The following is a 72,089-nucleotide window of genomic DNA, read 5'->3' as shown; positions in this document are numbered from 1 at the left end:
TTCCTTTCACGCTAGAACGCCTGCTGTGTAGCATATGTCTGCGACTAAATCTCGGACTAGATCGTGTCTAAACTTGGGACCAACGTCTTTAGCACAATGTAACGCATGATCGCCATATATGTCCATCGACTTGTTGCAGCTAGGGCAAGAATCATGTTCGCTAAAGAGAGGTATTCCCAATCTGTAGCATAGGCTGGATCTGAACTGCCTCGGTTCGACCATTTGGTTAAGACCGCTGATGGGGATGGCAAGTAAATAATCATGTGCGTGTTTTGCTCTGTTGCATTGCCAAAGAGCCATGTCTCTGTCTGACATGGTGAGTTTTCTCGGTATCTGTTTAACTACAGCTTTGAAGTAGTTAACTTCCAAAGTACGCATAGTATGTGGGGCAATTTCTTCAAAGTTGAAGTTAGCCGGAGATAAGTCACAAACCTTCATGTAATTGCTGAGATCCAGTTGGAAAGCGTTGATGGACGTCGGTGTTGTGGAATGGTTGAGGATAATGCTCTGCAGATGCCGTGTTTGGATGTATGAGGCGAGGTAACAGTAGTTAATGATGTCCGACATGGTATAAATACCAAGTCCTCCCTCCTTGATAGGCAGTGAAACGATGCCCTGTTGCACGGGTCCGAAGCCTGCGCCATCGCTAACAATCATATGTCTAAGGTACTACATGAGGTGTTGATCGAAACAAGCCTGCGCCTGGTGTAGAACTGAAGGGTCAGTGGTTCTCATTATGAAGTATAATCTTGACACTCCTGTGCAGTTGCGTAATAACAACAATTCCGCCTGAGGGTCGCGTAACTTCTTGACATAATTCATGAAATCTATAGTTTTATGGACCCTGCTCATGACTATATTGTTGTTGAAGTTGGCATCTAAACTTATCGGGCCACCCAAGAGTTTGACGCCGGCAGAAGGCCTACTGACATTAGCAGGAAATACTCCCTCTTCTAGACTCCTAGGATCTCTAGTTGGCCAGTAGAGCTCAGTCTTGTTAATGTTGAGGTGTTACCCACGGGCCTTGCCTTCAACTTGCACTATACGTAAGGCTTTATCCACTTCTAAAGTGTCACCAACGATTGTCCTGTCATCCAAATACCATGCTTGCAGGTCTAAATTGCATTGGGAGGCAGTTTTAAGCACTAGTGGGTGCAGAGTAAGAGCAAATAGCAAGGGGCCTAAGGGGTCACCTTGTTGTACACCTTGGGCAGAGACAAGTGTGAATTCGTTGTAGTACAGTTTAGCCGGTGCTTTATAGCAGAACTCCACCCACATAGAGATGCCTGGGAATTTCAATCTTGCTTCTCTCAACATTGTGGACATGTCAACTAAGTTGAATGCGTTACTGAAGTCGATGAGGAGCATGGACTTGGTACTGTCGCAACTGTTGTGTTCTAAAATCTTATTGACTGCGTGGAGAATACCTTCGCCTCCACATGGGACACCGACTCCGAATTGGTAATCGCCCATGTATGTAGCCATATCTATACTCACAGCAGCTGCGACTATTTTTGAGCATAAACTTCTCCAGATGGAGCCGACCGCTATTGGTCTGACGCTGCCTCCAGGTTTCATTAGAGGTGTCAGTGGAGCACTGGATACGTATTCACCTAATGGAGCGGGAAGGTGCCTGCAAGCCACAAGTTAACGACGGTTGCAATGGAGGTCAGCAAGTCTTCAGATACAGCGGCTGCGGCACCACTGAGAGCGTCAAGTAAATGCTGAGCTCTCATCCCATCCCGTGCACATGATGTGCCTTTAGGAAAACTCCTAATGGCCTTCAAAACTGACTTGGCGTCAGTTGTAATGGCCGGTGAATTGATGTCCTCAGTTGGTATGGTTGGTGGAGGGGCGGTCGGGTGTTTCTGGATGAGTTCTGCATAGGTGTTCTCATTGGCTGGTGCAAGTCCAGTTGAAGAAAGTATTCTAATCGTTGCTGTGTAGTGTCCATAATATTTTCTTCCTACAAGCCTGTAAGTTGATTTCTTTTTGGGTTTTCTTCATTTTCTTGTTATGGAACTTGCTGTTCTGAAAACGGCTGGATGGTTTCAAAAGATCGTGTACCATATTGATGTAGCCATTGGGTTCCTTCCATTTTAGCAGGGCCTGATTGATAGCAGCAATTTGCAGTCTCTTGCTATTGACGGATCTCTCTTCAAGAGTATTTTTGGGTGTGTACAGATTAAGAGTACAAACAGGCAATAAGAGGAGTTGTATCCAAGCAGATATGTCAGTTGGTCACAGAATTACCTTGTCCAGAGTTGCTTTCAAAGTTCTAGAGAAGCTAAGCCGACATGGAGGCGGAATTGAAGCAATCATGGTGATACGGCTCTGAGACACTAAATCGAGTATTTCCAAGGATAAAGTGTTGGTCTGATCTGTTACCTCTGTAGGCGTTTGAGGCAACAACATCTGTGTTGGGTTTTGAGACACCATAAATGAGAAAGTCTGCACCAATTCCATTAGAAGGTCATGTGGTGATATCTCCATGGCAACGACAAGCCCTTAACCATGCATGTGGGATGATACATGGAACACATAACCACATTTGTAATTGTTGCAGGGTGGTCTCCCATGTTGTGTATACATCTGAATTTTGACGAATTCTTTCTCTGCATATCTGTTTGGCGGCGATTGTGGCATAATGTTTATCATGCAGATGTTTGAGTAAAGAATTCCTGGCATAACCTCTTCCTGCCACACCATCTAGGAAACCATCATAGTTTGCAAAGGGGCAATGGAAATATTCCTTTCGTGGATTAGTAATTGATGATGGTTGAGAAAACGTACTAGGGGAAGGTGAAGAGGTTGATGTATACACCTCCGAGTCTCTGGCATGTAGATTCCTAGGTTGCGATGAAGATTGAGACCGTGTTTTAGGCATGATGCATCAAACCTATGAAGATAACCGCTGGTAACTGCTAACAACTGCCACTGGGTTGTCGATGAAGAGATGGAAATCATGACAGTAAGGTGTTCTCTAAGGATGATTGTCGAAAGAAGAGAGTGAGATGATGAAAGTGTCTAACAGATTCTGGAGAAAAAGAGGAAAACTCCCCGGCTTTCACTGTACTAAAAAATCATAAAATAAAAAAATCCGATAGACACTATTTTGATTATTAAAGTGAGCAAATATTAAATTTTCAGCATTTTGGGTTTCAGTCCTACTTATGTTAATTGAATGGATAAAATCACATGTACTCCGATTTCTCTCTAAAACAACATGAAAAACATGACTGCCCAATAAGCCTTAAATTTTTCTAGCACCATTTTTTTTAAGCACCATAAAAATAAATACCAAGTCTTTTTTCTTTATAGTCAACAAGTTATTATGTTTAGATATAATTATTCAATATGATCATGATTACAAATAACTATAAATATTTAGAATTTTAGATTTTATGTATAAATTTATAAATATATAGATTTTGTATATAAAAAAAAATACTGATTATAGGAAGTATCCCTTATAAAGTATCTGAGAAGTATCCCAGAGTATCCCCTACCCTTTTTGTAATTAAAAAAAGGTGACACTTTAAATGGAGTATCTGATACGTATCCCCAGGTATCCCCAAATATCCGATACTGATACGGCGCCGATACGGATACGTCAACAATTTTGAAGTATCCGTGCTTCGTAGGTTGTAATTAAGTGTACATCTCCAAAGTTTCCACTCCACTGTTTCATGTAAGAAAATCTTGAAACAAAAGGTATTTGTAACGCTTTGAAGGAGTTGCTTACAAATCACTTTGTAATTTGATAAATTTCTGCTAGAGAGTTTGATAGGATCACTAACATTATTAGTAATTAACCAGAACCTAAATGCGAAAATCTTATCACCAATATATTAGAAGAAACCAATGTAAGTGTAATAGTTTTGCTTCTCAAGGTTAACGGGTTACATACATAATAATTTTTCCCTCTTTATATTGAAAGAACTCCATTAAAATAAGCTAAAATATATATGCTTTGGTCCTTGTAAGGATGCTTCGGTTCGAGAACAGTAAGACCCATATCTATCCATAGCAAAAAAAAATACGAGAACTTAGTATATCGTTACTATTAACATCAAAAGAGAAAAATGTAATAACTTTTGAACCTGTTGAATGATGAAATAAACCAGAAACAACACCATTGACACTATTGAAATGAAGAATGAAGAATTCAGTGGATATTAATGAATTCCATCTTTTGTTCATTACCTCGATGTTACTTGTTCTGCAGGCAATCGTGCTAAAATTTTAAACATATCAAAAAATTCATCCATGACGCTCTTGTTTCTTGTTTCCTCTGTGTAATTCCCCGTAAGCATAGTCTAGATGAACTATTTATGCTATTTACATAAACATAGGAAACAACCAGTTAATTCCTCTTTAGAACTACGAATTCTCCTTTCCCATTCCAACTTTCAAGTCTTAAAATAAAGTGGACCCTGTAAACGAGATTATCTAGTTCGTCAATTACTAGGCCACATTCACGAAGTACACAATCGCATAAATACCATATTTGTCCTTGTACTATTTAACTTTCAAAATATAGGGGTTTCTGCAGAAAAAAGAAAAAGATTTTTTCTTAGAAAAACCAAACAAACTATGGTTTATCATGGCGACTGAAGTATCGAAGAATTTAGAAGGAACAAATGGAAGAATAATCTTTCACATAGTAACGGTTAATCGTCCTCAAAATATACGGTATCTATTGTTATAAGAGGAAATGAGGTTGTGATAAGACCACGTTTTATCGGCTACGGTGACGTTGTTGACCCGATATGTCGGTTAAGCATATTTGTTTTTTTTTGGTCTATTATACGGGTCAAGTTTAGCAAAACTATGGAAGCCTCCTTGGCTAATGACTGCAGAACGTGAATATGGATTTTATGGAGAAATTAATATTTAGTATTAGATTTATTATTAGTTTATTAATAATTAAAATAAGTATTTTATTATCACTAGGATTTATCATAGGATTTTTTTTCTTATTTTCCAAGTATTATAGCCTATAAATAGGTCTTTTCTATTCAATGAGAATAATCAGAAAATTATTAAGCAAACTGCTACCCTCCGGTTTATTGAGTTCTTTGAATCACGGCCTTCTGAGCTTGAATCTGATGGTCGTTGAATAAGAAACAAATCGTATCTTATCAATTGGTATCAGAGCAAGTTCGCTCTTATCCCACTTCCGCGACTACTACATCATCACCATTACCACCTCCACTGTCGCTTCAATCCACCTTCATTATTCATCAACCGTATCCATCATTATCAAGAAAAAAAGAAAAGAAAAAAAGAATCCGTCATCAGCTTTGTTCACTATCAGGCTGGGTATTATCTGCCTAAGTATCTATATCACTGTTTATCAATACTCCCGCTACAGATTTGGCAAGCTGCTGCTGAAAAAGCGGGGGTCTAACAACACCACTCAATATTTCGCTTAGCAATCTATATGGACTAACTCCGAAATACTTTGCTAGAGAATCAACTAGATAGCCAGACTCAATCTAGATAAAAAGTATCTCAAGGAGTTATTATCTCAATCACTCGATTTGATCTTTACTCAAGCAAATATAAACCTGTGAGTCTTTATCAAAGAGAGATAACTTGGACGGTACCAAAGACCAATGTCCAAGGATCAATCAATATCAATCAACAATCAAAGGTTGGATTTACAATTGATGATCACGAACGCACAACCTGTATTATTTCAATTATATAAAATATAATGCGGAAAAGAAATAACACAGACACCAGAAATTTTGTTAACGAGGAAACCGCAAATGCAGAAAAACCCCGGGACCTAGTCCAGATTGAATACACACTGTATTAAGCCGCTACAGACACTAGCCTACTCCAAGCTAACTTCGGACTGGACTATAGTTGAACCCTTATCAATCTCTCACAGATACAAGGTACAGTTGTACTCCTACGCCTCTGATCCCAGCAGGATACTGCGCACTTGATTCCCTTAGTTGATCTCACCCACAACCAAGAGTTGTTGTAACCCAAAATCACAGACTTGATAATAAACAGATCTGCCTCACGCAGAAAAGTCTATCAAAGGATAAATATGTCTCCCACAGATAAACCCTAGGTTTTGTTCCATCTTAAGATATAAAATCAAGGTGAACAGGAACCAATTGATAATCCGGACTTATACTCCCGAAGAACATCCTAGATTAATCAATCACCTCTCTACAATCCTTCCTGACTACACAAGCGGATTGTTGAGGAATCACAAACAGTGAGACGAAGATGTTTGTGACTTCTTTATCTTGCCTATCGGAGAACTCTCACGATCTCAATCCAATCAATCGATTGTACTCGTACGATAGAAGATGTAAGATCAGATCACACAACTACGATAAAGTAGTATCGGTCTGGCTTCACAATCCCAATGAAGTCTTTAAGTCGTTAACCTGATTTTAGAAAAGAAAATCAAAGGTTAATGGAGATCGACTCTAGCGAGCGCACTAGTAGCACACAGACGTGTGGGGATTAGGTTTGCTCAATGCTAGATGTCTCCTTTATATAGCCTTCAAATCAGGGTTTTGCCTTAGGTACAAAGCAATCCTTATTCACCGTTAGATGAAAACTTGATTTAGATTCAAGCTAATATTTCTCAACCGTTAGATCGAAAACTTAGCTTGTCACACACACTTGGATAAACGTTTACTGGGTTCGTGAAAACCATGCACAAACGTGTACGTTCATTTTGGTTCAACATAGTAACCCAAAAGGTCAACCATATGAGCATTTCATATTAACCTTGTTCTTCTTCACCATAACTAGTTCAATTGACTCAAATGAACTAGTTAGAGAGTTGTTCAATTGCTATGAGATCTTATGTAACTACACAAGATACAATTGAAACAAAGATGATTCGATTCGATTGAATCGGATCATGAACATTATAGCCACGGTTTGCATAAAGCATTCCTTAGTAATTTAATGTTTCTTGTTCAGAGCACATCTTTAGATCATAACCTCTTAAGTTCACAAACAAGTTCGCGGACTTAAGTTAATCGGTTGAGTTTTCCAAACTCAGCAGAAATTCTCGGTTCGAGAACTTCCGCCAGTTCGCGGACTAAGCAAACAAACGAGTATTGGAAAATCCAGTAGAAATTCTCGGTCGAGAACTTCCGACAGTTCGCGGACTGAGTCTGCGGACTGGGTTCCAGGACTTGGCAAGCCAATTCCACAATCCTCCCAATTTCTCTTGATCAACAAAGTTCGAAAATTTCGGTTCAATAAATACATGGTTATATAATCTAAACTCTCATTTCAATCATTGAGACATTCTCAGAGGACGCTATGTAGCCGTTATTCACAGACCGATTCACGTCAAAGCAATTCTCAAAGTGATTGAAACTTTCATGACTTTCGTCACTAGGTGAAGATAAACCTGATTAAAGCGAAACGCTTTACCAACACGATTTCGAGATAAAAGATAAGCAATGAATGCTCATCTCGAAATGTCAAGTGTGTATGATCTAGCATACGACATTTATCTCATAAGAAGTAGGAGATAGAATAGATAGACTTTTGAGTGATAGATAAGTTCAAGTCTCCACATACCTTTTTGTTGATGAAGTTCCACGGTTCCTTGTATAGATCTTCGTCGTTGTATGATGAATCGCCATGAAGTCCTTGAGCTTAACTACACTTTTCATATCCTAGTCCGAGACTTAGCTACGTAGGCTAGAAATCAAGACTCATAGTTTTGATCACTAACATTGACAAACATGCTTGAGATAGAAGCACATGCGAGGTTGACCGAGCTATGCTCTAACAATCTCGCCCTTTGTCAATCTTAATGACAAAACTATTAATACATATGTTATACAAAAAAAGATAAACTTTAGTGGCCCATATTCCATAGTCTAATCTTCAACGTTCCCTGAAATCTTTGTCCTTCCAAGTACTCCAACGATCCCAAAGGTTGTGAGTTTAGCATCATCGTTGTTGAAGATCCGTATCTATAACAATGAGAGAAATCGAGATTCTCGATCATTATTATACAGTGTCATAGTACTATTATGTAACATCAAAGTCCAATTGTATCACGACATCAACAATAATACTATGGTGATATGTATCACTCCCCCTTAGTCAATACTCCATCTCGATCATGGAAACCACTCCCCCTTACACAATGATCCGAAAACCATATGTATTTGTAGTGTGAACTACAAAATTTCTCCCCCTTTTTGTCAATAAATTGGCAAAGGTAAAAGAACGGGATCATAATGAAATTTCTACAAGAGACATTTCATAGCCTAAAATAAAAAATACATACCAACTTAATTTAGATGCAATCATAAAGCCGAAGCTAAATGCATTCATCAAGGAGTTTTAAAATACAAGATAACCCCTATAAAATTCCACAGCCGCACTCCGCGCAAGATATTACCATTAAGCACAAGTTCAAAAGAACTCTCCCCCATTTGATGTCATTCCCGAAAGAACAACAAGAGCGACTTTAATTTCGAAAGAAAAGAAGGATTTTTTATTGGATACCAAAAACCATGAGAATGATTTTCTATATCCAAAACTCAACCAAATTAACCACAAGTAAACCCATGATTAATTTAATTGGAATAAGCAACTAAATCAAATCACAAAAGTGATCAATTTAATTGAAGGTGCTCAACATAAGTAAACTTACGGAGCTACGACTAAGTTAATCATACGGAGACGACTAACTTATTGTTCACATACACAACATAAGGAAAAACTTACGGAATATGCGACTATATTAACCGATAGAACATGATTAGTATAGCCGTTCATATACTCAACACAAGAATTTGTGGAATATTTGAAAACTCAACTAGACTAATTACAAGAGAACCTATAATTAATCCAATTGGAATACCAATAACCAAACTAATCACCGAAGTAATCAATTCAATTATTTTTGGGCTCACCATAAGAAAACTTATGGAACCCCGACTAAGTTCATCATAGAAAATGACAACCTTAACCGTACATGTACTCAACATAAGAAAGAAAACTTATGGAGTACAAACTAAATAACCAAACTAGTTCATTAATTTAGTTCCTAATGCTCAACATATAACATCTTATGGAACAACCAATAAGCCAATAAGAAAAATCTACTTAGTTGTATCGTGCTCAACATAAGACACACAATGGAGACTTTAAGGTAGAACATAATAAAATGGATTAATGAAGATCAATACCATGGATAATATACAAGGATTTATTCTATTTTCCATCATAACGATATAATAGACTTTACCCCTGTCAAACAAAATATTTTATCTTATTTTCCATCAAATACATGATTGTATAGGCATAACTTTTGTAATTGTCAAAAGTCCATTCGTCCTTTCATCAATACGAATACTAATTCATGAACGACTTTACTTTTGACCGCAATATGGGACCTTCATGTTCACGGACGCAAACAATACATATCCCATGAAAATATTGCAATATATCAAACCATTAAAATACTGCAATAACAGCATCCTCCAAATATTTTTAGAATTTAATACCAATAAACCTAAAAAATAACATAAGAAGATGAAAACAAAAATAGCTATGTGTAGTCACAATCATCGCTATTCAAAGCACTAGTTATTCTTCCAACTAATCCAAAATGAAGACATACTAGGCAACTAAATCAAAAACAGACTCTTAGGCCAAAACCCGGACACTACAAATCAGATGAATGGTTTTGAAGACACATGAGCCTTGTGATCATCGAGATTATGAGTGACAATAACCTCATCAATATTTGAGGAAAAATCCTTTCTGAGAGGTTCTTTAACGCGGTTCTTCATGAGAGCAAGGTTACAGTTAGCCTTTTCCAACTCATCTTTTACAGCATCAAGACACTTAATAGTTCCAACAAGTTGCTGAGAATCAATGATCACCTTAGATTGAATCTTCTCCCCAATATCTGAGTAAGAAACAGGAGATTGAGGAAAAGATCCTTCAACTTCAACAAGGGTTCCCTTCTCTTTATCAAACTCAAAGTATATACCATTATCAACAAAGTCTTCAGGCAAGTCCCATGAAGAAGAAGCCATTGATGAGAAGCCTAGAGTGAAAGTTTTAACACAATAAAAAGGGTATATAAACGTATTTGAGGGAATTAGGGTTTAACAGTAGGTATAAGAGACTAAATCCAAAACCGTATATGTACCCTTATGAGGACCCAACACAAAACATGAAGCTTTTGAGAGACAAGACAAACTAACAAAAGCAATACAAAAAGATGGTAAAATACTCATGTAAAAGTATGTGACTGATTATCCATCTAAAAACGATAAGAAAATAGCTAGATAATCACAATTACTTTGTACAGAGTATACCTATTCAATTCTCACACAGTTAGGATTTTTGGTGAGTGAGATATCAACCTTGTGATTATTTCGGACAAGTATGAGCATCTAGCTCACTAAATGACCATTGCTTTTGTTTAGTCTTTCTTTTTTGATTATCCCTCAGTTTAGAAGAATACGACATAACTTGTTCTGCATATCCTTCTGAAGGCTTTTTCTGAGGACTAAATCTAGGACCTCTTGACATTGGTTCAAGTGGATCAGAATAGATGGGAATCCAATTTCTAGATTTAGATTTACCAAAAGCATAACATGGGGAATACATTCATTAAAAACATAAGAGTTTAAATGGTTAGAATGTACATGTGATCTGTGACGACTTCTAGGAAGAGATCCATGTTTATAAAAATTTTGGTTTTCTGTGGGTATTTGGTTCACCGCGGTAGTCGATTGACTATTTGTTCTATTGACAGTTGATAGAAGCAAATTACGGAGTTTAGAAATTTGTTTCTTTCTTTCAAAACAATGGATAGCATAGTGATTACCTTTTCCACAGAAGGTACAAGTTCGTGGAGGTGAAGAAACAACAAGCACTTGTTTAAACTTCATAGCCACCAGAGAAGATTGTAAGTTATGAAAACTTTTCTCGACACAATCTTCATCTGGAGAAACTTTCATTCTGTACAGTAACTCATGAGAATTAGTTTGTGCAGAAGAATATTTCTTTAAAACAGAGTTTTCCTTTTCCAAGGATTTGCACTGTCCATGGGATAAGACAAGCGATGCTTCAAGTTTCTCCTTGTCAACACGAAGTCTGTCTAGATCGGATGAATGCGTCTTGATCAAACAACTTTCTATAATTGAGCCTTCTTTGACCAGCTTTTCAAGATCACAAAACTTTTCACGCTGTGTATTGTTTTTTTGAAGAAGTTTCTCAATTTCCTTAGAGAATGACCCTATAATGTTGTAGAGTACTTTTTCACGATCAATAGACTTTTCAAATTCATCCATGAGCTGTACATGATCCTTGAGATCAACAAACTCTGTAGAATTTTTTGAAATTCTGGTGAGTTCCATTTCAGCTTTTTTCATTATGTCAAAAGTCTCATTGGAGGAAGAATGATAGACATAAGATGAGACATTCTTCTTACCTCGGGATTCGGAAGAATCATCTAAGGAGTGACCCTTTGAGGTATTTCCGAGACGCTTGACAAAGTTGACATCTTTAGGAGGCATTTTGGTATGCGTATGAGATTCTGTCCATAGAGTCAGATCGCTACAAACACAGACTGATGAGGTCTTAGCGTGTTTGCCTGCTCTGATACCAATTGAAAAAACGGGGGTCTAACAACACCACTCAATAGTTCGCTTAACAATCTGTATGGACTAACTCCAAAATACTTTGATAGAGAATCAACTAGACAGTCAGACTCAATCTAGATAAAACAAGTATCTCAAGGAGTTATTATCTCAATCTCTCGATTTGATCTTTACTCAAGCAAATAGAAACCTGCGAGTCTTTATCAAAGAGAGATAACTTGGACGGTACCAAAGACCAATGTCCAAGGATCAATCAACAACCAAAGGTTGGATTTCCAATTAATGATCACGAACGCACAACCTGTATTATTTCAATTATATAAAATATAATGCGGAAAAGAAATAACACATACACCGGAAGTTTTGTTAACGGGGAAACTGCAAATGCAGAAAAACCCCGGGACCTAGTCCAGATTGAATACACACTGTATTAAGCCTTTACATACACTAGCCTATTCCAAGCTAACTTCGGACTGGACTATAGTTGAACCTCAATCAATCTCCCAACGATCTAAGGTACAGTTGTACTCCTACGCCTCTGATCCCAGCAGGATACTGCGCACTTGATTCCCTTAGCTGATCTCACCCACAACCAAGAGTTGCTGCAACCCAAAATCGCAGAATTAATAATAAACAAATTTGTCTCACACAGAAAAGTCTATCAAAGGATAAATCTGTCTCCCACAGATAAACCCTAGGTTTTGTTCCGTCTTAAGATATAAAATCAAGGTGAACATGAACCAATTGATAATCCAGTCTTATATTCCCGAAGAACAGCCTAGATTAATCAATCACCTCTCTACAATCCTTCTTGACTACACATGCGGTTTGTCGAGGAATCACAAACAGTGAGACGAAGATGTTTGTGACTTCTTTATCTTGCCTATCGGAGAAATCTCACGATCTCAATCCAATCAATAGATTGTACTCGTACGATAGAAGATGCAAGATCAGATCACATAACTACGGTATAGTAGTATCGGTCTGGCTTCACAATCCCAATGAAGTCTTTAAGTCGTTAACCTGATTTTAGAGAAGAAAATCAAAGGTTAATGGAGGTCGACTCTAGCGAGCGCACTAGTAGCACACAGACGTGTGGGGATTAGGTTTGCTCAATGCTAGATGTCTCCTTTATATAGCCTTCAAATCAGGGTTTTGCCTAAGGTACAAAGCAATCCTTATTCACCGTTAGATGAAATCCTGATTCAGATTCAAGCTAATATTTCTCAACCATTAGATCGAAAACTTAGATTGTCACACACACTTGGGTAAACGTTTACTGGGTTCGTGAAAACCATGCCCAAACGTGTACGTTCATGTTGGTTCAACATAGTAACCCAAAAGGTCAACCATATGAGAATTTCATATTAACCTTGTTCTTCTTCACCATAACTAGTTCAATTGACTCAAATGAACTAGTTAGAGAGTTGTTCAATTGCTATGAGATCTTATGTAACTACACAAGACACAATTGAAACAAAGATGATTCGATTGAATTGGCTCATGAACATTATAGCCACGGTTTGCATAAAGCATTCCTTAGTAATTTAATGTTTCTTGTTCAGAGCGCATCTTTAGATCATAACCTCTTAAGTTCACAAACAAGTTCGCGGACTTAAGTTAATCGGTTTAGTTTTCCAAACTCAGCAGAAATTCTCGGTTCGAGAACTTCCGCCAGTTCGCGGACTGGGTTCGCGGACTGAGTTCGCGGACTAAGCACACAAACGAGTTTTGGAAAATCCAGCAGAAATTCTCGGTCGAGAAATTCCGACAGTTCGCGGATTGAGTCTGCGGACTGGGTTCGTGGACTTGGCAAGCCAATTCCACAATCCTCCCAATTTCTCTTGGTCAACAAAGTTCGAAAATTTCGGTTCAAGAAATACATGGTTATATAATCTAAAATCTCATTTCAATCATTGAGACATTCTCAGAGGGCGCTATGTAGCCGTTATTCACAGACCGATTCACGTCAGAGCAATTCTCAAAGTGATTGAAACTTTCATGAGTTTCGTCACTAGGTGAAGATAAACCTGATTAAAGCGAAACGCTTTACCAACACACAATTTCGAGATAAAAGATAAGCAATGAATACTCAGCTCGAAATGTCAAGTGTGTATGATCTAGTCTATATAGCATACGACTTTTGTCTTATAAGAAGTAGGTGATAGAATAGATAGACTTTTGAGTGATAGATAAGTTCAAGTCTCCATATACCTTTTTGTTGATGAAGTTGCACAGTTCCTTGTATAGATCTTCATCGTTGTATGATGAATCTCCATGAAGTCCTTGAGCTTAACTACACTTTTCCTATCCTAGTCCGAGACTTAGCTATGTAGGCTAGAAATCAAGACTCACAGTTTTGATCACTAACATTGACAAACATGTTTGAGATAACAACACATGCGAGGTTGACCGAGCTATGCTCTAACAGCTGCAACTACCGTTGAACACCGAGTGATTGGGTGAGTTTATTGTTGGTTATTTAATTAAGGTTTAGTTCTAGAACCAAATAGTCTTCCATGCATTATAACGGCGTTCATCATATTCACGTATAGTTAAGCCATTATTATCACCAACACTTCTTTGCATGTACTTGTTATTTTTTCCAAATCCATTAGTAACCCTAGGTTCAGAATCTTCAGTAGAAGTGTGTCGTCAATTTTGTTTGCATGCCAAATCTATCCACTGCAATCATCACCGTCCATATCAATTTCGAAAATTTAACCATATCGAGTCCCAGTAGTTTATAACCGTCCATATCCATCTTTAGTATAGTACGCACTTCATCTTAATTATAAACCATATTCATTCCTTCATCCATTCATACTAGGCACGTCATCATCTTTAGTTATTAGGCCAGCATGCGCATATCAAAATTAAATTAAATCCCAACATTTCACGGTTAATCCAATATGTACAAGTGCAGCAACATAAAAAGGTTATTATGCCAACAATTTGACGAAAGAGATCCGCAGGGTTGGTTATTCCAAGCACATTTAATTTTTGAATTCCATAAAATTTTGTCGGATCACTTTGTGAAAGTAGCTACTGGCAGGCCTCGAAAGGTGTATAAAAATGAAGCAATAAAAACGGGCCTACAGTAATACCGCAAGTGCACGGTCGTCGGTTGTAGCTCGTGCAAGTACGGGTCGATCCACAGAGATCGGGTGTGTTTTGGAGTGTTCTAGCTAATTGGGTTCCTAAATTGCTATTGGGCTATGAAGCCTTTTTGGCTTCAATTGGGCTTAATGGGTTTGTTTCAATAAAATGAACTGAGTTTGGGCTCAGTTAGTCTTTGAAGTGCAAATGGGCTTTGGCCTTAAACTTAGGCTTTTGATTAAGCCTGAATTGGATTGGGCCTTAATGAATTTGGGCTTTGGTTTCACTTGTGAATTGGGCTAGGCCTTAACAATGAATTTGGCTTGGGGCCTTAATGAACTGGGCTTTGGTTTTTGGCTTCAATGGGATTGAGCTAACAGTGGACTGTGGCTGGACTTGAGGGTCTTTGGCTTAGTGAACTGTGGGCTTGGTGAGGAAGCAGCAATGGAGCTGCAGCAGACAACAGCTGCAGAAGTGGGGTGGCAGCAACAGCTGCAGAAAGGCAGCAGCAGCAGCTTGGCAGAGGCAACACAAGGAGGGCAACAGCAACAGCAGCTGCAAGAGAAAGAGCTGCACAGCAAGGCCAAGAAAAAGAAGTAGCAATGCAGCAGTGGTAGCAGACAATGCAAAACAGCAGCAGCTGCACAAGCAGTGCACAGCAGCACTAGGAGTGGTAAACAGTGGCTCTAGGCCAAATTGGAAGCAAACCAGAGAAGCAACAGAGTTGCAGGGCAGGGAAGAAACAACAAGGCAAAAGCAATGGAAAAACTAAACAGCAAAAACAAAACAGTGAACAAAAGCGAAACAAAACAAGAATGAACCAAGGCCTAAGGCCAAGGGCAGGGATGTGGAGAAACTGAAAGAGCAAGGCTAAGCTAAGGCAAGATTACAGGAGGTATACTAAAAGAATGGGAAGAGAATTAGCTTGCTCATTGTCACTAGTGAGCACTAATTTCTCCCAATGCTCAATCAACAGTGCAACCTAAGCATACACAAGGAATGGCAAGAAAATCAGCTTGCTATGAGCACTGATTTCTTCCATTGCACAATCACATCAATGCTTCACAGATACCTAGCCTAGCATTCCATCAATTGTGACAGCAAAACAAACATGACAGGAACATTAACAAACATCAACAGGAGACAACATAACAGAAGCAGTGAAACTAAACAGAACATTAACAGGAAATTAAAAGGACATTGCACAAACATTATGAACATAACCAACTGAAATTAACAATGAACACACACAAACATCTAACACATTAACAGGATACATCACAAGCATAACATAAACATAAGCATAACAGGAACATGAAACTGAACTGAGCTGAAATTGAAAATTAACATTTTAACAGAACTTGGAAGTTCTGGATGCAGGCTAATCCAAACATGAAGTTTCTACACCAATCCCACACCCATATTTATACCCACAACACAAATTTCTCAAAACTACAAAATTAGGGTTCTTCCCCAAAAATCAGTTGAATTAGGTTTACCTAATTTCTTTGAAATTGATCCTTGAAATCGTCGACCCATGCTTTGTAATTGCTCCTACTCCATACCCATGCTCTATTTTGTTCTCTAGACTCATCTGTTTTAATGATTTATCACCTAGGGTTATGGTGTGAAATCATTAAAATAGAGGGCTAGAGAGAGTGAAAGGAAAGGGGGAAGTGTGGAGGTGATGTTTAGGGTGGTAGGGTGATGATGGTGTTCGTTGTGGTGATTGAGGTGGAGAAGGTGGTGGTACGGTTGCAGGGGAAGGTGATGGTGGTTCTCTGCTGTGGAGAAGTGAGGGAGGAGAGGTCGACTGTTTTGGGAAGGAGGGTATTAGGTATTTGGGTGTTAGGCGGGCGTATCGAGTTTGATGTTCTGCGACTCTGAGTCACTGGATGCGAAGCTGGTAGGTGCATCGGACGGTGATGCGGAGGCAAGCGAGGAGCGACCGTCGGATGAATGGATACAACGAAACGAGATGGAGTTAGGTACTGTAGTGTAAGGCGGAGATATCAATCTTCGATGAACAGCAAGGGAGCAACCGTTGGATTCAACTACCATCTAATCTGAAGGCTTGGAATTTCAGCGCTGTGGTGCTTGGCAGAGACTTCAGATTTTGATGATCTATGAAGGAGCGACCGTCGGATGCTTCTGAGAACTGATCTGATGGCTGAGAACGGAGGCGTTTTTGTGTGTAGAAAATGAGGTTGTGCGCACCATTCTTCGCGGCTTCCTTGCGTGATTTCTCCCGGCTTTTCACTACTTTTCTGCTCTTTTTGCTCCGCAAGTCATCCGAACTTTATTTATTACCTAAAAATGCAAAATTAATTAATAAAAATATTTATTCTTGAAAACAATGAAAATACAGAATATGGGATAAAATGTAGAATTAATGCATAAAAGATGAGTTAAATGCCAAAAAAGGGATAAATATATACAATATTTGGCACTCATCAAATACCCCCAAACCTGAATTTTACTTGTCCTCAAGTAAAACAAAACTAAGGAAATCCTAACTATACCACTGTCGCTGGTCTCTCGAATGCATTTAGCGTATGCACTAAGCCTTTTAAACCACTAAGTGTCCCTAGTGGACGAGTTGAAGTCTCGTGAAGGTTTACCAGAGGTGTGCCTACAAAACCTAGGACAAAATATAAGCTCATATTCCATCAAACGTGACATGTGCAAAACAGTTAAGCTCACAGCAAAATGGAGATGTCAATCTAGCTATCGAAGGCACAATCCTAGCACTGATAACAAAAAAGACATGTGATAAGAGTGTAAAGTGTATCTACACATGTGTAAAGAAAGATCTGAAGTTATGACTACTAATCACCAAGAGATAGTTTCTCAGGCTAAGAACCAAGGTCGAAATCTAGCTAGCTGTCCGGACTTTACGAGAATTGTGAATGAGTTGGAGGTATTTCACAATTTCTCGCGTTGTACATCAATGGCATACACCCTCCTTGCTTATTACAATGAAACAACAAAAGATGACTATTTACATGACTCTTATTTACATTGACTACTCTCTTTTTATTTTTGGAACAAGAGATGATGGAATTGATAAATACTTGATTTTTTTTTTTTTTGTATTTTTCTGATTTTTTTCTCTTTCTTTTTTTTTTTGTTTTTCTGATATTTTTTCTGAATATTACATCGTTTTTTTTTTTTTTTTTTTTTTTTTTTTTTTTTTTTTTTTTGAACTAGGAAACACTTTTGATAAATATACAAAAGGAAACAAAAATTACATGACACTTTGCAAGAGGTAGCCCTTTTTGATGCACCCAGTTAAATTCGATGGTTGTTTTCTTAATGTAACCTCCACCTTCTATCCCAACCAACCAAAGAACAAGCTAGTCAAGTTTCGTTCAGTATTCTAAAGTGATTGGCAATCGTAACTTCCTATCAAACACCTTGAAGATCGAGGCCAAACATGTATTGGTAGATCGTGCGCGTGCAAATTTCTTATCACTATGTGAATTGTGCTAGAATCAGGGTGCCTAAATATCTAGACTAAGACTCCTAAAAATAATACATATTTGCACAAGAGTCAACGTTTCAAGGTAAATGAGCTCCATTTTTATGATTTTTTCATTTTTTTAATTTTTTTGATTTTTTTTTGAATTTTCATTTTTTAATTTTTTTTTGGAATTTTTCAATTTTTTCAAAAGAAGGAGTTCGTTTTCAATTATAGCATATTATCGTGGTATCTACTCTATACCCCCAAACCTAAACTAAACATTGTCCTCAATGTTTCAAAATATGGAAAGAATTAAAATGCAACATATGGAAAGGGACATGCTGAGTAGAGTAAAAGGAGAGAGAATACCCGATTTCGGCGAAAGCAGAATTAAAACTCTGTTATTCAAGGCAAAAATCCAACATATTTCAGCCGAGATCATATTGGATTAGCAAAATATATACAAAAGGAACAAAAGGGTTTTTAAGAAATTTTATCTACTGGATTATATACAAAAAATTCACCATACACTAACAATCTAAAGAGTTGAGGATCAACCCAAAAGACGAAGTGTAGACATTTCAACAGCTTCACACAATAATAATATGATAGAAACGCAAGTGAAACTGTGAAACAAACTGAGCTACCCCCAAACCTGGATTTTACAGAAGATATAGTTTTGAAAACAAAATCGCGCAGTTTCGGGGGTTCATTATGCAAAAGGTCTAGCTCGAAATGAACTGTGCTAGGGACGGGAAAACATGCTAATTCCAACTGTGGTTCCTCAAATGTATTATATTTGGAAGCAAAATAGTCCAAAAGGACTTGGGAAGCACACAGTTCCAAACCTAGGTTAGGCATTTTCAGATAAATTGGTTTTACAATGTTGGTACAAACCAAATCTAGGTTGGGTGGAAGGCCAACAGATTGTGACTCATGTAGGAGAATAGGCATATCATTATCAATCAAATCAAAATCTCCTAAATCATCTACACATGTCACATCATGCTCACAATCATCAATCAGTTTAGCAAGTTCACATTCAGAATCATCAACATCATCAACAAATTTATTCTCATGCATCGGCAAATCAGGAGAAATATCACAATGTGACCTAGGTAGAGAATCAGACACATCAAATATATTTTCATGCATATTAGTGTCTACAGAAGATTCAACTATTCCTATGTCATGCTCATCTTCACAGAATAATTGTACGAATCCCATGTCAATATCAAAATCATTACAATGAGTATTAGAAAGAACAACATTCATGAAGGTCGAGGGCGAGAAGCCATATGTTATTGAACCAACAGGTTCCACAATATTTTCATGTTCTTCTAACACATCATCATAATCATCATAATCATCATCATGGTAGCATGCATATTGGTCCTCATTAAAAGTGGTGGTGTCGTTAGTCAATTCATGTTCCTCTAAATTAGGTTCATATTCAACATCATTTACATGAATGGGACTAGACACTTCATTAGGGACAACATACATTTCCTCATGAATTTCCTCCTTTTGTAGGTGAAGCAAAATCTGATCTAAATATGCCTGAATTCGTGATGTAGATCTATCGAAGTTTTGCTCACTGAGTCTGAAAGCTTCTGTGGTGGATTCTAAATTCATGGGAGTACAAAATTCTTCATGTTCAAATTGTGGTGATTGGTACATGTGTGCATGGTCATTAGGGTTTATAAAAGATTGATCGCAACCCTCAAAGGATTGATTATGGTCCCAATGACTACCATTCTCACAATTCATGGGCATTTCATACATTGGATTTTCTCTAGATGGCCTAAAATTATGCAAAATATGACAATGCTCAACAGGGTGGTCTAAACTACCACATGCGGGACATGCATAGATTTCAGGTTGCCTAAGAAAATTAGATGTGACAGATTCCTCATGTGATTGCATTTCTAAAGCTGCGATTCGAGCTTCTATTTGATCCATAAGTGATGATTGGGTGAGTGAGGCACTAGCAAAATGTTCATTTTCACGTTGTGATAAATGATGCATGTATGAATAGTCATTAGGGTTTATGTATTGCGGCTCGGGACTTTGAAAATGTCCATAATAATTCCTATGACTATTGACATCATGGTCTATGGGAGGTTCATAACGTGAAGTTTGTCCATAAGCAAGTTCTCTAAGAGTTTTATTTCCATCTCCAGGAGCAGACCAAAATCCAGACATGATTGGCTCAAAAGCTAAGTAACTATGTTACAAAGCCCAAAATTTGGTTTTTTAAAGGGTTTGGATTTTTGGGAAAATTTTGGTTTTGGTGGGAGACATTTGAAAATTTGGTTTAAAATGGGAGTAAAACTAAAAAATTTGGTTTTTGGGTGGGAGAAAAAAAAATAATTTTTTTTTTTTTTTAAATAAAAAGAAAATAAAATTTGGTTTTAAAATTGGGAGCAAGCCCACTGTTGGTCCTCTAATGGAATGAAGGCTACGGCCTACGAAAATCCAAGTTTTAATTTTGAAAGTTTAATTTGGCCCAGTTGGTTAAGGCCCGACGTTTGTTTTAAAACTTTGGTTTCGAGGTCCACTCACAAGTCCACAATCAGTTATAAGCTCCGCTGGGTTTAAACCCAGAGTCCAAAATACAAGTCCAATGAAAGAATTTAAACAAGCCCACACAAAATAAATACAAGCCCACAAATTAAACAAACAAGCCCAAAAATAATTATTACAAACCCAAAATAGGAAAATAAAAAGCCCAAAAAATCGGGTTAATTATTACAAGCCCACAATTAAATAAATTTGGAAGCCCACAGGTTGGGTTCTCTCAATTGAATGGGTTTAGGCTTACCTTTTTAGCACAGCCCAGCTGCTCTGATATTGTTGCAAAAACCCAGTTGGGTTTTGGTTCTTTTCCTTGGTGGCGTCCCAGCAGAGGAAAAACAGGTTCAGAACGGCAAGTCCAACAGCAAATGAAATGAAGCAGATGCAGATGCAAATGCTATGCGTGAAATGCAAAAATAGCTAAGAAAAACACAGATAAAACACAGCACCGATCCCCGGCAACGGCGCCAAAAACTTGGCAGGCCTCGAAAGGTGTATAAAAATGAAGCAATAAAAACGGGCCTACAGTAATACCGCAAGTGCACGGTCGTCGGTTGTAGCTCGTGCAAGTACGGGTCGATCCACAGAGATCGGGTGTGTTTTGGAGTGTTCTAGCTAATTGGGTTCCTAAATTGCTATTGGGCTATGAAGCCTTTTTGGCTTCAATTGGGCTTAATGGGTTTGTTTCAATAAAATGAACTGAGTTTGGGCTCAGTTAGTCTTTGAAGTGCAAATGGGCTTTGGCCTTAAACTTAGGCTTTTGATTAAGCCTGAATTGGATTGGGCCTTAATGAATTTGGGCTTTGGTTTCACTTGTGAATTGGGCTAGGCCTTAACAATGAATTTGGCTTGGGGCCTTAATGAACTGGGCTTTGGTTTTTGGCTTCAATGGGATTGAGCTAACAGTGGACTGTGGCTGGACTTGAGGGTCTTTGGCTTAGTGAACTGTGGGCTTGGTGAGGAAGCAGCAATGGAGCTGCAGCAGACAACAGCTGCAGAAGTGGGGTGGCAGCAACAGCTGCAGAAAGGCAGCAGCAGCAGCTTGGCAGAGGCAACACAAGGAGGGCAACAGCAACAGCAGCTGCAAGAGAAAGAGCTGCACAGCAAGGCCAAGAAAAAGAAGTAGCAATGCAGCAGTGGTAGCAGACAATGCAAAACAGCAGCAGCTGCACAAGCAGTGCACAGCAGCACTAGGAGTGGTAAACAGTGGCTCTAGGCCAAATTGGAAGCAAACCAGAGAAGCAACAGAGTTGCAGGGCAGGGAAGAAACAACAAGGCAAAAGCAATGGAAAAACTAAACAGCAAAAACAAAACAGTGAACAAAAGCGAAACAAAACAAGAATGAACCAAGGCCTAAGGCCAAGGGCAGGGATGTGGAGAAACTGAAAGAGCAAGGCTAAGCTAAGGCAAGATTACAGGAGGTATACTAAAAGAATGGGAAGAGAATTAGCTTGCTCATTGTCACTAGTGAGCACTAATTTCTCCCAATGCTCAATCAACAGTGCAACCTAAGCATACACAAGGAATGGCAAGAAAATCAGCTTGCTATGAGCACTGATTTCTTCCATTGCACAATCACATCAATGCTTCACAGATATCTAGCCTAGCATTCCATCAATTGTGACAGCAAATTAAACACAACATTACACAAACATTACATGGCAGTGAGCAACAACACATGTTAACAGGACAAATGTAACAGGAATGAATTGGAAATCAAAACATGAAATTAAACATGCACATTAACAGGATACATTTAACAGGATATGAAAGTCTAACATGAACATGAAACTAAGTAGCAAATTGAACTAAAAAAACAACATTAACAGAACATGGAAATTGAACTGAACTGAGCTTGTAAATTATCATTTAACAGAACTTGAAAGTTCTGGATGCAGGCTAATCCAAACATAAAGTTTCTACACCAATCCCACACCCATATTTATACCCACAACACAAATTTCTCAAAACTACAAAATTAGGGTTCTTCCCCAAAAATCAGTTGAATTAGGTTTACCTAATTTCTTTGAAATTGATCCTTGAAATCGTCGACCCATGCTTTGTAATTGCTCCTACTCCATACCCATGCTCTATTTTGTTCTCTAGACTCATCTGTTTTAATGATTTATCACCTAGGGTTATGGTGTGAAATCATTAAAATAGAGGGCTAGAGAGAGTGAAAGGAAAGGGGGAAGTGTGGAGGTGATGTTTAGGGTGGTAGGGTGATGATGGTGTTCGTTGTGGTGATTGAGGTGGAGAAGGTGGTGGTACGGTTGCAGGGGAAGGTGATGGTGGTTCTCTGCTGTGGAGAAGTGAGGGAGGAGAGGTCGACTGTTTTGGGAAGGAGGGTATTAGGTATTTGGGTGTTAGGCGGGCGTATCGAGTTTGATGTTCTGCGACTCTGAGTCACTGGATGCGAAGCTGGTAGGTGCATCGGACGGTGATGCGGAGGCAAGCGAGGAGCGACCGTCGGATGAATGGATACAACGAAACGAACGGTACTTGATGGAGTTAGGTACTGTAGTGTAAGGCGGAGATATCAATCTTCGATGAACAGCAAGGGAGCAACCGTTGGATTCAACTACCATCTAATCTGAAGGCTTGGAATTTCAGCGCTGTGGTGCTTGGCAGAGACTTCAGATTTTGATGATCTATGAAGGAGCGACCGTCGGATGCTTCTGAGAACTGATCTGATGGCTGAGAACGGAGGCGTTTTTGTGTGTAGAAAATGAGGTTGTGCGCACCATTCTTCGCGGCTTCCTTGCGTGATTTCTCCCGGCTTTTCACTACTTTTCTGCTCTTTTTGCTCCGCAAGTCATCCGAACTTTATTTATTACCTAAAAATGCAAAATTAATTAATAAAAATATTTATTCTTGAAAACAATGAAAATACAGAATATGGGATAAAATGTAGAATTAATGCATAAAAGATGAGTTAAATGCCAATAAAAAGGGATAAATATATACAATATTTGGCACTCATCAGCTACTGAACACCTTAACGGTAGTCCGGTCAAATGGTACAAGTGGATGCAAGATTATATTTCAGGCTCTTGGAAGAATTTTTGTTTTGCTTTATTAAAGTGTTTCGGAAGTGATGATCCATCTCTCGTGTCAATTAAGTTAGGTGTTTTACTGGGATCAGGTTTTGTGTCTTAGAGTCTATATAAAGAATTGTCACGTCCTCTTATTGAGGATTGGAAATCAAGTATTTTTTTTATCAATTATTTTCTTACTGTCTGCAAAAGATTTCGCTTCTTCTGGACGTGATAAGAACTTGTTTCTCATCACTGGTATCAGAGCGGTTTTACTCCTTGTATGACTAAAACTCGAGAACAAAAAAGAAGATTGATGGAGCAATTGATGACACAAGTTACCCCGATGGCTACATCAAGCCATCGTTTGGCTGAACAATTGAAAAAGTTGTGGGAAAAAGACTTAGCATCGAACAATGGAGCTCGTAGAACACCTAAGAATGATGGGAAGGTAATTTTTCCACAATTTGAAGGTACGGATCCTGAAGGTTGGTTATATCGCGCTGAATTATACTTTCAATTTTATGAAATACCTTTAGCAATATAGGTGCAGTTGGAAGGAATTAATCTTGATGGGAAGGAGTTACAATGGTATAAGTGGATGAAAAAAATATCACATAAACCTAACTGGGAAGGTTTCTCTGCATATTTTCTGAAAAGATTCGGGCGCACAAAATATGATGACCCAGCTGCGGTCTTGGCCAAGATCAGCTAGACTAATTTTAGTTCGATTGAAGATTATCAGGAGGAATTCGAAAGACTATCAAACCGGGTAAGTGTCCTTTCATAAAACTTTTTGGTAAGTTGTTATGTTAGTGGGTTAAAACCTGAGGTTTGACTGAAGTTTGGGCATTAAGTCCGGAATCCTTAGTCGAGACTATATGGTTAGCTCGTTTACAAGATGAAAAAGTTAACTTGCGAAGACAAAGTTGGATTAGACCTGCGGTGCGACTTAATAAAAACACAACATCGTCGATTAAAACCAGTCCGAGTACCCTCTTGTTAACTAAAACCAATCATATCCCTCCAATCAAACGTTTACCTACAGAAGAAGCGGAGGAACGACGAAGGAAACAATTATATTTCCATTGTGATGAGAGGTGGTTTCAGGGACATCAATGTAAGTCGAAAACTTTATGTATTATAGATGGTGAAGAAGACATCTATGAAGAAAGTGAATATACTACAGAAGATACAGAAGAACAAATATGCTTAACCGACATTTCGGGTCAGCAACATTGCCATAGATGATAAGACGTGGTCTTATCATTCCACCCTCCTTAAATGGGACTTTGCCCTCCAAGTCCACTATATATGCACAAATGGGCTCCACACATGGTCTTATCAGGTGCTTAAGATCTAATATTTTTTATACAAGCTATATAATGTGCATGTTGCTTCAAAAACCAAATATGCATGCAAAAAGTCATGTTGTGATCTCCGTGTTTGTACGTTGTACTTTATAATATATTTATTTATTTTTTGAAAAGAAAACTAGAAAAGGGAAAATTTTATAAAAGAGTGCTTATTATCACAAGAAAGTGACAAGAAGCAAAACCAAAGTTACATGGATGAGTGTGTAATAGCATCCCAATTACATATCAAAGTAGATAAAGAGAAAACTTTGAAAATATCAGTGTTGATTGCCCAGTTGAATAAAAAACACTTGACTGCAATAATGATCTGATTAGCAGTCCTGGTAGTTTTGTTGTATAATCTGTCATTCATTTCTTTCCACACACCCCATCAAACAACAAATGGAAGTAAACTCCATATTTTCTTCACTATTCTTGAGCTCTTCTTCTTACCTCATTCCCATAAATTCTTCTTCACATCCTCAGCAAAGACCCATTTAACACCAAAACTGTCTAGGAAGCAAGTCCAAACTTTAAATGTGAACTCACAGTGAAAAATAACTGCTCATTGGTTTCAATATGGACTCCACTGCCTAGGATTTAAGTTCATTGGTTCTGAAATTTAGCAGCATTGTAAAGAAAATCCAAAGTAGGTGCCCACTATAACATAAAGACCAAGCTAAAAAAAAATACTTTAAGAGGTACTTTTGAATTCCAAATCTGCTTGTTAGGAAAGCTTAGAAATCCTCCATCCTCCAGATTATTATATACTTGTACTACAAAAAAAACCATCTCCAAATTTTATTTCCTCTCATCCACATCATCACAAAAAAGAGTTTGTGGATCCCCAGTTAGCTGCAACAACTGAGCTACTTCCAAGACTTCATTCTCATTAAGATTTCTGGTGAAATCAAAATCCCATCCACCTATATTATTCACATCACCATCACCTTAATCTTCTTCAAAGCTTGTAAATAAAAGGAAACAATTTTTTTTAGAGCCACATCACCAGTCCACAGATCTTGACAGAAATAAATAGAAACGACATTCTTTATCACAAGTGAAAACGCTTGGGCACCAAAATACACCACAAACTTTTTCGTAAGCAATCTGTATGGACAAACTTAACACAATTCCGAGAGTTCAACTTAATGAAACTCAATCAAGGAATAGAAAATCCTCCAAAAATTTTGGTATTTTTTCTATCATTCATTTTTCGCTTTGATTATGAAACCTTATATCATATATATTGTTGTCACTGATCAAGTGTACTGTTGCCACTAATCATGTGTAGAAACATATATGCATTAAGAGCTTTAAATTGCAGAAGTCCACATACAACACGATAATCGGTTGCAACATGCATCAATTGCTATCTTTCATTGTATTTGAGGCCAGAGAGATAAAACTAACATTGTCACTTACTAAAAAATCAAAGTAAGATAACTTAATAAAGAATGAATCTTAACATCAAATAATCTTTTGTTCTTCCGAATACAAACCGGCTCCTACGATGTTGACTATCGATAAAAAATAATAATAAAAAATAAAATCTTAACAACTTAAAATTCAAATACTCTTAACGACCCATAATAAAAATAACATGTCGCCACAAATTGTAAATTTGAGTGCACTAAAATATTACGTAAAAACTAATTGCATACTTAATCGAAAACTATTATATTAAGGTCATGTTTTAAATCTTTTATAGAGTTCTTACATAAGGAATATACTTCATATGGCCCTCCAGCCAACCATCTAAGAAGGGCTTGGTCCTCTGTGCACAAGTTCTGATATTTTTTTTATCAATGCACAATATTTACGCTCCATGTGTTGCAACACAAGCATTAAAAGTTCATCGTCGTAGATGGTTGGTATATTGGAAATCCTATCAGTGATGATGGGGGGGCCCAAGTTCTCTCAACCTTTTTCCTTATCAATCAATTGTTAATTTCATAATATTCAAGCACCCAGAAATTATTTCATTTTCCGAAATTGATAATAGATTAATTGCCTCTTCAGCGATTCCAAACCAAGTGTTTGGGAAATTTGCCTCTTCAGCGATTCCAAACCAAGTCTTTGGGAAATTTGAACGCAACCTATTACCATGTCAGTTGAAAAACCTATTTCCATCTTCGTTATTGCTCTACATGGAAAGCAAGTATAAGGAAAAGCTCATCGATGATAAACGAAGTTGAGCCTTTCAAATATTTCTTCAATGTTGTGATTAGTTGTACAACTCGAAGGTCTCCACTCCATTGTTTCACGTGAGAAACTCGCGGAATAGATTTTTTTTTGGATCAAGTTGAAGGCAACGCACACAAATGATTTTGTAATATGAGAATTCGGCTGGATCATCAATATTGTTAGTGACTAAGTGATAAGTGTTTAATTCTCACATATTTACTACTCAAATTTGTATTTATTAGTTCTCCGTTTTGTACATATTTGATAAGTTTGGTTATTTTTGCAGTTTTTTGGAAATAAAGCTCGATGAACTAAAATGCGAAATTTTGCTAAGGAAATGAAGTGATTTAATGGCTAAGCCCAAAAGGAAACATGAAGAATTGTTAGGACAATTATTTGGATATGAGAGTGTGGTAATGTTAGAGCATAGCTCGGTTGAACCCACCAAGCGTTGGTAGGTCAAGTTTGGTTGTCATATTTTAGTGAACCAAAACTCATTTAAAGAGTCGCTTGATTATGTATTAGAGTCAACTTCGTATAGGTGAGCTTGAAAGTATTAGGGTATGAGACATTAAAAGTATTACGTGAAGACTTGAAGTAGTGAAGTAATGAGCTACAACGAGAACATCATCCTTTCACTTGAGGTTAGTAATATTTGACTTGAACTGTGTAATTCCCTTACGTATCTTTCAAGTCGTGCATATTGAAAACATAACTGTGAAGCATGAATGATTATACTCTAGTTAGACGTAGTATTAAGGAATACAATACGAAGTATAACGCTTATATTTTGAACTTCGTATATAAGACATCGACATAATCGTTTGAATGCTACTATGATTATGTATGGGTATGAGGTGAAGATTTCATCCTAGGAAACAATGTTTTACATTCTTTTAAAAGAAGTAAATTCATGAACTTGTTTCGCGAATCGAAAGGGAAATCGCTAGGCTTATTGGTATTGTTATTCATTGCATATCTTTTGAACTACCAATATGTGTGATTAGTATAACCGCTTATGACTTGTTTATATTCTTGGTAAAACTATTCACAAGGCCTGACTTTTGCATTGGTATGACCTTTATTAGTGAAACCAATCTTAAGTAATCACCTGAGATGGTATGATCGATTTAGTGTTATTGGTATGACCAACTCTAGCCAAAGGGGAACCGATCCTATTAATAGGTGCAACCGATCACAAGAGGGGAATCTATCCTTGTAAGAGGTGCAACACGTTTCTAGATATTGGGAACCAATCCTATGAACATGTGAAACACGTTTTTAGATATTGGGAACCGATCCTATGGACACATGCAAAAAATACAAGTTAGATACCATATATATGCGGGAACCGATCCTAGTACCTAGTCAACCGAATTTTGGAAATCTAGTGTGAGTAATTCCAGTACCCGCATGGAGGTAGAACCGAAACTTGTTTTGGTAGAACCGTGAAACCCATGTTTGGTGATTGAGTGTTCTTAATCAATCACATAGTTCTTGGAAGTCAGAAGAACCAATTCTAAACTTGTTTGGAAGTGTGGCAAATCGATTCCAAGATAGTAAATATGAAAGATGATTTACTAAGTTAAGATGTCGACAAACTTTGAACATGTGCAGTAATGCTTATCTTTTATTGTTCAAAGATATTCCTTAATAGCTAAAGGAAAATCCTGGATCGAAAAATAAATTGAGAATCTTTTAATTAAGGTTTTTAATTTTATTTTTGGAAAATGAAAATTAGTAATGTGCATTTACTAGTTCGAGATTTTCTAAGAGATTTCGGTCAATATTTGGACAAAGCATTTCCGGGAATTATGGAAACCGAATTTGGAAATATATTGCATATTTTGAGAATATTTTTGGTTTTGGAAATTCCTTGGTGTCCAAACTTCCTTGGTCTATAAATATCAAAGTTTGCATTTTGGGCAAACTAATCCTCGGAGCCAGCAAAACTACCTAGTTGTGTTGTTACTGATGGAGCCCCCTATTCGGAGAGGAAAGTAACCTAATTAGGAGGAATCTCTTACGGCCGCTCGGTTTAAAGACTTCTTTGGGATTGAGAAGCTCTATTAGTACCGTTGGTGGGAAACTAGATAATTACGGTTTATTATTAGTTTTCGATTGATTTGATTGATTAACAGTTGTTGAACTTTGATTGCACCTAGTTTGTTTATGCTGAGAATCTTCTCTTCTGATATAAGATTCACTCAAACTAGATCGAAGTTTCGACGGGGATCTTTAGACTGTTTGTAGATCTAAAGACGTCTTGTGATAATCCATTGTTAACAGACTCCGTTCTGTGTGTGATTGATCACAAGAGATTCAAGTTGATTGTGTGCAGGTGTTTATTGAAGATCTAAGAAGATTTGAAGACGAAGAAGATTTCTGATTTGGGTTCATAATCTTTGGTGTGCACAATACTTGTTTCGGTTGAAGAGGATCCAACTATAATCGGTTTATCCTTATGGTATATTGGATTGGTTAGTTGAGTAGATCGGCATCAATACAATTCTTTGTGATTCAAAGTATTGATTGCAAAATCTTGACAATTACTTTGGTAATTGTTATTAGATAGATCTAAGGACCTGACAAAGGAGTTTATTGGGATAAACGGAAGAGCCTTGTGTCGAACTCATATAACTTGGTTGAAAAGAGTTGTTACCAAACAGATTTTTTGTTCCTTTACTGTTTGGAATACGAACCAAAAGAATTGTTCCAAGTACGTGACTTATTGCAAGTTGGAGGCGTGGAAATATAGACGGAACTAGGTGAACTATAGGTTTAGTTTCTTGGTCTCAACTATACGAAGTTGGTTTGATTTTGTATAACGGCTTAATCATGAGAGTATTCAATTCTGGACAAGGTCCCGGGGTTTTCTGCATTTGTGGTTTCCTCGTTAACAAAATCTTGCTGTGTCATTTACTTTTTATTTTCCCAATTATAATTGTTGTTATTATGATTTAAAGTAAATTACACAAACGTTAATTCCTATTTACTTGATAGTAATCCTATTGTGTTTGGTTTAGTCCGAACCATTTATCAAGTAAACATACTTCGTTGTTGCATTGTCTCGATCTCGTATCCATAGACGATCATACGAAGTGTGAACCGATTAGTTGTGTTGTCTCGACTCATCCCATCGACAATCACTTTCGGAGAAAGGACTTATAGGTGGAAAAGTTTTAGATTGAGGTATATTTGGGTACCCTCGTCTTTTCAATTAGTATCAGAGCACCAAACACGAAAAGATCTAACAATCTGTGTTTGGTGCGATCCAACCTGTAAGAAATTGAATCTATGTCTGATTCAGTTAATGTTATGCAAGAGTATGAATACTCAAAAGTTGAAGATGTTAACACTTCGTTAACTCATGATCCAGGAGTTGCGAAACATCTATGTCATTCTCTGATGGAAAGGAGGATGTTGATAAAGAGTTGGTAAAACTCCTAAAGCCTATACAATCTCCATCTTCTAAATTTCTGATATTAAATACATAGTCAAATCTTCTTAAACAGGAGATCAGAGATAAAGACATTCAACTGAATATTTTAGCCATAGAGAATATGGATCTCATTGTCAAATTAGAAGCTCTTGGTAAATCTCTTACTCAAGAAAAAGAGGCACGTCCTATGACTCTGACTAATGATGTTGTTGTGATTTCTTCTGATGTTGAGGAAACTAAAAGTCCTTGCTCGACTTTTACAAATTGTGATAAAATCGGTTTAGTCACATCTGAAATAGATCAAGATGATGGTAGTTTGTCTAACTACCTCAAGTCAGAAGAGGATAAAAAACCATCTTCTATATCCACTGATGATCAAACGAAATTTTGTCCAAAGGAAACTTTGAACCGATTCCGTGTAAGTAATCTTAAGGAATACAACTTTCAATCACTTGACAGGAAACTTATACTTCTTCAAAATACAGTGGTAAGAATATTGAAAGAAGTTTCTTGTCTTAAAAAATGAAAGATCATTCCTCAGTAGAAAGACAGATTATACCACTACCCGATAAGATCAACTCAAAAGAATCAGAGGAAAGAGTTGATAATCGATTCTGGAAAAGGTTCTTCCTCACCCATATCGAAAAAATTCTTGTGTTTGATGAAGAACGATTCCAGAAGAAAGGGAAAGAGAGAATCGCTGCCAAAGGAAACAATCAGGAATTTCCGATAATTGTTTCAGATAATCACACTGATGTGCACCATAAGGAAATCCTTAGAATGAGAGAATCTTATGAAAATCTCATTGATAGAATTAAGAGAGATTTATCGATCTCTTAAAATTCTCACATCAGTACATCTTCTACACATGATCATATCTCTAGAGTTAGAAAAGATCATTATTCTGGGAGGAAATGTTTTGGGCAGAAACCCAAGGAGAAACATGAACTATGTTCACGATGCTCGTTGTACGCTAGAAAATGCTTACCCCGATACAACTTAGTTGTATCAATACTGTGCACTCTTATCCTCTTCCGTGCTCATTTATTGGATGGGAAAAGCACATAAAATCAAGGGCACAGGTCTATGGTAGCTTCTATTTTCAGTAATAATATACATTTAGAGAATATATTCCTTCAATAAAAGAGAAGTTCGAAAATATGTCGTGAAGTTTCGGAAACCATGTTTTTCTAAAAAACCTGATATACATATATTCTTATCAAAATAAGAAAAATCTTCTCTTAGGTATATTACCTTCCCTTAGTAAAACTTTTTGAAAGTATGTCTCCTATAACTCGCAGTGTTACAAGGAGTAATAAAAGGGAAGCACGAAAGGTGAGAAATTGTCAAGGTTTTGTCTCAAAACGAAGGATCAGGAAGATTGTCTCAAGAATCGGTTCTGATCCTAACTCTGATCAATCTTAAGAAGAGTCATGTCTTTTTTGTCTCAATGATTCAGATCTTACCGAGTGGTTTCCCACAGATGGTATGGGTGAAGTTATGCATGGGTTTGAAGAACTCGTGGGAAATCTCTTTACTTTGGTTCAAGATCGGGGTGAACAAAATGTTAAAATAAAAGAGATGAAAAGTGACTTGGAGACTTGATGCTTCAAATTAATGATCTCGAGAAACAAGAAGTGGTTGCAGAAAAGTCTCTTGAGACATGCTTCAAAAGTTTGAACATTGAAGAAACCTCAGTGAACAACAAGAGCACCACTAGAGATTAAGTTATATGTTGTAATACTTAATCCAGAATAATAGACATCAATTTTTGATTTCTCTCAATGATTGTATTAGGTATATTATGAATAAAATTATATTATTATGAATAAAATTATTTGATTTATAATTTTTCTTATGATAGTTTTTCGTTTACATAGCCTGTACTTGAATGCTTTATCTTATTGCTATGTATGTTTATGGGATGTTTGATTTCGGTTTTCATGACCTTGATATTCGATCTCATATGATGTGAACCCTTATGGTTTTGGTGACTTTTTGGTTTAGCAGGATTAAGTTCTAGCCCATGTTGGTAGGCTTTATACGAGGATCATGAGGGGTTCTGATTGAAACAATATGTGGAAAGTCATAATATGTTGAATCGTTTGGTTTAGCATAAAAGAATATGTGTTTCGAGGTTTCAACTTTTGCTTGCAATAGTTAAAACCGGTTTCAACCTTTCTCTGGTAAAGGTTAGTTGTTGTTATTCTTTTTGTCTTGCATAAGGATGACAACATAATGATATTTCAGTATCAATTCTCCCTGGAAAGAAGACGCAAGCATATTGGAGAAGAGGATGCGGAATTTGAGGTTACGACTTTGTTAGTTAATCGTTTTCCTGTTTACGAAAAGCACAATTTTATTGAGTATATTTATTTCTTTTGCTTAACAAAATTTCGGTACAATTGATGTTTTATTCCATTATTTGTGTATGGATGTGTGTGTGATTCAATTGTTTCCGGTTAAGAAAAACTATTGTTATCTTGCTTTATTGTTTGGTATCAATCGTTTAGGCTTACAAAATTTCGGTGCAATTGCGGTGCTTTAATGTCTATGTTGTTTCAATTGCTTCCGGTTGAGGTAAATAATTATGCAAGTTGTTTTATTCGGTTTGTATGAATTGTTTATGGCTTAACAAAAGAAAAGGTTTTCGGGATGAATTGTTTAGTCCAATTCGATTTTGGATAAGAGAAACTAAGTTAATTCTGATCTTAGTTAGACTTATCAAAGTGGAGGTTTCGGTTATTCAAGTCTAATCGAATGCCTTAACAAGAAATGCTAGTTAACTAACCTAGTACTTGTCTTGTTTAAAAGTGAAAGGTCTAAGTTATATGGATAATTAGAACCTGATGAGAAAAATAAAATTATCTTTATTTTGGTCTTATCGAACAAGCGATTGTATTTGTACAATCAGTTTAACAAAGGAACTAAGGTGCTGAGTTGATTTTTGGTTTGCTAAACTATTAGGGAAAATTGCTTCGGGCAATTGTTTCCTTGGTAACATATCAAAACAAAATTACTTTGTAGTTTCAGTTTTGATACTGGTTATCAGAAATGGTGTGTGGAATCCTCGTGCTTAACTCTATAGGTTGCAAGTCTTGTGAGATTTGTAAGATCCTTTTAGTTTGTCCTTTATTTGCTCGTACCTTTGTCATTTTGTGACAACAAGGGGGAGAAATATATGGAGTAAACAAGTGATACCGGTATTGATTTACATTGATTGGTATCTAACGAAAAGACATTAATACTTAAACGTTATATTTAACGAAAGAGTAAAGCATAGACTAAGGGGAGTAGCATATCATATTGATACTTGTGGTTACGGGACATAACAAAGACGTGCGGATTAAAAAAATCTACAAATCTTACAGGTTATGGTACAGGATTATTTAGTCCGTTCATTACTAGGCTACATTCACGAAGCACACAGTTGCTGAAGTACCATATCATCGCCTTGTAATACTTAACTGTCTAAAATTTAGGGGTTTTTGCAGAAAAAGGAAAGAGGGAATTTTTCAAAAACAACAAACTAGGGTTTATCATGGCGACTGAAGTACCGAAGAATTCAGAAGGAACACCTAAATGGAAAAATAATCACTCACATAGTAACGGAAATCTTCCTCAGAATATGCGGTATTCCACTTTTTGATTCGAATTTGGTAGTCTCAGTGATTTTTTTTTTTTTAATTATTATTTCTGCTGTTTTCAGGAGGCAAATTATATCGCAACAGAGGAAATCATTACCTATTGCTTCAGGTATATTATACGTTAAAATCAGCTTACAAGAGTGTGTTACTCGGATTCAATTAATCATCATTTTTTTTTTTAATTTTTTTAGTTGAGAAGCGACTTCTGGAAGAAGTGAGAAAGCATGATATACTGATCATTGTTGGGGAAACTGGTAGTGGGAAAACAACTCGTAAGTCTGTTATTATTTTTTGAGTAATGATAATTATCATTTGCATTGTTTTAATGGGATTTGCTTAAATCGAGGATTTGGAGAGCTAAAAATTGTAGCTTGCTGGAGGTCTAACATCATTTATGGAAGCATTGTATAATGTGTAAATGATGGAAAAGGTCATGTTGTGATTCCGTGTTTGTACTTTATAATATAATTAGATAAATACATGTAAGAATATTTTTCTGTCTGAGTATTGGCAATAGTAGACTCTGAATTGACTAAGTTCATTATTAGCTAGATTGATAGACTGGTAGATGGATTTATCAGTCTCAAGGATCAATAGGTGTTGGTTCAGTGGAGAGTTCAGATCAAGAAGAATTTATTCTATCTCGAACATAACTGCATTTTACTCAGCTCTGGCAATTTCTGGACAGCATCAGCAGTTTACAAATCTGAAATCTGTCTGCGTAAAAATTACCTTTTAAACCTGAAAAATCCTAAGCTTTTTGTGCAATTTGTTTCTAATTAGTCTGTCCTAGTTGTTTGGTCCTTATAACCCCTTTCTTTTGGGAAACCTTACATTACATATTCAGTCTAATGAAACATTGTATGTGAAATGTCTTGTCGTATATATGGAATCCTTTTGCCAGTTTTCTTTGCATATGTATTCTGGTGCTTTTTGTGTCTCTCAATTGAGCATAATTTTACTGACACGAACTATGTTTCCTTTCAGAGTTACCACAGTTTTTATGTAACGGGGGATTCTGTCGTGATGGTAAAGTAATTGGGATCACTCAACCACGGCGTGTTGCGGCTGTCACTGTTGCGAAACGTGTGGCGGAGGAGTGTGATGTGGAGTTGGGCCAGAAGGTTGGGTATTCCATTAGATTTGATGATACAACATCTGCCTCGACGAGGATTAAATACTTGACTGATGGATTACTGTTAAGGTAAGCACAAGAATACATAAACAACAAACGACGCGGCAAAAGTTGTTAGATACTAATGTCTGTGTATCCTAACTTCAAATTGTCATGTTATGGATTTTCCTTATATAACAACTCACAAGCAGGTTTTTCTGTAGAAACTATGCTGTCAGTTGCACTGGCTCCAAGTCTTTTCTAATGAAATTTGTGGGCTTCTTATATTTTTCCTTTTTTTGCTGTTGTCAAAGTGACATACCGGGTCTCCTGGAGAACTCAACTAATGTTCTTTAGTCTCTAAGATGAAGTCTGAGTTCTTCTGAGCAAGTTCTGCAGAAACCATCGCATTGTCTTTAAGTCTGTCGACATGTTCAAATTTCTGGGCTTCTTATATTTACCTTTTTGTTGTAAAACTGACATACCTGGGAAAATTCAACTAATCCTCTCCAGGATGAAGCCTGACCACCACACATGCTTCTTTGGTTAATCTTGACATCAAATTTCTGGGCTTCTCAGTGTACTAATCTCATTTTGAAACACTTACAGGGAAGCACTGCTGGATCCGCTTCTTTCTAGGTATTCTGTTGTCGTTGTCGATGAGGCTCATGAGAGAACTGTTCATACTGATGTGCTATTAGGCTTGTTAAAAGATGTACAAAAAGCAAGGTCACTGGAACGCAGAAAGGATACCAACGGTGTCACACTTAAGGAAGAAAATAACGTGCAGAATCGTGTTTCCCTGAAACCGTGCGAGGGCTCAAAAATTTCACCACTTAAATTGATCATTATGTCTGCTAGTTTAGATGCAAGAGGTTTCTCTGAGTATTTTGGGGGAGCAAGAGCTGTTCACATTCAAGGGAGACAGTACCCGGTAGATATACTCTACACTCATAATGCTGAGCCAGATTATGTAGATGCAGCATTGATTACTATCTTTCAGGTATTTAATGGACACTATAACTCCTTGCTCAATTTCTTCTTGTCCAGTATCTAAGATTTTTATTCCAATATTTTGATGTCATTAAGTTGATCTTTCATGTGGAATTCTATTTAAGATCTGGCTAACTTGATGAGAAGCTCGCACTCTCCTTTTCTACTGTTTCTTGCCTTCTTAGTCTAGACTCCTGAATATTAGTTATCCCCACCTTTCCAATTATGTCAACTATTCAAAACAAACAGAGAAAAGACAACACAAACACAGCACTTGGTATAGAAATTCATTATTCTCTGGTCTGGTTTGAAGTTCACCATTTTAAGTTTGATATTGACGTTTTTCACTTCCAGTTTTTTCTATTCGACTGTGTAGCTCACATTTTTTTAACTTGGGTCGCTCTCCCCGACCTTTTTGATTTGGTCACTAATTAATGCTTCAGTCAAACACAACCTATTGAAGCTTGGTTCAAGCTTTTATTTTCAGAAGTAGAGGTTATTGATAATTGTGTTGATAACGTGGTTTCTTGATGGAGCAATATTCTTCTATGTTAGATTCATATGAGCGAGGGTCCCGGTGATATACTTGTATTTCTTACGGGGCAAGAAGAAATAGAATCGGTGGAAAAACTTATCCAAGAGAGAGTGCAAAAATTACCTAAAACCAGCCAAACTCTAAAAGTTGTACCAATATTTTCATCTCTTCCGTCAGAAAAACAAATGCTAGTTTTCCAGACAGCTCCGCCTGGGTTTCAAAAGGTAATTTGCTTTCTTCTGCATTGTGTATGACCGCATTGTCTGAAGTTTTGAGCTAATGCATGTGGCTCCCTTGTTCAAAAATCTACGCAGGTCATATTGGCAACAAATATTGCTGAGACATCAGTGACAATTCCTGGAATCAAGTATGTTATTGATCCAGGATTAGTTAAAGCGCGTTCTTACAACCATCGCACAGGGATGGAGTCACTAATTATTACTCCTATATCGAAAGCACAGGCTCTTCAAAGGAGGTAATTGCCTTGTAACAATTTTTGTCTCATTTATGGACTCTGATTTGATGGATTGACTTCCTATCCAGCTTAAGTGTGTCAAAAAATTATTAGACATGGTTTTAAAAATTTGATAGCTTAGTAATGCTCAGTGTGTTTGCTTTCTGGAGACAGAATGGGGTTCTCAATGATGTTCAGTTTGTGAAATGTGCATCATAAAAAAAGCTGGGTAGATCAATCAATAAACAGTTAAATGTGGGAAACCAATACAAAATATGGATATAGAGTTGTGGGAAGGCATCCATTGAATGGGCCACACGTATTTAATGAAAATAACCCAGTTACATAGTGATGCTCTGAAATTAGAATGGAAAACTTTACCTTTTAGCTTATGTATGGGGAAATCCTATGGCATGTTTGACCTGGTAGGGTCGACGTACATGATATCTGCTACAGAAAGACTTTATTTTAAAATTCGTGGTGGTGGCTCTTTTGTGCTCATGTGTTAGGCACACACAACCTTTTGAGCAATCTTGCATAAAAATGGTTTTATATCTAGCTTATTTCGTAATGGTGCACTTGCAGTGCACGTGTTTTATGGAAGAAGCATGTTGTATAGGACGTTTCTCTATGTGGGTAATTTTGCGGAACAATGCGTAATTTAGGGTGATGAGCGGCATTTTTCTGGAGATAACCGAAATTATTTGTTTAGAGTGCCATCATCTCACCTCAGAAAATTTATTTGTAAGTTAGGTCCATCATCTCACCTCAGAAAATTTGTTTGTTAGTTAGGTTAATTGTTTTGTCTGGGTCTATATGCGACATTAAAATAAAAAAGGAGCACTTACTCTGTTGTGCTTTGCCCTGAGTACTATATTTTACCAGTTAACGAGCTTTTTGTATGTGTATATAAGCTTTCATTCCTTTCATAAGAAATTAGTCAATCATTCATCAGTTACTCTCTTTTCTCATTGCAGAGGCATTTTGTATTGACTATTCCTGCAGTTAAATGTTTTCACATTGACTAGTGTTTGCTTGAGCATATTGATCCTGACCTGATGCAAACGAACAGTTGGATATTTGTATGACTATATCCTTAATGCAGTGGTCGTGCAGGGCGTGAAGGACCGGGGAAATGCTTTAGGTTATATCAAGAAAGCGAGTTTGCTAAACTTGCTGATTCAACTACGCCTGAGATTAAGCGGTGCAACCTGTCTAATGTTATACTACAGCTCAAGGCTTTAGGTGTTGATGATATTATGGGGTTTGATTTCATGGAAAAGCCATCCAGGTGAACAACAATCATGCCTTCTCTATTGCTGAATGATTCTTCCTTACTTTAACTGTCCCACGTCTTGAGAGATCTAAAATGTTTTTACTGAAATTTGTGATAGTTTGTTTGCTAATGCTCGTAATCAATCTTCTGGATTTGGTTACTAATGGTACTTTCGGGTTTGTTACAAATCGGGCAGGACGGCCATTGCGAACTCTTTGGAGCAGTTGTTGTTGCTAGGGGCTCTGACAGATGATTATAAACTTTCTGATCCGGTTGGGAGTCAAATGGCTCGGTTGCCTTTGGACCCTATTTATTCTAAAGCTCTCATTGTTGCAAGCGAATTTAGGTGCTTGGAGGAAATGTTGATAGCTGTTTCAATGCTTTCAGTGGAGTCCATGTTTTATACTCCTCGTGACAAGATGCAAGAGGTACCCATCCATCTGCATATATATTTTACAATCTAGAGAATTGTTGCTGTTTATCTAGAGAAATGTTGCTGTTTGTGTTCTCATGTTAGGGAATTTAGGCGACCTGCACTTAGGAAATATATTGATTAATAGAAATTTGAAAGTAAAAAAAATTAAAAGAGGTATATTGGACCAAAACCTATAAATGCCAAAAGATAACCTATAAACTTATTCAGTAATAATTACAATAAATTGATGTTGTATATAGTTCATTTCTCAATGCGCGTGTTCCTGAATGTGGTTTGAGATTCTGATAGTGTAAGCAGAGGTGCAAAAATAATAAAGCAAATGCAACGTACTGTTCAAATAAAAACCGTTATTTAAAAATTGGCAATAGATATTTTGTAGGATCTTGTGAGATTGTGACGGATGGAAATGAAGAGTTCTAATAATATAGTACCAAGCTTCGAATTCTCTGTTTGGTTGAATGTTAGTTGCACAGAAACCAGAACATTTAAACTAAACTCTGAGAAAAAAGCTTAAAAATCTGGAAGTCATTCCATTTGTGTTTCGAGGTTATTCACCACATGTTCACAATAAGTAGTTCCGTGTCCTCAACTACACTAAGTAAATGAGTATCTGATTCCTATATTCTTGGTTGCTACATTCAATCACATGTGACATGATACCGAATCTTGAGTTTAGCTACAGAAAACCGAGTCCATGTTTATAATAATACTTTGACTTTATGGATGTATTCATGAATATATATTGAAAGAGAACAAGCGGTATTAACTATTACGATAATACGATTTTGTGTGTTGAAACCTATGTTGTATAAGGCGCTAGGCAAGGCGAGGCGTGCCTAGGCGTCGCGGAAAAAATAGACAATTGCAGGCGTCGCGGAAAAAATAGACAATTGCAGAAATGGGCATTTCTTGGCGCCTTGGGCGCCTTTTCTGCTAGGCGCTAGGCCTGCGCTTAGTGCGCCTTTGGCGCCGCCTTTTACAACATAGGTTGAAACAAAATTAGCTTCATCATTAGAAGGCAACTGAAGAGTGCCTTCAGTGTTTGGGTTTTCAGTCATCTGCACCATTAACACACTCTTAATAACTATGAAAACATGTTATTTTTTTTCTTTTCGTGAAAGCATTATTTTTCGGTGGATATGGGTATCTTAACTCACATGGTTTTTTCTTTTCCTCCCTTTTTGGTTAGGCACGAGATGCACGAAAGTGTTTTACTAGTGTAGATGGGGACCATCTCACCTTGGTGAGTGTATATCGTGCTTCTGCTGAGTGCTTGGAGAAGAGCAGATTGGCAGGCAGTAAAGAGAAGAAAGCTGAAAAAACCCTCAACAAGTGGTGCAGAGACAACTTTATCAATAGTCGTTCCCTTAAACATGCCAGAGACATTCATAGGTTAGTCACTGGCTCCTCTCTTTGTTGGAATTTTGATTAATCCGTGTCAGTTCTAATTATCTCTGGCCATTCTTAATTGGATAAAATCGCAGAGGTGCGACTATTTTTCCCTTGTGATCATTGCTTATAATTTTTTTCTGCATTTTTTTCAGTCAAATTCGAGGACACGTTGAACAGATGGGTCTGCATATTTCTTCATGTGGAGATGACATGTTACAATTTCGAAGATGTCTTGCTGCTTCTTTTTTCCTTAATGCAGCTCTGAAGCAGCATGATGGGTCATACAGGTTAGAATCTACCTATTATTTTAAGTTTCTATTCTATAATTCATGAATATAATTATAATCTGAGTTTAGTATTTGTTCTTTTGGCACCATCTTGGTGTTGCTTGTTCAGTGTCGTCATTGTCTTTCTCTGTGATACAATCTCGTCTGACTTTTAATTATGTAACAGGGCTTTGGCAAGTAGTCAAACTGTTCAGATCCATCCCTCTTCTGTGTTATTCCGGGCAAAACCAGAATGTATAGTATATAATGAACTGATTCGAACAAATCACAATTACATCCGCAACATAACTAGAATCGATCCGCTGTGGTTACCTGAATTGGCTCCTCAGTATTATGCATCTCAAAACTAGAGACACAACATAGGTTCTGTATGTATCTACAACGACTGCAAGCAACCAGTTGGGGCTACTAACGAGTCGATACAACACCCGGATTGAGGAAAAAGGAATGACAAAGCCGCTGCTTCTTGGGACAGCCAAATACACAATGTCTCTATTCCCAGATCAACCGGCATGATTTCAGACGGATCAGCAAGAGAAGCAAGGAGAAGTCAATTACAGGATTTCTTGTGTGACCAGTTTCGATTCATTTAAAGGCTCTAATGTACCAGAAAGAATTCTACTTGTAATTCATCTTCTTGATATAATAATATTCTTTCATCTGAAAATAAAACAAAAAAATTAGTCAAAACTCACAGATTCTAAGCATTTTTTTTCCACTTGTGCTGTGTAATATTCACTCTGTTTCAGGAAAAGTGATAATTTCATTTTTTTTTTTTTTTTTTTCATTTTTGTCTAGGTTGTGCCCCAATTCATACAGCACAGGGTTCTCACTAGTAACCAGTGAGTGAAATACAATTTGAGATGACACTTAACATGAAGAGACGTGTTTAAAGCACATAGAACTTCAGCTACCATGGCAATCAACACCACCACACAAGACTTCATTTGCTAGCGAGGGGTATATGTCAGCTGACTCGACTCCTCCTTTAACCTAATGAATGTAGCCCATAACCATAACCAGGTTGTTCCCGAACAAACAGTCTCTAAACCCCTAACAATTTCTTTCCCCCATCCCTAACAGGCTAACACTTCTTCCTCCGCCTTTTTCATTCTGCTGTCTGTTGTATCCACAATATTCACTCTCCTTAAACCCTAGAAACAGTAAAGCAGCCCTTTTCCCCCTTCTTCATCTTCTGCACAAAGGGTTTCGCTTCTCTCGCCTCCGTGATTATCAGGTTAGCTCTTTCTCTCTTTCTTTAATCGCCGTTTTCTATTTTAAACCCTAATTTTTATAGTCCATATCGTTATTAGTTACTCCGTTTGTAGCTTCAATTTCAGAGTTTTATGTTCTCATTGTTAATTTCGTATGGGTTAGTTGAAAAAGTTTCATCTTTTTTTGTTATTATGGAAACTGAAAATGGTAATCTCCATTAAAAGATAAAAGTTTGAGATTTGGAATTTCAATATTTTTTTAAGTGTGTAAAAGATTAGCTGTGAAATAACAATCTTTTGTGGATACTATGATTCAACCTATGGACCTCGTATTGTGTGTTCCGTGTTGCCTTGTAGTGTAGCTTAAAGTATATATGTCCAGATGAGATTGAAGTGAATCAATATTTATGTAATAGCCTAATAGGTTTTGATCTATGAATTCACTTCACCTTATTTTAATTTTTTGGTTGGTGAAAGTTCTACCTAAGACTGGAGTTTAAGTAGGGGTGAGACCGATCAATTTGTTATAAATAAGACTGGTCTTACCTAAATATAGTTGTGATGAATTGCTAACAGAAACACTTTGTCATTTAGCCTATCACTACATGCAAAACTGCAAACACATAATTAACTCATTTGGTCTTAGTATTCTGCTGATAGTGGTGTTGTCACTTATAAGACCTTTAAATTGACATGAAATCGTCACAATCTTTCTAATTATTGTAAGGAGCTGATTTGTTGTACAATGACTAATGAGGAGAATGACTTTTTGAGTTGTGACCAATTTTCTAAGAATAGTTTAGTAGTCGTTAGTGGTATGCGAAAGTTTTTGTTTGGCTGCCATGTATGATGACACTGTAACTTGTAACTTCAGTGGGTATTACTTTCTTTACTGGCATTTACGGAACTAATGGAATGAAATTTTGTGAAATCGACTTATATCTTGGAAAATATTGGTCTATTGTTGTGTAGATAACATATTAGTATTTTTAGCTGGTTGTCAGTTGTTTGGTCGGGTTTAGGGTGTTGCAGTATATCTGGTGAGTTCTGGTACGTTCATGGCTTGCATTTTATCTAAATTGTTGCAGTTATTACTTGTTTAAACCACTTGCAGTGTATAGAATCGTTCTTGGCATTATCACTTGATTCAGAGATACACAACTCACTTATTGCTCCAGAGGTGAAACATAGTAGTACATGTTGTCATCATCACACACAGAAAATATAAGTAAATCTGGGTATTTTGGTATTTCTATTGCTGCGATTCTTGCTTATTTGATTAGTTACTAGTTATTAGCTAGGTTGTCTACAAATTGTGTACATGGCTTGATGAATGAGAAGTGATGGTTAAGGGTAGTGGAAATATCATGGTTCTCTTTGGAATAGTGCTAGTTAGGTACTGAATATAAGTATATATTCATAGTATATGATTGTCTAAGTGGAATTTTAGGCGAGTACTAGCTAAACTGTTAGTAGAGTGTGATAGGAAATATTGTGTTGATTTCCTAACTGTTAGTAGAGTGTGATAGGAAAAATTGTGTTGATTTCCTAATGTGGCAGAGATCTTCGTTCTTCTTTCGTATTCTGTCCCTGTATGCCCCACAATTATCTATATAATATGCTTGTTGATCGTTAAAAAGGAGCCCTGTTGTGTGGATTAAATGGTTCTATGATAGAAGAGCTCACAGTTCCTTCCAGGAAAGATAGAAAACATTTTTGTTTTAAGTAGCTGAAGCTGCTTTATTTGGTTGCATACTAGTTATGTGAAATAATGATCTAATGAATTGAACATGGAGAGTTGATAACTTGCGAATGTCATTGAAATATTACTTGTTAAGTACTGAACTTAAGCGTGTCTAACCAGCGAGTGAACATCTACAGGGAGTTTTGTGAGAATCACATTTTGTTTGCTTGGAGATTTTTGGTATGTCTGACCTTAACTAGTTTAATCGTCTTAGTTTTATACTTTGATGTGTATAACTAGTGTATAACTAGTGATATATTTATATATGCGCCATGTACAGCCATATATATTCGTATATTTATGTCTGACAGTTGTTGCGGACATGTTCCAAGCATATAGTGTGATCGATTGCGGATATATTCTGGAATAACAATATGGTAGAAGCTTTTACATGAAAGAAGAACCTTGAATTGTACTGATGGTGATTAGAGTTTGCTTGAAGAGGGAGGATATCTAGTTCGAAATGTGGTGACTGTGTACTAATAACTAATACCCTCTTATTTTGGTTTATGACATGCTTTGCTTGCGACATATTTGTGTTTCCTTTTTATATTTCTCCGTGGCTTGCTGAACCTGTAAACTTGCTAGGAGTTTAACTCTCGTGGATAAACTTTTCAGGTATTAGACATTCAGAAAGAGCATAACTGGTCTTTCAACATTTTGGTGGTTTTCGTGAGAGGGCTTTAATTCTTCAGCTTTTCGTCTTTTGATTTTTCCCAATTATGTAGTAGCGAGGGAATGGGGTGTAGAAGTCTGATCAGTAAAATTGTTTATTCCTTTGTTATTGCTTTTTATTGATATATCCAGTTGAACCAAAAGAAAATAAGAAAGAGGTTAACTTTCATCTGTTCTTAAAGTTCTTTTGACATGTACTCTTTTGCAATAAGCTCTTCAAGGTTTATTAGTATACAAATGCCAATCGGGCATATGTCCGTAATAATTTCTTTAGGGGTAATTTCGAGGGTTGTTCCAGAACGAATTTTAAAAAGTGTGTGGGATATTTAGCAGAGCATGTTATTAATCTAGGTATAATGGTGTTTAGCCACAGGTGAATTTTGTAATGCATTTCCTATTGTATTCTCATCGGTGAATTTTGTTTATAATTGTGCTTGATAGTGGATTATTTGTATGTTTGCAGATAATGAGTTTGATTTCTCAAAATGCACTCGGTGCGAAGAAGCGCGTCAAAGTTGCAAGAGATGAGACTGATGAACCTATGGTTCAAGTAAGTGATGAAGAAACCGAGGCCTCAAAGGATTCCGATGCTGGGTTAAAGAGTAAAAAGAGAAAGAAAGAGGTAAATGAAAAGGAAAAGGAATTTCATGTTAAACAGGAGAAGGAAATGAAGAGGTTGGAGAGCTTCTTGTTTGGGAACCTTTATTCACCCGTTGTGTTTGGAAAGGAAGAGGAAGACAAAACTGAAGAAGAAGCTTTGTTCATTACAGATAGATCTGGAATGAAGGGAATGAACAGTGATGAAGATGTAGAATCTGACGAGGAAAGCGGTGATGAAATAGAATTGAAGGGTCGAAAACCCGCATGGGTTGATGAAGATGAGAGTAAGATAACTGTGGATATAGCTAAGTTGAACAGATTGAGGAAATTAAGGAAAGGTGAAGAGGAGACTTCAATTTTGGCTTCAGATTATGTAGGAAGGTTGAGAGATCATCATCTTAAGTTGAATCCAACCCCGGGTTGGGCTGAAGTTGGTCCCAGGTCTGGAGATGGATCTGATTCAGATAACGAGTCTGCAGATGGTAGTTATGATTTGCTAAGAACAAATGAAGATATTGTTGTTAACCATGGGGTGAAGCTCTTACCTGGGCTTCTTGAATTCTCGAGACTGGTGGATGCAAATGCTGAGGACCCGTCTAATGGTCCAATAAATTCAGTCCAGTTCCATAGAAATGGACAGTTGCTACTCTCTGCTGGGTTGGATCGTAGGCTGAGGTTTTTCCAGATTGATGGGAAACGGAACACCAAGATACAGAGCATGTTCCTTGAGGATCTTCCTATCCGAAAGGCTTCTTTCTTACCAGACGGATCCCAGGTTATTGCTGCAGGAAGAAGAAAGTTCTTTTACAGCTTTGATTTAGAGAAAGCAAAGGTTGATAAGATAGGGCCCTTAACTGGTCGGGAGGAGAAGAGTTTGGAAGTATTTGAGGTTTCTCCTGATTCTAGTACAATTGCTTTTGTGGGTAGTGAAGGTCATATCTTGTTGGTCTCGACCAAAACTAAAGAGCTTATTGGCACAATGAAGATGAACGGGACTGCACGATCTCTAGCTTTCGCTGATGGTGGACGCCAATTGTTGAGCTCTGGGGGTGACGGGCATATCTACCATTGGGATTTGAGAACAAGGACTTGCATCCACAAAGCTGTAGATGAAGGTTGCATGACTGGACATTCCCTTTCTACATCGCCAAATGGATCCTTGTTTGCCGCTGGTTCAGATAGTGGGATAGTGAATATTTACAATAAAAGCGAGTTCCTAGGGGGGAAGAGAAAACCTGTCAAAACTGTAGAGAATCTGACTACGAAAGTTGATTTCCTGAAGTTCAACCATGATTCACAGATATTGGCTATATGTTCTAGCATGCAGAAGAACAGCTTAAAACTCGTTCACATTCCTAGTTATACTGTTTTCTCGAACTGGCCTCCTGCAAATAGGCCCTTACATTTTCCTCGCTGTCTGGACTTTAGTCCTGGTGGAGGTTTTATGGCTGTGGGCAATGCAGCTGGGAAAGTATTCTTATACAAGTTGCATCATTACCGACATGCGTAAAGTGATGGACTTTCTCCTTGATATTTTTCCTTGTGAAAACGGGGAATCGGTTATCCAGTTACTAGAAGTTAATGATGATAGTTGCTGATAAAAGTGAAAAGGTAAGGATGGTTTATTGATCTTCATCAATATTTTTTTTTCTTCGAGTGTTTAATTTTCTGGTGTTTGTTTGAGAATTGTATCGGTAGTTAACTAGCATAAGTGGTTCTTCTCTTATGTATAATTTTCGTTGGATAAACATAGTTTGGTCAGAACACTCGGAACCCTTTAAATTTTGTTGGTTCATTAAATCCTTGGCATACTGTTGCTTCAGCGTTCCGTTTGTGTTTTTGAAATACACAACTTCATTTCGGATGTCTCACCTTCTGGATCAACAACTGTAACAGTGACTTGGTTTTCTTACTCTGATTGTTTCATTACTGCTGCCCTTCAAAACCAAACATTTCTCCCTCTCTGCAGGTGTGTCAAAAACTCTAGCAAAGCTGTAGATAATGCTAGTGTATCACTTTACTTAGCAGCTGCTTTTCATTTAACCATACAGAGGGTTGCGCCGCCTAATGCTCTTCTTCTTTCCTTGTTCTGATGCTTCCTCTTTTGTTTTTGATGTTTCCGGAGATCTTGTTATTCATCATCTTTGTAAGACATCGATTTTGTAACATCCATTTGAGTTTATTCTTGTCTACCCTATGTTGATGCCCAGTACTACTAGTAGTCTCATCAGCAGGCACTGACCTTTTCTTCTTAGGAAAACCAGTGAGGAGGCAGTGCTATACTTGCAACCTTCTTTCACTATGATTATCAGTATATGCAACATGAACTTCTTTGACTTCCGAAGCTTTTCTTATTCGATAGAGTTCTTCCGCAATATCAACATTGGCATATGCAACATTACAATCTAGAAGTTCGTCATTTTCAGTTTTTTCAACTTCAGAAGCGTTATTTCTTTCTTGAGAGGGTTGTCTTGTTTCCTCTGCCTAAATCCTTCCATGAAATCCAAAACAGTATCACTGGTCTTTCTTTTCTTTGCACTACTCTGTGTTTTCCAGATCAAATTCATGGAACGTCGGAAGAGCCATATAACCTGCTCCTCAATTGGAGTGGACAAAACCTGCTTCTCCATTTGATTCCAGTAATTTCCATTGCCTGTCAAGAACATCATATCAAGTTAAAACCCAATAAAGATCCGGAAATCTTGAAACAGATAAAAAAAAACAAAAAAAAAAAAACACGGAACTTTTGGACTCCAAAAACAGAGTTCTCAAATAAGCTGTAGAAATTTGTACAAGCTAAAACGTCACTATGTTTATGTCACACTTCACTTACACCTTTAGTTCCAAGCATTTTCACGAGAAAAAGGAAGAAAGGGAAAAAGCAAAGGAATCCAAGAAAAGGGGCTCTCACCAAAAAGAAAAAAAAGATGCCCTAGGGTTTTACAGTGAGAGCTCAGAAGAAGGATACTTCACTCCTCAGAAACCCTAGTTTTCTGCCACTTCCTTTTTTAAGAATACCATCAATCTCTTTTTTTCTCACTCTTGCTGTAGTTGTAGAATGATAAGTGAAGCAGGAGAAGCAGCAGCAGATGATACCCTAGCTTCAATTCGTTCAACTGTAATGAGAGATTCAGAAACATTAGAAGGAAACTCTAGGGTTATCCAAGGTTACGATTTTAATCAAGGTGTTGATTATTCAGAGATGATTAGATCAATGATTACTACTGGTTTTCAAGCTACTAATCTTGGTGAAGCAATTGAAGTTGTTAACGATATGGTAAACACAATCTTTTGCTTTCTTGTAAAACCCTTTTTTTTTTTTTTTTTTTTTTTTTTTTTTATTGTTTGAAGACTTATTTTTTCAATTTTTGTTTGTTTTAATTGAGAATGTAGTTAGATTGGAGACTATCTGATGAACCATTGGTGGAAGGGGAAGATTGTAGTGAGGAAGAGAAAGAATTGAGTTACAGACAATCTGTAAGATGTAAAGTCTTTTTAGGATTTACGTCTAATCTTGTTTCGTCTGGCGTTCGAGAGATGATTCGGTATCTTGCAGAACATAACATGGTAAGCAATTCACAACTGAATGTTTGTTCTTAGTAATTTGAGTTTTATTTAGAGTTTTTATTTGCGATGGAATTGATTTTTGTAATGTGATTGCAGGTTGATGTGATTGTTACTACAACTGGTGGGATAGAAGAGGATCTTATTAAATGTCTTGCGCATACTTATAAAGGTGATTTTTCGTTAGATGGAGCTATGTTGAGGTCGAAAGGGTTGAATCGTATTGGGAACTTGTTGGTGCCTAATGACAACTACTGCAAATTTGAGGACTGGATAATTCCAATTTTAGACAAAATGCTGGATGAGCAGATTGCCGAGGTACACGGTTCTATGCTCTCACACTGTTTTTTCTCTATTGCTCGTAATTGTTGAGTTCTTTTTTCTATTTGGTTCCTCTTAGAATTTTTATGTTAAAATTGTTTTCTTGGAATAGGAATGAGTTTTGAATCTGTGGGTAGTTCTCGCCGTGGTTAGTTCTCGCTGTGGTTTAGAGGATTTTGTCTTCTTTCATATATTATATAGTGGGTTTCCCTAATGTAGTTCTTTTGATTGAAAGATAAAAGACTAGAATATGTGGATATCACAAAATTTGTACTGTGTATATATGCATGCTATACAGAGGCTATGGAAGTTACGGTACTCCAGATCAAGGATGGCATACTCTTTTTAAATTCGTTCCTTATTCAAGTTACTCTACTATACATTTTTTTAGTATGAAATGTATATCAGTTGAATTTCCTTAGGAAACAATGAAAAGGTAAGAAGGCCCCTAACCTCCAATGCTTTAATTGAATATACCTGATTTTAATATTAATTTATGTCGTGTAATCATACCTCAGAAATTATCACGGGTGGATATGTGTTTTAAAGCAACGTATTGCCTTTTAACAGAAGGCATCACATACATGTTTGTACAAAAATTTCTTTAAAACACATTTCTACCATTGATAATTGCTGAGGCTAGGTTCTATGCTAACACACCGTTTTTAAGATAAACAATCGTCATTCTTCCTGATTGTTGAGTTCTTCCCATCAGATTTATCTTAGAATTTGTTTGTTAAAATGGATTCTTTGAATAGGAATGAGTTCTAAAGCATAACTGTTCTTGCTTCGGTTCAGAGGAGCCTCCTGTTTTGCTTAATACAGTTCTTTTAATTGAAAGATAAAGTACTGAAATATGTAGGTATCCCAGCTAACATTAAATTTTAGTCTACCGAGTTATGTTGCTATCACAATAGTTTTACTATGAATTCGTGCATGCTATCCAAAGGCGGTGCAAGTTATACAATATCAAATTAGGGAGGCAGTCTTTCTTAATTTGTTCCTTATGTCTTTCTTCTACTCCAATTGTAAAAGACACCACTGCTATACCTGTGATAAGTGCTTAGGTATGGTTCTGTACCCATAAGCTGTTTTTTTCCTATTGACAGTCATTACTCATCCTGATTGTTGAGTTTTTCGCCAGTGTTTTAAAAAGCGAAATCGTTAAGCGATACGCTAACCTAGCAAAGCGTAAAGCGCTGCCGGAAAGCGTAAGTGAAGCGCTGCTTCACTAAAGATATAAATTAATAATACTTGTGAATCTAGATGAAAAACTAAGAAGTTAACATGAGTACCATACTTCCATGCTGTATCCTTTTCGGTACACTTTATAGCTTGGCCAGACATGACTAAAGTATTCAAGAAGAATAGAAGATCACAGAAGAAAGGAAGAGGAAGAAGAAACGGCTGAACGAGATAAAGAATATAGTTTTTAGGGTCTTAAAATATCATATAAAGCTGGAAAAAGGCTAAAAAAAGACGTCTAAGGCCTGTTATTGGGCTCTAAAGCCGGGGAAAAAAACTGACATATTAAACCTAATAGCAAAGCGCGAGTATTGGGGCGTTTTTTTAGCAAAGCGTAAAAAAGCGCGTATTAAAGCGTGAAGCGAAACGTTTTTTAAAAAGCATCTGGTTCTCTCTTAGAATTTGTTTGTTTAAATGGATCCTTGGAATTGCAATGAGTTCCATAGCGGTAGGTAGTTGTTCTCTCTTTGTTTCAGACGACCTTTCTGTTTCATAGTGGGTTTGCCTAATACAGTTCTGTTAACTGAAAGATAAAGGTCTGGAATATGTATATGTTCCATTCTAACATTGAATTTTTTATTAACCAAGTTATGCTACTACCACAAAAGCTGTACTGTGAATTTATGCATGCTATACAAAGGTGATTCAAATTATGCAGCTTCAAATCAGGGAGGCATATTGTTTCTTAATTTGTTTCGTATATCTTTCTTTTACTTAAAATGAAAAAGATGACCACTGTTACACTGTACTGTAAGTTGGTGATTATAAAATATGTATCCGTAAATATTATAGAGAGCCCTCTGCTCCAACGCTTTATTGAATGCACATTCGTTCAATATTAACCCTTGTTACTTAATCTTATATGGATTTTGGTTTTACCCACAGAATATACTTTGGACGCCATCAAAGCTGATTGCTCGTCTTGGGAAAGAGATAAACAATCCAAGCTCATATCTTTACTGGGCGTACAAGGTAAATGATCAACCAAGTATTCTGGATAGCGTGAGTTATTTGCCGTCTTTAAGAGAGAGGCATCATTTTCTTGTTCCAACACCAGATGCTTCTCTTTTAGCTTTCGCTTTTGTTGAATGCTTTTATTTAACAAGTTTCTGGAAACACTCAAAAAAGAAATCAGCTTAAACGTCTAACTGTATACAAAATATATAGGTATCAATATAGGTATCAAAATGATATTTATATGTAGTTATCATTTTAGCTCATTTACCTGATCATCTTTAGTTATGGTAAACTCGGAAAATAACCAGTTGGTTTTCCTCACTAGAGAAGCACCTTCTGAAGTATGAAAATCTAGAAATAAATTTAAATGATGCAAGGGAATGTTAGCTACTATTCCAAACATAGTTAGTAGTACACGTAAGGTCATTAGAAAAATCACATCTGTAGAGATTGATATCATCTTACTGTTAGTTCTTGTAGTACTCTTGGTGTGGTGGTCCGTTTATTTTCTCAGTTAGCCTTTTAATTGAAAATAAATGGGTGTTATTGCACGATTTTGGTACCTACAGATAGACACTTCAACGACGTAACAAAATTGGGGGATTTCCCCCTACAAATTCACTTTGTACTGATACACTCTTTGTATATTTCTGGATCTAAGAGTGTCATGAAAAAAGTATGTTCAGTATTTCACTTGAAAATGCAGAACAATATATTGATTTCTTTTTGTCTATTACCAGAACAACGTACCAGTATTCTGCCCAGGCTTGACAGATGGTTCACTTGGGGATATGCTATACTTCCATTCATTCCATAAACCTGGTTTGATTATTGATGTTGTGCAAGGTAATCTATCTAGCAGGCTCATTCTTTGTTTTGGTCCTGACCATTTGCTACTTTTAGTGTTCAACATCACTTTTAAATTTTTGTTCATTTTATAGATTGATAGGTAATATCTAGTTTTCTTTTCGGTATTGGTTACTTCCATTATTTAGTTATCACCAATTTTCCTCCATTTGATAGATATAAGGGCCATGAATGGGGAAGCCGTACATGCAAAGCCTAGGAAAACAGGCATGATAATTCTTGGAGGAGGTATTCCAAAGCATCACATCTGCAATGCAAATATGATGCGAAACGGTGCTGATTATGCTGTTTTTATCAATACGGCTCAGGAGTTTGATGGGAGTGATTCTGGAGCTCGTCCTGACGAGGCTGTATCATGGGGGAAAATACGAGGGTCTGCTAAGACTGTCAAAGTAAGCTTCTATCCTTGTCTATTTCTTGACATATGAACCTTTGAATGCTCGTGTCCTGAATAATCAGTATGTCAGATAAATTTCTCATTGTTGCATTTCAGACCACTTCTGTTGGTAAAATGTTTGAATGCTTGCCCCGTAAATCATCGTGTGCTAGAATTCTCACTGTTCCTCCTGACTCAATGTGTGTTTGGTCTTGATAAAAACGAAACTTATTATGTTGCGAACCAGGCGTCCCTGTCTTATTTATGTCCTAGTTCCGTTAAACATTTGGTACAAGGTCCCTTATAGTTTGTCGGGTTCCTGGGTTCATATGTGCTCATTAACAAATTTTAAGACCTGCATTCCGAAGGGTTTCTAGCTTTTAAAACTGTTTACCAAGTGTTGAATTCTGGCATGTCAAGCTACAGATTGACTTTATATTGGAGCTACAGATTGTTTTTCATACTGGTTGATTGATATATGAAATATATGTGATTCTCAACACCCTTCCCTTTACTGTATTTTCCGATGCAGGTACACTGCGATGCAACAATTGCTTTCCCGTTGCTGGTTGCAGAAACATTTGCGAAGAAACAGCAAAGGAGCCCTTGAAGACTGGATGCCTAATGAGGGGGTTAAAGTAAAGCTGAATTTAGTCTCGTTCGATTAAATTTTTTTTTTCATAATTTGATACGCTGTTTGCCACTAAAAAAAATTAATGAAAAGAATATTGCTCTTATGGATAATTTGTAAAATCTAACTTCAGTACTTTCATGATTCACTGACTCTTCCATTAATGTTCCTGTGCCGACCACTTTGGCCAAATAATTAGAAACTTACAAAATTGTCAATTCCAAGCCTAACTACTTTCTGCTTCTTTGCTCATGAGGCATGACATGGAAATAAAAAGAGTAGGTGAGAGATGTGACTGAATGATTTTCTTTAAAAACAAAAAAGGAGAAGACACCAGAATCTCTCTAGAAAGAAAGAAAGACGGAATTAGAAGAAAGCCATGGAAATAGCTTCAACAAAACTCAGTTCGTTTGATGTTGCGAAAACTGATGTTCGTTTGTTGCAAATCAAAGAGCTTTATCAGGTAGTCGAATTTCACCTTTTGATTTTGATAGTATATCTTGGAGACAAATGTGTACCCAAATGAGGCTGAAGTTCTAAAGGAGCTAAGAGAAATTTACGGCTACCCAACCATGGTAAATGTTTTCTACTACATGTGTTATTTCGATCTAATAATCTTTTCATAATCACTTTGCAGGAGTTTGATGCTCTCCTCAAAATTCTTAAATGAAGGACTTCGAATGTAGTCTTCCTTGTCTATGCTATAAAAAAGTTCTATGACAATGTGCAGTATATGACGCCTCAGATGCCACCACCAAGGCACCAAGTGGATTACACGAACGTGTGCCCCCTAACAAAAGTTAACCCAACTGAAAAGCCCATTAAAATTAAGCAAGCCAGTAAATATAACCCTTTATACCTGTTCAGAAATGTTTCTTTCCGGTTTTACCTATTCACCACCCACACTTTTCCTATTTATCACTCCCCTTAATTCCCACCCATGATTATCCCTATTCAAACCATATCCCCAGATGATAACTTAATGCTAAACAAAAAATGTGAACCTGCTGAAATCAAAGCTATCCTTTTCAGCATCGCAAATGACAAAGCACCAGTGCCAGATGGATTCCCTCTAAACTTCTTCAAAATCAAGTGGGACATCATTGGCAATGATATTTTCAAAATGGTACAACACTTCTACTCCTCTGGTCACTTACTGAAGGAGATGAATGCCACCTTTATAACTCTAATTCCCCAAATAGACTCCCCAACCTCTCCTAGCCAATTCAGACCAATCAGTCTTTGCAACACCACCTATAAAATCATATCCAAACTTCTAGCCCAAAAAATGAAACCTTACCTACATAACATTATATCACCTTATCATCCTGCTTTCATCCCTGGAAGACAAATATCTGATAACATAGCCATTGCTCATGAAATCATACATACCATGAGATCAAAGAGAGGAAAAAAAAGGGAATGCTGGTTTTATGGGCATCAAAATTGATGTGGCAAAAGCTTTTGATAGAGTTGACTAGACATTTCTGATAACTATTAAGAAGAAAATTGTTTTTGATGAAAGATGGTGCAACAAAATTCTACAGTGTATTTCAACTTCCACCTTTGCTGTTCTCATCAATGACTCTCCTGAAAAATTCTTTAAACCATCCAGAGGGCTAAGGCAAGGAGATCCCCTTTCTCTTTATCTGTTTCTATTCTGCATGGAAGCTCTGTCAAGAACTCTTCTTCATGCTGAGGACCTAGGCATCATTACTGGACTAAAAATATGCAAAGATGCTCCTCCTATCAGCCACCTCCTGTTTGCTGATGACTTCATGATATTCTGCAAAGCCAACCTTACTGAAGCTCAAAACATTATGAAGATCCTCCAAATCTTTGGCAGCACTTCTGGGAAGCTAATCAACTTCAACAAGTCAGGAGTTTTCTTCAGCAAAAACACCAATCCAGACCTCATCCCCCAAATTAGCAATTCTATGGGAGTTCAAATCCTTCAACTAGATGATAAATATCTAGGTTCACCACTCTTCACCCATAGAAGCAAAATAAATTCTTTCAAACATGGAGTGTAAAAGCTGAAGGTGAGACTCACCAGCTGGAAGAACACCCCCCTGAATCCTGCTGGAAGGGAAACTCTCATAAAGTCTGTCACTTCTTCTGCATGCATATATCATATGAACTTCTTCAAGGTGCCAAAGAAACACATGCAAAGATATCAACATCCTTCAAAGAGATTTTTTCTGGGGGAAGAATATAGAAAATCCTACTGGCTACTACCCTAAATCTTGCACTGTAGCGTGCAAACCCAAAGAGCTGGGGGGGTCTAGGATTTATGAATATGGAACTCTTCAACAGTTCAATGATTACAAAAATTGGGTGGAGACTAGAACAAGACCAGGATTCCCTTTGGTACAATCTCATGGATGCCAAGTATCTACTAGGAAGGAATGTCCTCAACATGGATACAAAAGCTAAAGATGGAGATTCATGGGTTTGGAAAGGAATCCTAGAAGGCATCAACAACATACAACATCACTGCTTCTGGAAAATTGGAAATGGGAAACAGATAAAGATATGGGAAGATATCTGGATTCAAAACACATCTCAGAAACTGCAAAAACCACAGAATTTCCCTCATAATGTTGAGAGGTTAGAGTCAATCCTACTTCCAGATGGAAACTGGGATGCATACCTAATCCTTACTATTTTTGGCAATGACAAGGCAACAATTATTGTCAATCTGCAGACACATCCTAATGAAGAAGATAGAATAATATGGGATCTCAATGATAAAGGTGTTTTCTCTGTCAAAGATCTTTATAAGGCAAAAATTGAAAACCTATACATAAATGTAAGGCTGCACAAGACCCGGTCCAAAGTACCTGTACCAGTTAGAAACCGAAAAACCCGGACTTGTACCGTCCTGGACCCGGAGTTTCCGGTACAGACACTGGGAATAGAATATAAGAACCGGTGTAGAGCGGGACAGGTTGGTTCTTACCTTATTCCCGGCCACCCCGGCCCGAAATACCCGATCAATCTGGATAATAAGATATTAGGATTAGTTTTAATCTTGACCGTCCGTCTACCATATATATTTCTTAACCTAAACCTAGCCTTAGTTCACTCGATTCTTCTCAAGATACAATTTTCTTTCACTTCTTTAGTCTTCTTCACAGAGAGCCACCGCCATCACTCACCATTACAGCCTCCACTACCTTATTCGTCATATTCTCTTGTTTTTTACTTTTGGGTACAACAACTATAGATATAAATTAGTTTAGGGCTCAAGTTCAATTGATTTTGGAGAAATTAGGGTTTGTTGATTGTTAAATCGGCGACTTTAGTTGATGAATTACAGAGAATTTGCAGAAGATGGAGAAGATATGGTGGTGCAATTGGCTAGAATGGAATGGTGTTGTTTCACCAATTATTGATAAATCGGTTTTTATTCTTCCTGTTCTTCAATTTTGTATTAATTTGATTTTAGATGAGTTTGGATTGATTGTGCTGCTGAGAGATATTTTAGATATGATGAAGAATGAATCTGGGTTCCGATCTGAAGTTGTTGGTTTCTTCTGCCGTTAATTGAAGCAACATGGGATTGGTTTGAACCAAAGAAATCAAGAGATGAAGATCTGGGAATGGATCAATTTCTGTTTATGTCTCTATTGAATTTCTGTTTAATTATGTTTAAGTCTCTATGAAAACAATCATTCTATTGTATCTCTGTTCAGTTTCTTAAGAACCACTAACTGATTTTGTAACATGGATTCTGATCTTTGGGTTTCCTGAAAATGTTTGATACTGAGGTTAATTTGTAGTTGATATTTTGTTCAGTTGAAGTATGGGTAAAAACCTGGTACCGGCTAGAACCGGAGTTGTATAACCGGTACAAGTACACATACAGGTACAGGTACCGGTGAAGAACGGGTCAACTTCAGGTACAGGTACCGGGTTTATAAGAAACCCGGACTGTACCGGCTCTTGTGCATCTCTACATAAATGACACTCCTACAGGGAACTGGGAAGCTATCTGGAATATGCAAGTGGCACCAGTCATTAGAATCTTTCTCTGCAAATGTGCTCATGGAATTCTTCCAACTAATGCTAAAACAGTTAGCATTCTCCACTACATCAATCCTACTTGCACTGTATGCAACAGTGGTGAAGCAGAAACCATGTCTCACATGTTCTTAAATTGTCCAGCTGCTATACTGGTCTGGAAGGAGGTTTTGGGCTCCATTAATACCCATTTTGGCAGTAGCACCATCTTCATTGAATGTTTAAGTTCCTGGTTCCAACCTGGAACTACTAGCCACAATTGTAACATCTATGCCACAACCTGCTGGTATATCTGGAAAGCGAGATGTGATCTCATTTTCAAGCAAATCCAACCAAATGTGGGAATAACTACCCGCAGGATTAAACAACATTTGTGCAATCACAATAGAATACATCATATGCAAGGTCATATAATGAAAAATTTTCCTCTCTTACCAGAGGAAACTGATACAACATCTCAACATAATATTACTCCTTACACTCAGGCCTTCAATGCTGAGTTTGGGAGTAACATCAAAATATACACTCTACAAGACCCTGCAACTTCTCTCTTTTATACTGCTCTAATAATGACATATTTTGCAGGAAATATTACTAGAACCAGAGGAAATCCAGGATACTATGGAGAAGAAGGAGCAACAGCAGGAGCAGAACTAGCTTTCCAGTGGGACAAAGAACTGCAGCACACCAATCTCACTATATCAACTGAGACAATGGAGACACTAGTCGGTTTAAACTCCTCTATCATGAAGCAGTCACATGAAGATTTCATCTTAGATATCATGAAAGAAGAATCTTCCAAAAAGAATAAGTAGAAATGAGTAGTAATATGGGAAACTATCCTATATCTTTTGTTTTAGTTAGCCGTAGTATAATTCACAGACAACAAAACATGGATGCTTTCAATTTAGCTTTATTTTGTAAAAACAATGCTGGCAGGTTAAGTAGCACCTCTGCTATCAATGCCAACACCAATGATGTGTACGCTTCTTAGTGCCTTATAGGTAGGGTTGCAAAAAACCGAACCAGAACCGAAACTGAATAATTTAAACCGAACCGAACCGAAACCATATCCCAATGGTTCATTTGTGGTTGTCAATCCCAGAAAACCGACACTATCGGTTTCGGTTTAGGTTTCCTTAAAAAACTGAACCAAAAACCATATGGTTAACCGATTGTTACTGGCCATAGGATTGAACTAATATTAGCCGTGGATGTTAGATATTTTACCCTATAAATATTTCACTCGAGTCTTCTCTTCAGTCTTCCCTATGTTTCTTAGAACTTCATCTCTGTTGTTCCGTTCTTCCCTGAAGTGAAAGAACTATCAGTCTACCACCATACTTCACTCGGTCCTAAAACTACCACCACCAGGATCACCATCACCTTCTTATTCTCTTTGTTTTACTTGTTCTTCTAGTTTGATCACCATCACCTCACCATTACTCGAACCTAGAAGATGGAGTTTGATTATAAAGGTAAAGGTATTGCGATTGTAACAAACCTCACCATGGTACCTCATTTTCTTCTTTGATTTTGAAATCATGAGTTAGATTTGAACTGGTTTTGATATTATGACTTGATATTAGGGTTTGTAAAATTGAAAAAATTTGGGTCATTTAGGTTGATTTACACAGTGGGTTTTGCTCAATTTTTATAATTTTGCAAGTTAATTCAGATTGATTGGTGTTCTAAATTTATAATTTTGAGTTATAGTTCAACTGATTTTGTTTATTTAGATGTGTCCAGTCGTAGGGTTTGTTCCAATTCTCTTTGCAGTAGTGGTCTTTATGATGTTAGATAAAGATACCGTACTGTAGGTCTGTAGCTTAAAAAGAAGATTAACCTTGTCTGAGTTGAAATAAGCTGTCTACTGGAATAAGCTTGCTTAGTTATATCAATAAATATTAGGTGTAGTTGATCTTGTGTGGTACTTCTGTTGTTTCGTGGATTCAATTAGGATCATTTATGATTTTTTATGTATGAACTAATCTTTTGTAGTACTTCTGTTGCCATCAACCTTTTCTACCGCTTGTAGTATTTGGTGTACTGTTTGTGTAAACTATAAAGCACTGGCACATTATTGTTTATAAATCATTCGGTTAACCAAAAATCGTCCGGTTTTTAACAAAACCGAGTAGAAACCGAAACCAATGAAACCGAATAGGCTATATGGTTATTGGTTTTCAATATTGGAAAACCGAATACATTGGTTTCAGTTTTGGTTTTGCCAGAAACCGATAAAAACCGAACCATGTGCAGTCCTACTTATAGGCCTAAGCTTTTCGTAAAAAAAAAAAAGAAAGACTTTTTATTTACACCTGGTGCCTGGAACCACCCAAAACCAAACATGATAACTCAATTCTATCAATATCAAAATCAAAATCAAAATCAAAATCAAAATCAAGCTTCTTTCTTCTTCTCCACCCGCCGACCAACACCTCTCTACTCCATCTCCTCCAGCCCGCCACCACCTTCAATCGCCTCTTCTTCGTTTTCTATTTCTTGATCTTGTTTAAGATGCCACCAAAGAAACAAGAGATTTCTAAAGAAAAATCAAAGCTAAAAAAGAGGTAAAAACTAAACCTAATTTTTCTGAATTTATGCATGTTTGATTGCTGTATTTAAATTCGCTTTAACTGTTTTAATTGTGATGAAGAACTAGTAATCGACATTGGGCCGACTTGTTTTACATTGATTCATTGATTTATTGGATACTAACGACTGCAAATTTTTTTCCTTATTATATGAACTGGTCGTCACATTTTGGACGATTGTAAATGTTAATTAAGCTAAAGATTATAGTTAGTCATATTGCGTGATAATGAATTGGGCATGTACTATTCCCATTAAAACTATTATTATCTTCATGAATTTAAGAGTTAGTATAGGGAATTATATAAAGAAATTCAGGGCTGTTATTATTTAGAAGATTTGATAGTACCACTGTTGGCTTGTCAGTAGATAATTTTATGGTAATGAGTTTGTAGTCCACATTGTTGTGAAAAATGAGTGGGGAAATTCAACACGAGGAAAAGATGGATGATTACGAGTATAAACACCACATAACAAGTTAAGAGAGGAAAATTCATTTATGAATGAATCAAATTCATGGTGAAATCCCACTGTTTCTTGGCTAACTCTGTATCTCCAGCCTGTGAGTTTGGGTTGATAAATTAATTACAAACTGCCTGAAAACCATGGTGGTTGTTATCCTAATTTGAGGAACGGTGACTATTTTTCATTTTGATATAAATCCTGCACATAAAAGTATCATATTAGTGAAGAAAAATTTGTCCAAAATAGTAGAAACTATGGACTGAGATAGGTTACACCAGTTGGATTTATCATCCTTCTCTGTCCCTTATGTTCTTCTACTCTTGATAGTGTTTGAATCAATTAATTGCCGCCCATCTTTCTCGTGTTTTTTCTTTGAAATAATTCATTGCCATCCGTTTATTGTTATGTCTTATTATTTTAGGAGTAAATGAAACAATGCAGACTCTACTACTCCGTCTAGCTCATCCTCACAATTACGTGATGTGGTTTCAAAGTTTATTTTCCTGTGAAATTGGTACTTTTTTATAATACATCATTCCCTTGATTTACAGGCGCAAAGCGTTAAACACATCATAGCATTATGCCGAAACGTTGAAGATGCACAAAAAAGTTCCATAGCATTACAAGAAGTAGCATGGAAGCTTCAGAATTACCATAGAAATGAGTTGTTTTCCGAATTTGGGGAGATCAGTCGAGAACCCTCTCAATCTCTAGCTAACCAAGACGAGAATAGCCAACATGTTGCTGAAAGTGAGGATCTCGAACAAAGGGGAGTTCCAAGATCCACAAGAGCACATAAACCAATTCAAAGAGATGTATCACTTGTTTATAAGAGGGAAAAAAGAAATACCAAATGGATATAATTGGTTATTGTTTGCATGTGTTAACTGTTCTTCAGTATACTTCATAATGGTTTCGTTAACTGTTCTTAATAAAATTTTCTTTTACAATGGTTCTAAGTCCTCAGCGTGTTGATTGAAATTGTTTGTTGTAGTCGTTCAGGTAAACACTACTAAAATTCAGAAGAAAAGGGGCTGACAGTAATGTCGAAAATAGATAGTCGTCAGAGTCTGGACGACGACGACCATCTTAGTCTTTCTGTCTGGACGACTACTAGACATCTAGTCATCTAGAAAATACGGACTACAAAACAAAGAAAATTGATATTCTTTTGTCAGGAATAAATATTTGGTTGTTATACGATGAACGACGACAAAAGACATAGGAACCTCTAATCATCTGATATTCGTCTACGAGAAATTTAAACAAAAATGTTACCAGAAAAAAAAATTTTGTGATCGTCAGATTCTGGACGATCACGACTCATTTAGTCTTCCATCTCTGGACGACCACGGCCGCTCTCGGATGCCATAGACTGAACGATTACATAATTTTTGCTCTTCATTGAATGAATTTTTAATAAGTACTGAGCATCAACTCGTAATCTCAAAAAATTAAAATAGTATGTTAACAAATTAAATAATCTTATCAGTCTAACAAATTTAAAACTAACTAGAAGAACAATTCTAGAGTGATACCAGATTTTAATGAATGATTAGGGTTTATCGTTTTTAGCTTTAATGGTTTATTAATAGAAAGAGAGATAAATGAAGAAGACCCACAAAATATAATAGTTATAGTTAATCTTAATTTGACCTTGGTAGGTGTTTATTAGGAAAAAATAGAATTAAAAACTACTTTTATTTTAAAAATTGTGAGGTGGGTAGTAAATAGGAATAGCGTGGTGGTGAATAGGTAAAACTTTTCTTTTTCCAATGGTATTTGTGATAAATTTTGTTTAAAACTTTCAGAGTCCAAATTTGTAGACCCCTAAAATCCGGAGTGCACATTCTAGCCCATCTCACTCGCTGGAATATCTGTAAACGGTCGTGGTTTAACTTCTTATTTTTTAATTTTTTTTTCTCGTTAAACTTACGTTCAAACCAATGTAGTTAATATCAGATATCGGTTCATCTCGGCCGGGACCGATATACTGGTACGATTTTATATCGGGGATATTATCGTTGAAATATCGGTTCTAGATTTAGAGACTATAATTTTATATTAAACATTTCTCCACACATTTTCGGATAAGATATAATAGATAACATCAATTTTATTAAAAAAACAAAAGAGTAACTTTAGTAGACTTGTTTCGAGAGCTACATGCACCTCTACTACCACCTGGAAGACTTTCTTCGCCAAAATTACCCTTAAACTTTATAGAAAACGACCAATACCGTCTCATATCAGGAAATGTATGAAAATTTCGTATCGACCGATACGGCCGATATTTGACCGAAACGGCCGATATTCGACCGATATTATTGGGCGAATATCGTATCCCCGATATCCTTCTTATCGTATCATTCTGGGCCGATATCCGAAATATCCCCGATATATCGGCCGATACGGCCGATATTGACTACATTGGTTCAAACTTAGAAAAAGAATAAAAAACGCATAAGTTATTAAATCTCTTTTGAACACCTCTAACTTCTTTGGTTTTTTATGAACATTTTTATCCTTTGTGTTTCATGATTAATAATCTGACTCATCTAGACATTAGTAATGAAATTAAACATGATAATCATGTTACGTAACAAGAACCCGATTCTTCTGAAAATATTAAGCGTAATAACTCAAATATTTGCTCTTTTTTTCCCAGGTTTTTTACGAATTTAGACAAAAAATTTTATTTTCTACTGACATTATAGATACATTATGTGGATTATTGTTGCTTAAAAAAATTTGGTGTTGATGGTGGTTTTTAACTTAGGGTTAAAATCGTAAAACCGTATATCTGACATGACGTCACTATGACCACTAGCGCATTTATTGAATCAATCAACATGCCTACGTAAGAATTACGAGGGTACCTTTTTTTATACACGTGTCATGTTCCACGACATAACCCTTGGTATAGACTGACATCATCTTCTTATATACAAAACACTAATTCTCACACCACCGTGCCAATGGCAAACCATGCCAGCCACGTCTCCGCGCCAAGGCATGCCAACCATGCCAGCCGCACAACCGTGCCAATGAAAAACCATGCCATCCACGTATCCGCGCCAAGGCATGCCGACCATGCCAGCCGCACCACATGTCTAAATGGCATGGCGTGCCAGCCATATCTCGGCGCCAAGGCATTCCAACCATGCCAGCCGCACCACCGTGCCAATGCCAAGGCAAGCCAATCATGCCAGCCGCACCACATGTGCCAATGGCATGCCGTGCCAGCCACATCTCCGCGCCAAGGCATTGCAACAATGCCATCCGCACCACGTGTGCCAATGGAATGCCGTGCAATCTTTCCACGCCAAGGCATGCCAACCATGCCACATGTGCCAATGGCATGTCGTGCCAGCCGCATTTCCGCGCCGAGGCATGCCGACCATGGAAGCCGGACCTAAACCATGCCGTTGTCAGCCAAACGAGGGGTTTCAACAATCAACGACCACCTTTCCATCTGAGATGCGAATCTCCGCCGTCCAAGTTCGCCGCCAAACACATGGCAACTTGCGGGCTAAAACCAAACATCACGGTTTTACCAAAATCCTAATTTTGGCCGCGCCTACACTATGCCAAAGCTATGCCGGACCTAAACCATGCAGCTGGCTGCCAAACGAAGGGTTGCAAAAATCAACGACCACCCTTCCATCTGAGATGCAGATCTCAGCCGTCCAAGTTCGCCACCAAACGCATGACAACTTGCGTCCCAAAGCCAAACATCACGGTTTTACCAAAACCCTAATTTTGGCCGCGCCTACACTATGCCAAAGCCATGCCGGTCCTAAACCATGCCGCTGGCTGCCAAACGAAGGGTTGCAAAAATCAACGACCACCCTTCCATCTGAGATGCAGATCTCAGCCGTCCAAGTTCGCCACCGCACGCATGGAAACTTGCGGCCCAAAGCCAAACATCACGATTTTGGCCGCACCTACACTATGCCAAAGCCATGCCGGCCCTAAACCATGCCGCTGGCTGCCAAACGAGGGGTTGAAACAATCAACGGCCACCCTTCCATCTGAGATGCGGATCTCAGCCGTCCAAGTTCTCCACCAAACGCATGGCAACTTGCGGCCCAAAACCAAACATCTCGGTTTTACCAAAACCTATTTTGGTCGCGCCTACATTATGCCAAAACCATGCCGACCCTAAACCATGTTGCTGGTTTCCAAACGAAGGGTTGCAACAATCAACGACCACCCTTCCATATGAGACACATATCTCATCCGTCCACGTTCGCCACCCAAGGCATCCAACCATGCCAGCCGCACCACATGTGCCAATGGTATGCGGTGCAACCTTACACGCCAAGGCATGCCAACCATGCCGGAAGTGCCCATGGCATGCCGTGCAACATTTCCGTGCCAAGGTATGCCAACCATGCCGTATATTCCAATGGCATGCCGTGCCAGCCACATCTCCGTGCCAAGGCATGCCAACCATGCCGCATGTGCCAATGGCATGCCGTGCCATCCACATTTCCGCGTCAAGGCATGCCAACCATGCCACATGTGCCAATGGAATTCCGCCACATCTCCGCGCCAAGGCATGCCAACCATGCCAGCCTTTCCTTCGTGTCGCTGGCTGCCAAAACGAAGGGTTGCAACAATCAACGACCATCCTTCCATCTGAGATGCAGATCTTAGCCGTCCAAGGTCACCAGCTAACGCGTGGAAACCTTTGGACCGACGCCAAACCCGACTTTTGGCCGCGCCTAAACTATGCCAAAATCCTAGCTTGGCCATGCCTAAACTATGACAAGGCCACGCCGGCCATACTTTCATGTCGCTGGCTACCAAACGAAGGGTTGCAATAATCAACGGCTACCCTTCCTCTCAAGATGCAAAATCTCGACCGTCGAGGGTCACCACCGAGACGGAAAGTCTCCCAACCTCAACTTTCCAAAACACAATAACATGCTACACGTTTTTCACGAAAACACTCGAGACATCAACACATGTCACAAACTGGGGGATTGGTTTGGCGGTTTACAGCGTGCGGTGTACACTACGCCCGTTACAATAAAGTGTCATAAGAATGAGTTGGTTTGTAAATACAAGGGTTAATGGTGAAACGTTTCTTTCATTATGGAACATCAATTCCAGGCGTTACCCGTTACCACCTCCTTCCACTTTACTCAGCCGTTTCCATCTTTTACGAGACCAAAGTACGTTTTGTTACGACTTGTATAAATAGGTCTTACCTATTTCCACCTAAGGACAAGTTTTGGTCAGGAGCATACAACACTCAGAAATCATTGTTAGGTTTCCCATCTGTTAGCTTTCACTTTCTGATACAAGTCAAAAAACTACTCTTCCAGAATCAACTACTCTGGTATTAACACTCTCTTCGCTTCCCTCCCCAAAATCAACCCTTATCCCTCACTTTATGACCGAAGCAAGTCTGGAACGACCATTTCTTGATTTAGTCCGGATTTGTACAGATTGATCTCTCGAATCTAAAGTACTCCCTTGCAGTACATTGTTTAGGGTTTAAGCTCGTTTTTCACCCACAATACACGAAATTACCGAAACCAGCAGAAACTGTTTTCACCCTCAAACAATTGGAGACCACAGTGGGAGATCAATCTCTCGGTTGCAATACCGATTTCCAATTTCCAGTATCACCTTTCAGTTCCAACTTCAACATGGTGGAACTCAGATCCGGATCAGCTGCGAGCTACGAGAACACCAACGCGGAATCTGTCCCTGGTGTTAACGCTCCTTCCAGCGGCTTCACTACACCACCTACTGATCCCAACAGAACTGAAAACATTCCTTCATATGTTACACCACCAATTACCAGGGTTAGAGCCGCTGCCGCCTCTAATGTTTCTGCGCAAGGGCTGTCAATGAATATTCGATATCCGGTAGCCGTTTCCGAATATCCGGATTCCGTTAGGTTAATATCCGATGTAACGGTTATCCGATATCCGATAACCTTAACGTATCGGATATCCGTTTATTAAAATAACGGTACCGGTTAAGGGAGTTTCAGTTAGGTTAATATCCGATACCATTAGTGTATAACTATATCATAAAATTTTCGAAAATTTTCGATACCTAATACCCTTTAGGTTTACTCTTTAGCCATTTTATTACGTCTCTCCTAAGTAAATATCGGAAATTATTGAATATTAACGGAAATCATTGAATATCAACGGAAATTATCGGAAGTTATTGGAAGTTTTTTGTATCATGAGTAGATAACGGAAATTATGGGAATAATATCCGATATCCGATAGCTTATCCTTAACCTTCTCGATATGTAATTTTTGAATTCCGATTGATATTATCGGATACCGGATATCCGATAACCCTTAACCTTATCGGTATTGCCAATATCCGGCGGGTTTTTATCCATTGATAACCCTATGCGCAACCTGTTAATCCTGGCAGCACCAAAAGCGCTCCTTCAGACGTTACACCGCCAGTCACCAGGGCCAGAGCTGCCGCTACCACCTCTAATGCTTCGTCAAGAATGACGTCTCCAACCGCTACTAGGACTCCAGTTACCCCGCCAACGGGACAAGAAACCGTAGGAATCAGAGGGAGCCGACCCTATATCACTATAGCGGATTTGATGGAACGACAAGAGGTTTTTGCTCGATCCCAAACAAATATGTTCTCGACTCAGAAAGAAGTACTCGTCTTTCTCAAGGCCCTGACAGAACGGCTACCGCAAGAGTCACGCCATCTAGAGCCGATGGGAAACGCCTCCAACACCCCTGGCGCCGACACCTCAGCGGAGCACATCTATGTGGACGAAAGGATTCGTGCCAGAACCCCATTTGAGAAAAATCAGCCGTCCAATTTTGTCACCCGAGAGGATTTGAATCAACTTCTTCGGAATCGAGTCAAGAGTGATGAAACAGGCATACACCAGCATCAACCCCCTTACCCACCTGAAATACAAAGAATCCCTCTTCCAAGAGGGTACTCTTCTCCTCAATTAGCTATGTACGACGACACCGGAAATGCCCTTGAGAATATCTACTGATTCCTGGAGTCCCTAGGCGAACACGAATACAATCACGTTCTTCGTATGAGGGAGTTTTCGAAATCGCTTACCGAAGAACATACACGTGGTACAACATCATCGCTCCAAACAGGATCCCCAGCTGGGGTGACATGGTTACCGCATTTTACAAGAAGTACTTCTTCGTGTCCGAGCAAGTTACCTTCTCGGACCTAGGAAGGATGTACCAACGATACAACGAGTATCCAAATGATTTTCTCAAGAGATTCAGGGTTCAAGCACTAGATTGTCATGACCCAAACGTGACCGAGCAGCAGTTGGTGAGTTCATGCATCAACGGTATGGCTCTCATTTATCGCGCCTTACTAGAGAACCTACGTTTCCAGACATTCTATGAACTCCATGAAGCTACCAAGCGATCAGCCACGACAACACCGACATTACTAGAAAGAGCTAGACCAACAGAGCCGAAGACGTGCGCGAAACTCACGGGAGTAGACGTATCGCCAACAAGCAGTACAAAGCCGGTCCCTCCTCTGTGAGCGTACTGGACGAGGGAGGAAAAAATAAGGCCCTGGATGCGGAACAACAGCCTAAACGCGAGGCGCCAGCACGACGAGCAGCCCCATCACGGAGGGTCGCCACTAAATCTCCCATGCGTTATCACGAAGCTGAAGGGAGTGTTTTGGATTTTAAATTTCCCATCGAGGAGGTGATCGAACTCTTAGAGGCGTGGATTCAAGATGATGTTATCAGACTACCATCTCCCAGGCGCCCACCGACCGAGGCCGAGATGGCAAACCCCAAATACTGCCACTACCACATATTTATTCATCACCCAACCAGTAATTGCAATAGACTAAATAATATCTTCAAGGAAAAGGTAGAAGAAGGATAACTTCAGCTGGGGAGCGAGGGAGTGCATAGAGATCCACTTCCGGTGAGGAATTGCGAGGTCTCTGGGGACTCCGTGCATGAGACTGTACAATCCATGATGCAGCATGTATGCGAAATTCTCTACCTTTCCAAGGCACAACGTCAAGATATCTTCACGGCTCTCAATCGTGTCGTGTCAGGCAAACGGCTTTTTCCTACCACGGAAGCCGCGCAAAGAGCCCAAGCTCTCTCAGGAAGCGGTACTAAAAAACACAACTGGGGACTGCTGACCATGACTTATTTAAGAGGCATTGAATTCGGCAACACACTAATCGACGCGGCCTCTAACTTCAACATCGTTACCTTCAAAACTCTGAAAGTTGCGGGAATTTTGAAGCAAGAAGCTACCCATTCCCCGTCCGTAATAAAGAACCCGGAAGGGAAAGCCTTGAACGCGTACGACTACGTTAACCTCAAGATCAAGATGGGAGACGCTATAAGGCATATGAAGTTCCACATTGTCAAAGAACTAAGTTACGCCATGATATTGGGGCGCTCGTGGGTATCCGACAACAAAGCGAAAATGGGAAAATCCCCTCTGCCGATGTCAACACCCGACAGAATCTCCAACAAACCGTCCAACCTGATGCCGTGCCAACGACTTACCAACGGAACTGATCACCCGGAGAAATCCAGTTGGCGCTGACCCATAGATTCCAAACGCAAGTAAGTCTGGTCGAACGATCTTCTCCACAACCAGTCATTTCTTCTCTTATCCTGTCATGGGGACCCAATACGATTACCAGCACGGACGCTGTCAAGAGATGTGAGTGGGGCGCTGGGCCATTCAAGCACTTCGCTAAGAATTTGGAAGCTGCAGTCGAAACTGACGAGACCAAGATTCAAGCGGTTGCACAACACCCGAACTCGTTCCAAATCGGAGATATGGTGGTCAAAGTGACCTCGTTTCAAGTCGCAAAGGTAACGATGAGGATAGCTGTTCGAACCGATTTACCCAAATAAAAGGAAGATGAGCCGTATCTGGTGGCAGACGTCCTTCTGGGTAGTTATTGCAATCTCATCAACACCGACAAGCTGGAGGGCGTGATATTTCACTCGCGATGGCTCAAGCCTTTCAGTACCTAAGGCGCTGTACTAATTTCTCTTCCAACAAACTTCTTTTAGTATTTTCTTTAGCCATTTCTCTTTCCACTCAATAGTTGTATCCCCCGAGATGAATGCACCGCTTGCGTTCTTCATTAGGGTTTCTGGTAGGCTTCTAAAAGGTCCTACAAATTATAACCGCAAGTGCACGGTGTCGAAAGTGGCAAATGTGAAAGTACGGGTCGAACCACAGAGACTTGGGTGTGTATTGAAGTGAAGAAACAAGTGACAGTAAACCAAAGAAGCAGTGAATGACAGTGGCAAATGAACAAAGAAAAATCAGTGGCAATGAATAAGAAAAACTTAACCAAAACAGAACATGGGAGAGAAATTGTGGATGGGAATGAAGTGTATGGAGATGGATGAGAATTCTCTTTCACCTAGCTAGTTTGCCTAGGTCAGGTTTTTGTCATATGGCTAGTTAACTAACCTTACAGCCTTAGCTAACCCCTAGTATTGGCTGTCTGTTTAAGGCACAGGCAATCACAGGTCAACTAGGAAGTGGATTACTAACTAATGTAGCTGATTAACCCCTTAGAGCCACCACTGACCCCTAGCATTAGTGGTCTTCTTACAGCACCACTAATCACAAGTCAGTTGGGCTTTTAGGAATCTAACTAGCCTAAGCTATTTTGAGTTCAACAAAAACTATCCTAATGGCTAACCATCATGGTTCAATGGTCTTCTCTAAGGTTTAAACAGGGAAATTACATGATCATGTGAAGAAACATTACATACATAGAGCTTAACACAAACATAACATGGATTAGAACATAACAAACATGGTGATTAACATTGACAGAATTTGAACAATACATTCACATGAACTGATATTGAATTAAAGATATTAAAATTTAAACAAAACCTAAGAACTAAACAATGAAGCAAAAATTGAAATTGGAAAACAAAGAAATACTAAACCTAAACCTAATGACACACTGGCTAGTCCAGGTATGAGTTCTAATCCTCCCACACATCCCCTATTTATACATGCAACATCAAAATATCAAAATCCCCAAAAATTAGGGTTTCACCTAAATCGAAATTAAATCATACCAACTCTCTGAAATTTGATTTTGATTTCGACCCATCCCTCTTGTGCGTCTCCTACATCTCCTGTTGCTTTCAATTTGCGTCTTTAGCTTAACCTAGTTTACCATTTGTACACGCCTAGGGTTTCATAGAGCCGTGTAAAAATGGAAAAGTAGACAGCTAAGAGAAGGGGTATGTGATGATGGGTGTGGAGCGGTGTACGTGGTGATTATGGTGGTGGTTGAGGAGTTGGTGGCGGACATGGGTGTAGCAGGTGGAGGAGCAGGTGGTGGAGGTTGCTGTGAAGAAGAAAGGAGAATAGAGGAAATCGAGTGAGAGAAAAGTGTGATCGGTTAGGGTAGATAGGGTTTGGTGTTCCGGTGTTGATCGGATGCATCAGATTTCGATATTCGGCGAGTGATAGGCGTTGGATAGATCCATCTGAAATGCATCCAACAATAATATGGAACATAGCTTTCAGCAACCGTCGGATGAAGAGATACAACGAAACTAACGGCGTGAGATGAAGTTAGGTGTTGTAGTGTTGGTCAGGAATTTCAGACTTTGATGTACTGGCGATGCTGCGACCGTAGGATGCTGAGATGATCCAATCTGACGGCTAGAAAGGGAAAACGGGTATGGATTTTGGGTGAGGGTTTTGGGCCTTGGGTATGCCAAGCCCATATCTTCTTTAAGAACAATTCTTCCTCTTCAAGCCCACTTCTAGCCTTTTGGTCTTGTGCACAACAGTCTTCGCGGCTTCCTTGTGTAATTCCTCCCGGCTTTTCACCGCTTTTCTTCTCTTTTCCGCTCCGCTATTCATCCAAACTTTATTTATTACCTAAAAAATCCAAAATTAATTAATAAAAATATTTATTCTTGAAAACAAAGAAAATACAGAATATGGGATAAAATGTAGAATTAATGCACAAAAGATGAGTTAAATGCCAAGAAAAATATATAGAAATATGCACTTTTTAGCACTCATCAGTTTCGTTTCACTCTGTCTACACCGTCTACCTACATAAGAAAGAAGACAAAATGGAAAACCATGGGAAACACGAAATGATACCTGTAAAGAGAATGTACACGATTTCAAAACGACCTGGGCGAATGAAGGATTCAAGATCTTCTCTTATATCCAGCAGAGTGATGAAGTCCCGAAAAGGAAAGCTTTCTAGTAGCCGTGAATTAAGGCATGACATCATGTTTTAATTAAACCCTATTCTACCAGCAAATATAAGGAAAAGTAACATGCCTGGCCATGCGAGATAATTAGGGTTTGGTGACGTGAAGTACGTGTTCGAGGCACACTTTCCCGCGTTGTTGCTTCTCTGACGCCAGCACCGAGACTTGAAATAAAAACCGGCAACGTAACATGAGAAGAAGGAATATCGCCCCCTTTTATGGGAATAACACTTTCGGAATTTGAATAAGGAAAGGATTTCCTGTCTGAGCTACGCATGAAAAGAGGAAACTGGGCCTGCAAGCGACGTCAACAACCCACACCACGCCAAGCTAGCGCCCTGCCAAGCTAGCGCTCATCCCAAGCCGATACTACGCTGGCGGCTTCATTCCAAGCCGCACAATGCCTGCGGCTCCCATCCCTAGCCCAGCCAAAATAACGTGTATCCAAGCCAGCAGTCTGCAACCGCCTCTACCATTTCACGGTCTAGCCAGCAACACCACAAGTAGAATTTATGCAAGGCCGCCAACACGAGAATCACAAACTCTCTTTACCTCTCGAAAAAGGTTAGCCGGGTCTTCTTGACCATCTTTTCATGACTTTTCATTTCGATTATTTCCTTGCCTGTCACC

The 72,089-nt window shown here is 38.1% G+C and overlaps 3 protein-coding genes and 1 long non-coding RNA gene across 9 annotated transcripts; all 4 read left to right on the top strand.

The window, feature by feature from the left end:
• The first annotated feature begins 34,270 nt into the window (after window positions 1–34,270).
• On the top strand, window positions 34,271–41,615 carry LOC113349420 (pre-mRNA-splicing factor ATP-dependent RNA helicase DEAH10-like). Its single transcript, XM_026593394.1, has 12 exons — window positions 34,271–34,424; window positions 34,501–34,547; window positions 34,630–34,710; window positions 35,426–35,642; window positions 36,162–36,555; window positions 37,101–37,304; window positions 37,395–37,555; window positions 38,640–38,825; window positions 39,007–39,238; window positions 40,436–40,638; window positions 40,791–40,925; window positions 41,092–41,615. The coding sequence occupies exons 1-12, from the start codon at window positions 34,333–34,335 to the stop codon at window positions 41,273–41,275; spliced, it is 2,136 nt and encodes a 711-aa protein (XP_026449179.1). The 5' UTR covers window positions 34,271–34,332; the 3' UTR covers window positions 41,276–41,615.
• A 362-nt stretch (window positions 41,616–41,977) lies between these two features.
• LOC113349421 (U3 small nucleolar RNA-associated protein 18 homolog) lies at window positions 41,978–47,029 on the top strand. 6 transcript variants are annotated; one of them, XM_026593397.1, is made up of 3 exons: window positions 41,978–42,162; window positions 44,502–44,643; window positions 45,022–47,029. In XM_026593397.1, the coding sequence occupies exon 3, from the start codon at window positions 45,025–45,027 to the stop codon at window positions 46,666–46,668; it is 1,644 nt and encodes a 547-aa protein (XP_026449182.1). In that variant the 5' UTR covers window positions 41,978–42,162; window positions 44,502–44,643; window positions 45,022–45,024; the 3' UTR covers window positions 46,669–47,029. The 6 variants fall into 6 exon arrangements, with proteins under 6 accessions (XP_026449182.1, XP_026449181.1, XP_026449180.1 ...); XM_026593396.1 differs by lacking the exon at window positions 44,502–44,643 and adding an exon at window positions 44,021–44,063; XM_026593395.1 differs by lacking the exon at window positions 44,502–44,643.
• Window positions 47,030–48,017: 988 nt separating this feature from the next.
• LOC113349422 (deoxyhypusine synthase-like) lies at window positions 48,018–53,267 on the top strand. Its single transcript, XM_026593401.1, has 7 exons — window positions 48,018–48,435; window positions 48,552–48,725; window positions 48,822–49,040; window positions 51,174–51,260; window positions 51,986–52,091; window positions 52,269–52,504; window positions 53,021–53,267. Exons 1-7 carry the CDS (start codon window positions 48,217–48,219, stop codon window positions 53,096–53,098), a joined length of 1,119 nt encoding a protein of 372 aa, XP_026449186.1. The 5' UTR covers window positions 48,018–48,216; the 3' UTR covers window positions 53,099–53,267.
• Window positions 53,268–59,508: 6,241 nt separating this feature from the next.
• Window positions 59,509–61,163, top strand: LOC113354108. The gene is made up of 2 exons (XR_003361677.1): window positions 59,509–59,718; window positions 60,757–61,163. It is a non-coding gene; the product is annotated as an uncharacterized LOC113354108 (long non-coding RNA).
• The last annotated feature ends 10,926 nt before the right edge of the window (window positions 61,164–72,089 follow it).

The sequence above is a fragment of the Papaver somniferum genome, chromosome 2, assembly GCF_003573695.1.
Source record: "Papaver somniferum cultivar HN1 chromosome 2, ASM357369v1, whole genome shotgun sequence".
Classification (NCBI taxonomy): domain Eukaryota; kingdom Viridiplantae; phylum Streptophyta; class Magnoliopsida; order Ranunculales; family Papaveraceae; genus Papaver; species Papaver somniferum.
Note: the sequence above shows the minus strand (reverse complement) of the source record. Positions and strands in the feature narration are given on the sequence as shown.

Bases quoted from the DNA above. Each gene is read 5' to 3' on its own strand.
- LOC113349421 (XM_026593395.1), top strand. From the start codon at position 45,025: ATGAGTTTGATTTCTCAAAATGCACTCGGTGCGAAGAAGCGCGTCAAA.
- LOC113349422 (XM_026593401.1), top strand. From the start codon at position 48,217: ATGATAAGTGAAGCAGGAGAAGCAGCAGCAGATGATACCCTAGCTTCA. The intron at 48,436-48,551 runs GTAAACACAATC...TTGAGAATGTAG, and splicing joins TTGAAGTTGTTAACGATATG to TTAGATTGGAGACTATCTGA. The intron at 52,505-53,020 runs GTAAGCTTCTAT...TTTCCGATGCAG, and splicing joins GGTCTGCTAAGACTGTCAAA to GTACACTGCGATGCAACAAT.
- LOC113349420 (XM_026593394.1), top strand. From the start codon at position 34,333: ATGGCGACTGAAGTACCGAAGAATTCAGAAGGAACACCTAAATGGAAA. The intron at 37,305-37,394 runs GTAATTTGCTTT...AAATCTACGCAG, and splicing joins CTCCGCCTGGGTTTCAAAAG to GTCATATTGGCAACAAATAT. The intron at 39,239-40,435 runs GTACCCATCCAT...CTTTTTGGTTAG, and splicing joins CTCGTGACAAGATGCAAGAG to GCACGAGATGCACGAAAGTG.